Genomic DNA, 55,025 nt, shown 5'->3' on the forward strand with positions numbered 1-55,025 from the left:
TATACACACTTTTATTACTTCTCATTATCACATACTGCATTCCTGTTTACACCTCTGTGTACATATATTACTTATCATCATGTACATACATACTACATCCTGTTTAGATTCACTTTTCCCATCTGAAATACTGTCCTCTTCAGAATTACAAATTTACATTTACCTTACTATTTTTATATTTACTTGTGTTTATATTCCATCCTTATATTTTAATTGCACTATTTAATTTTATTTAATTTTATTTATTTTTACATTTACTTGTGTGATTTCCCCTTTTATAGGCTATATACATATTTTATGAGCATTGTTGAAGGAACCTGAGACCAAACATTTTCATTAAAAATGACTGCTTTGCTGGAATTTACAAATGACAAATAAAGAACCTGGATGACAACATCAGAAATTAGTTAAAAAAAAAAACTTTTAAGAAAACTTTCATTTCTCCTCAGTGAATATATCTTCCATGATGCCCCTGGTACATAATGTATATGATGAACCTACAGTACACATAAAAAACACTGTACATATTGTAAGTTTACTCAAAAAGAAACAAAAGAAAAAATAATTTAAAAAAGATAATCAATTTTATTATTGTAGTTTATTGCACGTGGACTGAATGTAAAAAAAAAGAAAAAAAAATGTATATATTAAAATCATTGAAACCGTCACTTTCACCATTAGTTTTTAACAGGGTTTCTGGACTCTACATCACTTCTCACACCTCAGTAATTTATCAGAGACATTTTTCATCCTCCTGGTTGGATTTGCTTTGTTGGGATATCTGTGAACTTTAAATTGAACTGTTTCAAACTGAACTTGAACGCAGCAAAATATAGAAAAAGTGTTTGGAAACTAGAGAAAAGTTTGAATAGTTTTGTTTCTGTGTGTTGAAGTTGAATGAAATCAGTTGTTTCCATTCAACTGAAGGGAAATTCCCACTAATAACAATTTGTAATGCATCTTTGTTTGATCCGTCTGAGCTTAAAATAACTTTGTTTCTGTTGATGTTATTGCTGATAATAAATCCCCCTCTTAAAGTTTATGAAGAAGTGTGATTTTTATTTGTTTGCAGACTTTTATGTATTGTGGATATTTTGGAGGCTGAGCATCCGTTCAGTGTGACTCAGCTTCTTCCATCTCAAAGGTTTCCTTTTCTATCTGTTCATAATTATCGCCCCTTTGTTCTACCATCCCTTGGATTGGATTTATTGGGTATATGACACCACAAAAACCAAGTCCTGCCACAGCAATTTGATCGATGTCAATACGGCCGTATTTCAAAGCAGATTATCTTCTGGGAGACTATAATTAGCAGTCAGTCAGTGTATGAAACTGTGGCACAATGCTCCGGACAGAATGGAAATGTTTATGAACATGATCACAAGCGGCCACAGATGTTTATGGAGGGATTATTTTTTTTACATACAAACTGTGGTCAGTGCAGTTTATGCATTTATTTTCAGGAAAAGTGTGCGGATTCGTGGAATCTTAAAGACCTCCCAGAAAAAGGCCTTTACTAATGACTTCCAAATAATAACAAAAATATATAAAATAGATATTCAGTATACATTATTGTTAATGACTATTTGTTTGAGCTTACATGGGAAACAGGCTGATTTTATTATAATAGCCAATTTCTTTATATATTTAAGCAAAGTTTATACTTTTGAAAGTTTTGAAACTTTTTTGTATTGATTAAAAAATAAGTCGATACAAATGTGTAAATAAACAACCATAAAAATGGGCCTTTGTTCTAGAAATGGCCATCACATAAAGCTCGATAATTATCTGAGTCCATAAAACGCAGCTCTTTTTCCTCGGCCCATCTCTTTTGTGGGCTGTAAACTCGGATCATATGGGTTCACTATGGGTTGGAAATCAGTCACAGTCTGTCTAACTTAAGTCAAGCAGACAGGGATGATGGGCTTTAGGAAACCATTCATTGCAGACAACATACACTTTTCAAGCCCCATTGAAACATTGACCTGCTCAAATGATCAGAGGGCAGAGTATCTGTAGCGGTTACCTCACTGCTCCCTCCTTTTGTCTTTGTTGTTTTCCCTTCTTCTTTTATTGTTTTTGTTTCATGTGAACCAACTTATGCTGCTCAAAAAATAAATGATTTTTTTATTTATTTTAGTTCTTTTTTTTTTTTTCAAAATAACTTGAACTTAATGCAAAATGAAGTTGGACGAAGCTGAACTCCATGCTTCTGTCTTCATTAGCTTACATTAGGTCTTCCAAGTCTGTGTCTCTTGTCTTCGTCAAAGAATTCAACGGAAATAAGTCTTCTAAGTTATTGTTTTATGCTTGACAATTTGTAGGCTAGACGTGTGTGATTTAAATCTTTGTTCCTCACAATGTCACATAAACTAAAAACTTCTAAGCTGTCCCAGAAGTTAGCTAGAAGTTAGTAGCTTGCCAACTTTGATTGTGTTAGCTTTCCGGGTAAAATGCTTTAGCTACTGTTACCAGAGTTTATACAGTGATGCTAAAACAGTATACAGTACAGTATATATGGATGATTAACATTATATGCACTGGCTGGTGTAGTTTTATCGAAGAGTATAGAGGCAAATAGACGAAACTCTGTGTTACTCCACCATTTTGGACTGAAAACGCGTATTACATATATAATATTTTATCATTCAACACAGGTCATTTCGGTAGAATATGAAATAGAATAGAAATACTTTTGTACGGCACTTTTTAGGAGGACGTTTTACTGGCGTCCGGTAGTCGCTTTCAGTCCAAATTGGCGGAAACGTAGCTTTGCTGCTGGGTGCTGATGTTGTCATGGAACAAACAATTGACTTTCACTTCTTGACAATATACGTTCTTTGGTTTTATGGCACAAGTTAACTTGGTAGCTACTAGCTATAAAAGCTGGAGCCTAAGCCCCCTAGCTTGGGGCATACATGGTCACACCCATTTCATTGTATAAGCATTTATTAATGGGAAATAGTGTGTGGAGAAAACAAGAAATAAATGATTCCATGTTACCAAGACTAAAGAAAAAAAAGAAAAAGAAAATAAGCCAGATAAAAATAAATAAGAGTTAAATTAACTTAAATTAAATTAATGTAGGCTATTTCATCAACTGATTGGTAGTAAAAGCATTATTCTCTTTTAACAACAGACTAGAGCTTAAAGAAGTATAAAGCTTTATATTACACTCCATTTTTATTATTTAACTAACAGTATCAATTCTGTTTTTTACTTTTACAGGCTTTTGTCAGCTTTGAAGCTTCATATGTGCGTCCTTACCATGACTGTGTGCGTACCTGTTTCTGTCATACTGCATGTTTTATGTGCACTTCATGCATATAAATCTAAACTGTTTTATATAAAATGTGCATGCGGGTTTCGCCCACATTTCCAGGTTTGTATCTTCAGTGCACATAAGAGCCTGTTTGTTCCCATACTGCCTCTGTATGTGTGTGTGCGTGTGTGTTCCTTCATCCCTGCCAGTGTCGAGCCAAGGGCCCATCTGGCTCCTATGAGGGCCGCTGCTTCACGGTGCCTCAGCCTGATTCATGGGCGCTGGACAGCCTCAGCTGCTATCCCACTTCCACCGTTTTACATCACATACCTCTCCAAAAAACACTCTGCATACCTCCCAGCTCCCACCGCTCTCCCATCCGACTGACTAGCTCTGCAGAGACGCTATATTTCTCTGAGTAGGTAGAATCCTCTAAGAAATGTTGGCCATCATTTACATCTGCCTCTGTCAATCTGCTTTACCAAATCCCTTCTTGTTCTTGATCTGGGAGTTACTCCGGAAAGCCATCTTTGTCTTTTCCTCTGCCTTTGCTTTCTCTCAGGGATTACCAATTTTACCTCAAATGCCACAAGCCCTCCGTACCACGCCCTTATGGAAGGATGTGTGTGCAAATTACAACCAACTTTCCTCTCTGTGTTGTTTTTCCTTTCTCTTCCTCTTAATTCACTCTGCATCTTAATCACTCACTTTCTTTCTCTTGTCTTTTCAGCTTTCACACTCGCCAACATGACGTAACCACAAATACAGGGTTGCCAGTTTGTCCTCAGACTCCCGGCCAAACCCTCGCTGCATTGGCTGTGTAACTCGCAGGCGATGCTGTTGCACAATCTGCACCCAAGATGCACTCGTAAAGTCTCAGATATGCACTCACAGGCACTGTCAATCATACAGCAACACCACAGAGCCACTGGAAAGACAAAGGCAAATAAATAGCATGAATTATGAATGGATATTGACTACTGGATTGGATTCATGTCATTCATATGACAGTTATGGCCTGTATACACTGTACAGAGAGGTTTCAACAGCTTTACTTATACTATGTGCAATATAACATGCAGTCAACATTTCACTGTTCTGAACTAAAAACACTGCAAGATACATGTTTGTCTCCTTTTTGCTGTATTTCTTTTTACTACCTATTTTCTCCTGATGCAATGACCACATTGTTTAAATGCCAATTTATATTCTTGAACTTGAAAAATGAACATCATGCTGTATTGAAGAAGACTAGAAACTAGTGATTGAGACCATAAACTCATGTTTACAATGTTTACTGAGGTAATAAATCAAGTGAGAAGTAAACTCATTTTCTCATAGACTTCTATACAATCAGACTTCTTTTAGCAACCAGAGGAGTCGCCCCCTGCTGGCTGGTAGAGAGAATGCAAGTTTAAAACACTTCAGCATTGGCTTCACTTTTCAGACCCTGTTGTTGCCCACAATTGTAAAGCCTTTTTGTTTCTAATTTGCTGACTGTTACATGATGGGGGGTTTGTTGTGTGTCTCACATGAGTCACATGGTCTTCTCTTATAAAATTACAATGATGTAAGTCCTGACAAAGACTGGCATCCACTTCAAACAGGCATTAAAGCCATATTGTCATATGTATATGGACAGATACTTGTCTGATTGTGGCTGCCAGCAATTCAGCAAAACCCACAGGTCTTTGTTTTGTAGTTTCCTTTATTCTTTCGATGCAGTTTAAGTAGTTCTTTGTCTGCTCGTAGTTACTGTTACTGTTCCTGAAATCCCAACAAATCCCAAACACAAAATACATAACTTCCTGTGACTCAGACGCTTTTATATCCAGGAAAGACCTACTAACAGAAACAGACAAACTGGGTACTGAATGGCTATTACCAGTGGGAGATGGAGTAGAAAAACAGATATGAATTGTTGCTGATTTTCCCTTTAAGCCGAGTGAAAAGTCTGTAAGTAGGAGCCATGGGTAAAGAAGCAAATCCACATGAGCAGGGTTTTGCCGACAGATGTCTCTATGTTGGTCCAGATGACTGTCAGGAGAGATTAGAAAGAAATAAGCCCTACCAGGAAGTCTGTTTTAACTTCTGATGTTTTCAGTGCTTTCTTGTTTTTGCTTGCAATCAATTCTCCAAAACATCACCTAGTCGCATTAAATGTTTGTGGCATGTTATTGTAGCCTATCATGATATTAACATTGTTCCTACATTAAGTCAAATGTAGTGCTGCACACAGGAGGCCCTGAAGTCACCGTTTACTCTCTGAACACTGACACACACACAAAGGATATGTGATTTTTTTTCTGGGTTAAAGGTGCTATTGATAACATTGATAACATTCAGCCACTATAGATGTCGCATTCTCCCTCTCCCGTTGTATTGCAGATACAGTCATCGCACAACAAGTCGTTGCCAGGCACTTATCTTATCATGTCAATCTCAGCCATGTAGCTGTTTTCTTCCACATTAACTGACGACCCAGAGATACCACATGATACCAACGTCATTATACTTAGTAAGTCCTATAAAAGCATTTCCAGCACACAGCTGAAGAGCAGCACAGCGCTCACATTGATGCAGTCACTTTGCTTTTGTTTTGCTAGCCGTCATTTCCTACAAATTCCTGTCTGACTTCATTCCTCCAGCCCCTTGCCTTTCTCTCTGATCTGCATCACCGTCAGCCAGTTGTCTGTTGCCTTTATAGCGAGCTGGAACTTACACACTGTAGGCTATATTGCTTCCGCTGACTCACAAAAACACTGTACATATTGTTGTCTGCAATCCCCTCGATCATGTAATGTCTCACTCATCATGTGATTCCATAAAAACTGAATCGAGTCAGTCCTGCTGTTCGGTTGGTATTTTTTTCTCGGCTCCACTGTTGTCAAAACAGTCTCTTGGCTGCCGTGGATTACCCATGATACTCCACACAAAATCTGTTATTTGAGTATCAAACACTCACCCAGTGTTGGCTTGAATGGCGGTAACAGGTCGGTAGTTTCCTTATTCACATGGAGCAGCAGCTGTGGTCAGCTTGGACTCAGGTCTTGGCAACTGACTCCAAGGTTTCCTGATGGAAAAAAGGTATCAAAACATGTTTAGAAAATTGTCAAACTATTTCTACATTATGAACCGCTTTTGAGCTGTCCATCCATGTGCAGTTTGTTCCAAACACTCAGTTTTACCAAAGTATTTACAGCTTACAGCAGAACTCTGAGAATCCATGAGAGCAGCAGTGCAACAAGGAAGTTATGCATTTAAAGTTGCTATAATTCTTATAGTAAAAGAATCATTCAAATTTTCAGTCTATTCACTTTCTTGCCATGTGTTAGACGAGAAGATTGATACCTCACATACTAAGCTAAGTGAGAGTGAATATAGAGTGCTACAGGAATGAGTCCTAAAACCCAGAAATGAGTTAGCATTGTAGCACTTCCGGTTCCCTCGTCTGGAAGTCAATGGGTTTTTTGAATTTTTTTTTTTAGTTTGCCTGAAATAAGGTCTGTGGTTAACACATGATTAAGAGATTTTAACGTTTTGTTCAACAATATGTCAGTAAAAATCCCACTCGTGAATTTTGAAGCTTTTTATGTGTCTTAAAAAAGGCGGTTGCTAACAAGCGGATAAATGAGACTACTAAACGTCATCACGCCGACTCGTCGCCTTTACAGCCTCGTTGTTTATACTCGCGTTCATGCAACCGTGGTGTAGTTTGTTTATAGCCTAACGTTAGCTTTTTACTTCTGGCGATTGCATTCACCAAAAATCATAAAGGTGGTGTTCATTTGTGGAGATTATCTTGTAGTATCTAGTAGTATCATAAACGTTTGTTTGTCACAGAGTTTATTTTCTCCAATAATCCAAAAGCCAATGGAAAAATCTCATTGTTCTTTCGTCGATGGAACCAGGGCGATGCTAACTTCCTGGTTGGCCTACAAAAATATGTCATCCTTGCAGCACTCTATACGCCTACTAGCACCTCTAAAGTAATTAACACATTAGATCTTGTTTGTTTAAGCTCTACAGACTGTACAACATCTGCCCAGCACCAAACAGCAGACGGACAACGTTAGTGACTAGCTGGTGAATACCCTATATTAGCATTTAGCAGCTAAAGAAAGCAAAAATTAAGCAATAAATGAGAGTGAACATACTTGTACATTGGACATACTTCCAACAGGTGGCCAGAAACACGACTCCAAATGAATACTAACGTTGCCCCATATTTGCTGGCCGTGTCTAGAAGGTAACCTGCAAATTGCAAATTTTGATCTGAAATCTGCAAAAACTTGCAAAAACTCTCACGAGACTCGCTGTCCGATGACCTATCCTAACCTTAACTAATTGAGATCAATGCCTAACCTTAATCATCGAGTGAGAGTTTCCCCAATTTGCTGGTTCCCCTCCAGACACGATCATAACTGCTGGATGTTAAATAGGCCTAAGCAACTATTTGCTAACAAGTTCACAAACTTAAAAGGTTACAGTTGTGTTTTCAGCTTGTTTACGCTGCCCCCAAGTAGGCTAAAAGTCAGCTAATACACATTTAAAGGCTTAATTCAATATTCAGAGCATATCTATTGCGTTTACACAATAATTTTTCTGGCGACTGGGTTGCTGGTTAACAATTTTCCCACACACAGGATACAATATTTCTCTTTGTGCTTCTTTTAGTTAAAATGAAATAGATCATGATAATGAAGTTTTATTGATTCCCACAGGGGAACTGCAGCAGTAAAGCAATAAATATATCCTAATTGGATGTTAATAATTCCAGTAAAAGCCTGGAAAAAGAACAAGAAAGAACCAAATTTGTGTAGACGGCTTTCACATGACAGAAGAGATATATTGTGTAGACAGAGACAAGACATGAATATTTAACAAATGAGAGCGTGTGTGTGTCACTTTACAGTTGTGTATCATCTGTTGGCTGTCTGCCAGTCTCACACACACACACACACACACACACACACACACGGATCCTTCATCCTCCTCTGTCTGTTCCTGTCACCCCCCTCCTCCTGCTCAGATGCCCTCCCTCTCTCCTCCGTCGATGTGTTTTTCCGTCTGGAGGTCCAGAGGTTAAGTTGTCCCCAGCATGTGTTAGTGCTCAGGTCAGCAGCAGCCAGGACCTGTGATGACAGAGTGTGTGAACGCTGGGGAGTGTCAGGGGTTAAGTGTGTGTACAGGGGTTGCATGGCAGGCTCGGGTATGTAGGAGACACCCCGAAACACTTCCTTCCACCTGGTTACCTCCTGGGTAGAAAGAAGCGGACTGATCGGATACGTACTTATAGTTATACAGTGGTGCTACAATGTATATTAATAACAAGGCACACACTGAAATAAAAAACAAACAAACATAGGCAACACATTCTCATTCCCAGGGTGTCAAATACCGACGCTTGGCCACGGCCATTGGCGTATTATACCACCGCGCAAGGCCAGTATGAGACGCATCGGGCTTTCCATAAACTACATTTAAAACCCATCCGCGGCAACAGGAAACGCTCCGAAAAAGTGTGCCTGGAGTGTGGTGACGTAGATTAAAGAGCGAAAAAAACTCACAGGTGTGAAGAGAGGCTGCTGTTCGTGTCCCGTGCATTAAGTTTCATTTCGTTGGTGTCCCGCGTTCACAACGTTCAATTTAATTTCAGCCCATTCGCACGAAAAGGCGCATGACTGCCACGATATTGCGAAAGGCGTTTAACGTGCAATAAGAACGCCTTTCTTGGTTTTAGCGTGTCATTTGTAGCCTACGCCATGTAGTCTGCACTGACCACAATGTAAACGCATCTGCGTAAATATGCCATGCATTTTTAGTGACATGCATGATGTGTTTTCCGTAGTTATTTACGTTGTTTCCGTATGTATTTTACTTACTTATTTTAAGCCCAACCGTGACGTTTTTCCTAAATCTAACTAAGTGGTTTTGTTGCCTCAACTTAACTGTGGACGTTACCGAAGTTTTGTTGCATGGCGTACAAAAGACACGCGAAAAGAGGCGTACAAAGGACGCACGAAAAGCCTAGAATGCGTCCTCATGACACGCAGAAGGTCCGTGTAATGTTGTATTGTTTGTACACCTTCCCGTGAGACCGGGTTGTTCATTTTCGTCTTTACAAACACTAGTTGTAAGTCCAAAAATGAATTTTTTTCTTAAACCTATCTTTTTGTTGCCTAAACCTAAAGCAACCTGGTATCACAGGAAGGCGTATTAAATACCACAACATTACACAGACATTCCGCTTATCATGAGTACGCATTTTAACCTAAACGTCCGCAGTTAGGTTTAGGCAAGAAAATCACTTAGTTAGAGTAAGGGAAAACGTCACGGTTGGGCTTAAAATAAGTACGGAAAACACATACGGAAACAACTATGGAAAACAAGTCACAAACGTCAATAAAAAACATGTGACAATCGTCACAATCATCACTAACGTAACTTGCAAAACAACCAGTCAACATTGGTATTGAACATGAGTCTCCTGGTTAAAAGTTCACTAAAAGCGGTTGTTTGCTTAAACTACGTCACAAAGTCTTACTGTAGCATTTATATGCATTTATACATGACGTACAAATGACACGCGTAAATCAAGAAAGAACTATTTATTGCATGCTAAACACCTTGCGCATTATCATGGCATTTATGCGCTCTTTCCTGCGAACGGGCTGACCTAAAGTGACGCCAAGGGGCTTGACAAATTAGCCGTATGTTACGAGTTAGGATGAGAACATGTTACAGTTACAGCGTTACACTACACACCAAGAAATAGACTGGACTCGTGGTTGCTGTCACTGTAAGAGGGAGAAATAATACTTTCTAAATAAACATTTGTTTCTCGACCTCACAACAGTATTGCATGTTTAGATATTGGTCAGCCAGCTGTGGTTGGTTTGGTTACAAGTAGACCATGGCTTAGGCTGAGTCACATTTTCTCTGCAAATTTAATAAAAGATGTTTACTACAAATTTATCACATGATAATGGGTCATTTCAAAAGTGTATGCATCCATTCATTCTTTTTTTAAGTGCTCGGTCTGTTCACGAACACATTCACATTCATTTTTAAGGAGTTTCCATGTTACGCACAGCATCCTGCATGTCTTTGGACTGTAGAAGGAAACCAGAACATCTGCATGGGATAAACCCTCACAGACACGGGGAGAACATATAAACACCAGCCGGCTGGTCATCCGATTCAAACTGAAAACCTACTGTGCCAACCACACTCTCTAAATACATCACTATTTTTGCGTTATCTACTGAGTGCTCTCAAACAAATAGCCGCAGCACACATGGTAGAGATGTAGACAGTCAGAAAGGGTTCACACACACACACACACACACGCACATTTAACATAGTGAGAATGACAGAAGCAGCTGCTGGCGTGATCTGGAGGTCATGTTAGATCACAACACTGAGGAAAAAAACAAATTCTTTAACCCAGGGGGTTGTCTAAGATGTGAGTTACTGGATCACATGGTTATACAATGTGTGTGTCTGTCTGAGAACGACAGAGACAGAGAGTGACTTACTGTGTATGTGGGGTTTTACATTAGAAATGTTTTTACTTCTTACATTTTATTACATTTATTTCACACGAGCACAACGGGATTATATTTGTCTCAGCAGCGGGAGAGTCTTTAAAAGCATCACCTCACACTATGCAGAACATTTAATTAATTAACATCTTGATAAATAACTGCAGCAAAGAGCCAACAATCCAACTCCTCTGGATTTCACATGTGGACGTTGAGCCAAAAGACAAATGAGGGATGTACATACAATACATACATACAAGGAATTTGCCTCCGGTTTTATGCATCTCTCTCAATGTACGTACATAGAAATAGAAACAACAGCTAGGGAATAGAACAATAAAGCTGGACAAATAAAGGTGAGGAATAGACAGGACTAATATGTGAACAAGTAGTGATAGGTGTATATATGAATATTACATAAATATATATATAAAAACTAGGGCTGTCAATCGATTAAAATATTGAATCGCAAATTAATCAGACATTTTTTATCTGCTCAAAATGTACCTTAAAGGGAGATTTGTCAAGTATTTAATACTCTTATCAACATGGGAGTGGGGAAATATGCTGCTTTATGCAGTTGTTTGTATATATTTATTATTGGAAATCAATAAACAACACAAAGACAATAACAAATATTGTCCAGAAACCCTCACAGGTACTGCATTTAGCATAAAAAATATGATCAAATCATAACATGTCAAACTGCAGCCCAACAGGCAACATCAGCCGTCAGTGTGTCAGTGTGCTGACTTGACTATGACTTGCCCCAAACTGCATGTGATTATCATAAAGTGGGCATGTCTGTAAAGGGGAGACTCGTGGGTACCCATAGAACCTGTTTTCATTCACATATCTTGAGGTCAGAGGTCAAGGGACCCCTTTGAAAATGGCCATGCCAGTTTTTCCTCACCAAAATTGAGCGTAAATTTGGAGCGTTATTTAACCTCCTTCGCGACAAGCTAGTATGACATGGTTGGTACCGATGGATTCATTAGGTTTTCTAGTTTGATACCAGTATCTTCACTCTAGTTTTAAAAAATTAAATTAGATGCGTTAAAACAAATTTGCGTTATTATCACGGTAACTTTGACAGCCCTAATAAAAAGCAACAATGACCAACAATAAAATAAGAAGTGAAATAAAACATCTACAAGTCAAGTGTTCTGTAAGCTGTGTAAATGTGATACTAACTTTACAAATTTATGTACCTAAAACAAAAAAAACATAAGAAAAAACAAACATTGAATCAAACATTTATCGTTGAAGACATTCACAAGGCTAACAAGCCCACCTGGCCAACGCCAGAGGCTTATGTTTGTGTTTTTTTCATTTAGAAAAAAATATTATTATTTATTTAATTTGGATTTATTTGAATAAAGCTGTGTGTGTGTGGAGCAAAAAGACCTGCTGCCAGGCGAGGGTCCGACAATCCCAAAAATCTGTCATTATCAGAGGCAGGCGGTATGAAATACCATTAAAATAGTTCCATTTAACTACACTCTGGGGTGTATTAAAGAAATAATAGCCTTTTCAGTGCACGGGAGGGTTCATTAATAAAAGTAATGTCTATGCGTTGGAATTCTGCAGGTGTGATTTGTCTTCATCTTTAATGGTGCGGACTGATTAAGAAAGCAAACAGTGTGTGTGTGTGTGTGTGTGTGTGTGTGTGTGTGCCCAAATGTACCTACATGTTCACATCTGTACGCCAACGTGTGTGTATCCGCAGGTGATTAGAGCGCTTGTACTTTTTCCAGAGTGTGTTGTCGGTGTGTGTGTGTGTGTCTCGGTGTCCCCTCATTGGCTGAATTATTCAGACTTAGCAAACAGAGCTGACAAGACTATGAGTGATCCTTGACGTTGTTATTGACTTAGACTTTATTTATAGAGTGTGTGGTCCCGCTGCACGAGCTGCACACAGCGCCGCGCCCCACCCCTCGCCGAGGCCTGCAAGCAGACACGATTAATCAGAAGAATGTTATAATTAGGCTTAATACCCTCAGGCTGCATGAACACACACACAGAAACAACACTATATGTGAACATAATGTATGAATGCATGTGGTGCACAAACACACACAGAGTGGGCCCTGTGTGTGTGTGTGTGTGTGTGTGTGTGTGTGTGTGTGTGTGTGTGTGTGTGTGTAAGCAGGGTGGATGGGTTGCAGAGGTTTTTTGGAGGGCCTGGGTGTGCTGTTTGTCCAAAACGCTTTAAGGCTCTTCATCGGAGAGGTTGTTAAACAAAAGTCAGTTTGTTACAGTAGCGGGGGGGGGCAGCCGGGGTATTAATACACACCAATGCAGATGTCTGAGCGTTTACAGCCGTCTGTGAGAAAGCCTGTTGTGTTCAGCGTCAAATCAAACGTCTGGTGATGCCCGTTTGGCCGGGCCTATTTTGGTTGGAGGGTTCACATGAGCGCCTTCAAAAGTACACATTTGTCTCCGAGTGCACTGGTGTTCGTCTATTGAGTGAATCACTTTCTTCTTCTGGCAATAAATAAACACAAAGACTCTATTTAGTAATGAACAAAAACAAAAATGAGCAAAACAGAAGCAGCTATTTTCAGAATTTTTATTTTATTATAAATAGTAGTGATAATGCGCTTGTACACGTGACGTTATGTCATATCGCTTTGTCAAATAATACAAAAAAATATATCAAAAGGAATGAAAAGAACATAGACAGATGTACAAAACAAGAGTGCGTATGGAGGCGCTCTGTTTGATGGGTAAAGTATTGCCACTCACTTGTACATTGTGGGGAATTTTTTACACTTTTGACACACAGAAGACAATAAATATGTCCGGAATGCGTTACAAACCTAATCAATATTTTTATGCAAAATGGAAACAAAAAAAAGGGTCCCAAGCAACACAAAAAAAAAATAAAATACAGATTTGGCTTTGTCATTCCTGCTAACTTTCTGTTTCCATTGGCATTCCCTTGATTTATTCTGCTCCTCGTGACACTACACTGACTTAAGTCCTTACAAATGTGGTCCTCAGTGTGCTATGACAGCGGGATTAACAATGTTTCGTATTTGTTTTGGACCCAAAAGCCTTCAAAGGCACATGTGTTGCTCCTTTGCAAAGTCCTAAACTAGATCCAGAGAATGGATCCAAAGAGTTTCGTAAGACTTTAAGAGGCACGTTTGATTTTTATTATTGTTTTAATGGCGACTCTTAAGATACATGATATTGCACTTCTGGTCAGCTGGGAAAATGGCTGTCTTTAGTCTAAACTCTCGGTTTCTCAAGTGTCTCTCGGTCGTGACTTGTGACCTGGTGGCTTTTTCTCGCCGGGAGAGGATCTTTAAAGGGTTTTTAACCCCTGTGATCGATCTTGCCTATCCCCCCCCCCCACCCCTCTTCCTTTAAAGCCACTTCTCCGCCGCCCTCCTCTACTGCTCTCTCATCTGTCACTTTCCCTAAAGTCACCTCCTGACCTCCTCCGAGTTCCTCTCTAAAACTACAAAAGGCCGGGATCCCTGCCTCACCGTCCGAAACATCAATGAGACAGAAGGAGTAAGACAGAAAGGCGAGAGGAGAGAGAGAGAGAGAGAGAGGGAGAGGGGGAGGAGGTAGGAGGAATGTTTGAATGAACTTTAACTGCAGTACAGCTGTGGTGTACATTAGAGTTTCTGATACAATAAAACCTACAGATTTGTTCACTCACGTTTGTTTTTCTCTGTCTCTGGAATGTCTCTCCATGTGTGGGATGCAGAGATCTCAAATAAATGCAAAAAAAAAATCAACAAAGCCCTTTTCTTTTCCCCTTTCAGCAGATACAATTTAGGGATACATGGAATTTAGTATGCACTCATGTGGCCTGATATGTAAACATGTAGGCAAGGCTGGCAGATTATGTCGAAGAGGATTTGGGTTTGTTGTCCTCACAAAGACCCCACAGGCAGAGTGGCGTTTGGTCACTAGGGTCGCCTGGAAAGAGCCTCTTCATGGTAAAGAGAGCTCCGCTGCACCAACCTCATTAAGCGCTGACATCGCTGTCGTTCATCTACAACACCGATGCAATATTCACAGTCAATCAACAGTTTTTTTTGTTCACAGTCAATCAACAGTTTTTGGTCTGATATTCCTTCTTGTGTTCCCTTCTTCTTTATTTTTTTTGTCCATTTCTCCAACAAGAATGAATAATATAACGTCCTGCAGTAGAGAATGTGTCCTGGTGAATGGTAGCAAAATAAAATTTTGGTCCAGATATTAAAAGATTTCCATGGCTGTACACACACACACAATGTCCCTCTGTGATGAAGTCCTCAGGTGATTTCAGGCCTCAGATAAGAAAGGGCACCTGTAAAAGAAAGGATGAAACAGTTGCTAAATTAGAAGTGAAAAGGGATTTAAAAAATAAGGTGGAAAGATATAAAAGAGATATATGGCCGTAATAAATTGTGGGCACATGTTTTAGCGTGGCATTCCACTAACATGTGGCTATTGTTAGCATAGCATGTGCTAACAGTGGTTTGGGGTGTAAGGTCAATGGAGGGAGAACAGAAGTGTGAGGATGCCTCCGCTTTCACACTCAGAAGAAGAATCTTATATCATATATATAGTATACATGCTACATAATACTCCGCATATAGTCCCCACCTCCACACAACAAAAAAGCCTCTAAAATGCTTTATTTATGTGAACTTCATATACATACTTTAAGTGTTCACTTGTGTTTTCAGTATATTGTATTTCCCAACATGGTCTAAAAGCTGCGTTAAAGCCTCCTCTACACTGCTAGCAATACAAATCTGGGAAAGAAATTCTAAATAATTAAAATGTTATGTATTTATAGGCATAAAAATGGTATGGACATTCGCCCTTTTTTGTGACCCTCTTCACCCACAACTTGTTATTCATATCCTCTATGTATTGTATTACCTGTCGTACGTATGGTCTCTTTACTGTCGGCCTCTGGCTGAAATTATTGCACCTTTTTTATATAGGACAAATAAAGGCGTCTCTTTAATATTCTCCAGTACTTGATGACGGCCTAAAAGCCCAACGGTGATCAGGGACACCCTATTGAGTGTTTTCCTCCTAATATTTTACATGTGTATATATATATATATATATAATATAAATTATACATAAAAAAAAATCCTGGAGACATTAATCATATGTCACCTTACATGATTGAATTTCATGCATGCACATACACATATATAATGTTGTTATGTGTGTGCATGCGTATATATCTATACGTGTACACAGTGGGGAGATAAACAGGGAGATTGCTCGAAACGTAACTATGGAGGAAATTAATGAACATTGGAGCCCTGCAGTGTGTAAACTATTCAATTGTTTTTTTTCCATAGACCTTAAAGTAGTACAATTTAACATATTTAATAAAAGAAATACTGGAATCAGGCTATAAAATACACATCTTCTAATATTTTGAAATTATAGATGTGTATGTGTAAAATAATAATACTAATTTAAATCCACCTTTTATATAGCTAGTTAGTTAAAATATGTTTTATTTCCCCCTAACCTTATAAAAACTCAATGTGTAAGTATTGAAGTAGTAACCCTTTCCTTTGCCGCAAACTGATCTTGCACATTTGATGATGTGACAAAATATGGAAATGACAATAAAGAGTTGTCATAACACGAAAAAAAATAATTTTAAATGTTTTATATTTTATATGAGCTATGCTTGAACAAATATTCCTTTTGTTGTTCATGTGAGAGGAAATGTACAGTATGTCATCCTATAGTGGTGTTACTTCTGTTTAGAGAGGTCAGACCAGACCTCTTATGAACAAACTGTTACACAACTCCAATAAGAGAAATTAAAATGAATGGATTAGGAAGAAGTAGTGCATGCTGTGTAAAAAGTACAGTCAACACCAGTCACAGCTACAGAGTTGATGAAGATCATATATTGTATTTAACCATGTTTTACAGCTGGAGTCTGGAGACCCAAAACAAAAGTAATACGTATTGTCATTTTCTGAAACATGTCATCACTTCAGAGTCATTGTTATAGGCAAGTAGATGTCATGAAGTATCAGTGTGATTTTGAGCTTTTAAAAAAACCAACCCGGTCTCACAGGAAGGCGTATAAATAGCACAAAATTACACGGACATGAGGATGCATTTTAGCCTTTACGCGTCCTTTGTAGGCTGCTTTTCGTGTGTCATTTTTACACCACGCAACGAAACCACGTTAACGTCCGTAGTTAGGTTTAGGCAACAATACCACGTATTTAGGTTTAGGAGAAACGTCATGGTTGGGCTTAAAATAAGTACAAAACTATGTAACATAAGTACGGAAAACACGTGATAAACGTCACTAACGTAAATCTAGAAAACAAAACAACGGTCTCCTGGTTGAAACTTGTGTTTGTTGGACCAATCACCTCCCGTCCCGCCCACCATAAGCGGTGTTTCTCCCTTTTTATTCTACGTCACTAGTTCTGAGCGTAGCATATTTACACGTTTTACATTGGATGCAGTACAGACTACATGGCGTACACATGACACGCCAAAAGCGAGAAAGGCGTTCGTACTGCACACTACATGCCTTGAGCATTATCGTGGTATTCATACACCTTTTTGTGCAAACGGGCAGTAAAAAGGAACCCAAACAGAACAATAAACACGTTTTTTTAAACAGGTACTCTCTAACACTAATTGTGGTTGAAGATATTTGCTCTGATGCACAGGAAGTAATGTGTTTCATGTCTCTGTTTCAGGAAGACTTAACCGTGGCTTAACAGGTAAAGAGACTTCATCAACAGAAAATCCAAAGAGAAAGACTCAAGACTGAACTGGGCGCACTGATTGACAGGTGACCGCTGCAAAGTGCTGAGCAAAAACACCACAGCACGGCCTGCTTAGCAACACAGACGTTACCTAAATAAAAACAAACAAAGTATTTCATGGATTACCACTTTAGTTTCCGAGCGGCAGTCCAGTGTATGTCGTCAAAACTGAGCAGCAGTGTGGAGCGGTCTCTTCCACTGGAACCTGGAGCCTCCAACACTGCCTCCCCAGCTGACCTCAGTCCTAGCACCTGTTTCTAATAGCCGCCCTGCCAGAGGCTATTAGGATCCGTCCACCCCCAGAAAGGACCTTTCCTCTGCAGCTCCAAACCCAACCGCACACCGGCTATCCAGTCGCACTGATTAATCACATCAAGATGGACTGCTCGGGCTTGAAACGCTGTGGAGGTGTATGTGAGTGCGTGTGCTGTCCTGGTTGCACAGTGCCACATGCTCGAGGTTTTTCATGTGTGTCGCACTAATTCTTTATTCTGTTCGCTTTGCGATATCTGACCGAGATATTTCATTAGACGTTCGCCGCTCTCGGATATTAAGTCAGATATTCATTTGATACACACGGAGCTACATGCAGTCAGACTCGTTGGAGCGCTGCCACGCTTCTTTGAAGGGTTGTCTCGAGGTTGCTACAAGGTCAGTGGATGAACCTGATTGGTCAACCCCCTGTGGACCAAAATTGGAAACGGCGGCCGCTGTAATCACGCTGTGACGGATAACGACTTCCAAAGTTCGACGGAGATTTGTTTGAAGTTGATTTTAACCCTTAAAGTAACAGTAATGTGAAGTGTCACTGCTGGACAGGTAGGTATTCTCTGAGGGCAACCAGTCCGAGGAGGGCCATCAGGCACCGCTGATGGGAGCCGACTCTACACAGCGTACCTAACCGCAGATTTCAGTATCAGCGCTCGGCTGATCGCTTCATAGATGGAATCAGATCTGCACAATTAACCCCAACACTTGAGACTGCATGATTGGACCCGGAAAAAAATGTTCGCTGCCTTTAACAAGCAGTACCTGCAGCGACCTGCGTTGTGTTGTCAGCTTTTTTTCCATCAAAGCGAGGCATCTGCAGTTACAAGTTATGTGTCTTACTACCAGAACGCCCGATAATCATACACTGCATCGGCTGACTTCGTTTAGATTTACATCGTCTTTCACTGAAACCTCATTATGAAACCAGTCAGCGGCTTGCACTTCAAATTGCTTAAGGTCATAGATTTAAAAAAAAACAATCCTGTGTCTTTTTTATTTTTTTAAGACCTGAGACAAGCGTATTCTCCAAAATAATTTTTTTAAAGATTTTGACAGCAACTGTGAGAGCCGCACAACTACTGTAACGCTTTGTAAAACTATTCACATCATTACAAAATGTACTTATCATCACTGAATCAAGCTATAGCTGCGTAATGACCGTTATCTTTATGGTGTGTGTAAATCAAGCTATGTCAGTGTTTTTTTTCCTCCGTTTCCACTCATTGCTCTCTTCACATTTAGGTTTATAATTCAGGAACAGGCTGAGAAGAACTATCAAACTGCAGAACAATATGATTTATCTGAAATACATGATCATCAGCACTTCCCTATTCAATATGATTCAAGTTTTCATGTCAGGAAACCTACTGACACAAAATGTGTCCCATTCTTTAAAGCATGTCAAGCATCACTTAAAGATTATAAACTAAGTGCAGTCAGTGTGAATGGAGTCAACTGATAGTTGCACTGGTTGAACATAACTAAGTATATCTACTTCAGGTCTGTACTTAAGTGCTATTTTGAGGTACTTGGCTTTACTTGAGCATTTCTATTTGATGCTACTTCATACTTCTATGCCACTACATTTTAGAGGAAAATATTGTACTTTTTAACTCCGCTATATTTATTTGAGAGCTACAGTTACGAGTTACTTTGTAAATTAATATTTTACTTACAAACTATATTATTTATTTATTTATTCTAATTTTATTTTACCTTTATTTTACTAGGAAGTCCCACTGAGATCAAAAATCTCTTTTACAAGGGTTTAAAAGGTATAAAAGTTTTTTTTTGAGGGGAGTTTTTCCTTATCCGATGAGAGGGTCGTACTGTAAAGGACGGAGGGTGTCGTATCCTGTACAGACTGTAAAGCCCCCTCAGGCAAATTTGTGATTTGTGATATTAGGCTGTACAAATAAATTTGACTTGACTTGGCTATGGTAGCAGCCAAACAAAATCACAACACAATAAAACATATGCAACATGATATACAATAATTCACATAAAACAAGAGCTGTTTAACACAGTGGCATCTCGAGAAAAATAACCACATGCCTCTATCGACACATTCTTTATGGTTTTTCTAATTTTAAGTATTTTTGTAAATTATTCCACGCCCGAGGTGCATAGTAGGAAAATGCCGTTTTTCCCAGATCTGTCAAATCCCCAGGGTAAATTAACAAGCAACAACTTGGAGGAGCGTAGCTGGTAACTACCAGAGCTAAGACAGAGGAGGGTAGAGAGGTAAGATGGAAGTTTATCTAGTATCGCTTTATAAATAAAAATATACCAATGTACTTGTCTGCGAGTGTTCAATGATGTCCAACCCACCAAATCATAAAGGATGCAATGGATGGATATGAAATATGACACATTGTTTTAGATTACACTTCCCAAGAGTATACATGATAGTTAAAATTTGATCCACCTCCGGCGACCCGATAGCCGAGTGTTTAACCACACGGGTCCCCAGTTTGATTCCCGGCTGGCCCGACCGTTTGCTGCATGTCTTTCCCCACATTTCCTGTCTCTCTCCACTATCACTGTAAAAGAAAGGCATAAAATGCCCAAATAATAATAATAATAATAACAACAATGATAATAATATGATAAATATTCTTCTAAAAAACTCCTCCTCGACCAGTTACAACTTTATTTATTTATTTAGCCCTAATTATCATTACATATGATATGATTTTTTTGAAAATGGTGAGAATAAAGGTGAGAATAAAAAGGTGAAGTCTATTGACCTTACTTTGTCCGTACTGGCCGTACTGGTAGGACGCCACGTGGTCGACGGTGTAGCCCGGTGAGCTGTAGGAGGGGGGGCAGTAGGACTGGGAGCTGGGCAGGGAGGGCAGAGCCGACATGGAGGGGACGCTGGTGAGACCCTCCAGGCCCTTGATGTGATCCATGCGCTGGCTGCAGCTGGCGGCCATGCCAGCGGGGGGCTCGAGGCCGCCCGTCAAAGGGGAGATGGCGTAGTCGCTCTGGGGCTGATGTGGCACACCGCCCGGGTTCAGCAGACCCATCACCTGATAGGAAGGAAAGAAAGAAGGAATGAAGTAGGGCTGTCAAAGTTAACGCGATAATAACACAAATTCCTTTTAACACCACTAATTTCCTTAACGCATTGACGCAACTTGTGATTTTTAGGTTGTTACGGGCTCAGTTTTAAAGCTAGAGGGAAGATACTGGTACCATATGAAACTAGAAAAACCTAATGAATCCATTGGTACCAACAATGTCACACTAGCTTTTCAGGAAGGAGGATAGAAAACGCTCCAAACTTATGCTCAATTTTGTCGAGGAAAAACTGTCATGGCCATTTCAAAGGGGTCCCTTGACCTCTGACCTCAAGATATGTGAATGTAAACGGGTTCTATGGGTACCCACGAGTCTCCCCTTTACAGACATGCCCTCTTTATGATAATCACATGCAGTTTGGGGCAAGTCATAGTCAACTCAGCACACTGACACACTGACAGCTGTTGCTGCCTGTTGGGCTGCAGTTTACCATGTTATGATTTGAGCATATTATTTATGCTAAATGCAGTACCTGTGAGGGTTTCTGGACAATATCTGTCTTTGTTTTGTGTTGTTAATTGATTTCCAATAATACATATATACATATATTTGAATAAAGCAAGCACATTTGTCCACTCCCATGTTGATAAGAGTATTAAATACTTGACAAATGTCCCTTTAAAGGTACATTTTGAACAGATAAAAAATGGGCAATTAATTGCAATTAAATATTTTAATTGATTGACAGCCCTAGAATGAAGTTAAATTAGTTTTGGGGTGTATTTTGTCTACTGTCAAGACAATGGATTCGTCACCTTTCATTTGTTTGCTCATGTAGACTTCATCAATAGAATTATGAAAAACAGGCTGAATTTCACCACGGAAATGTGATTTTAAAATGACAGTTTTTGGCACCAACCCCAACCCTAGCCGGCAAAAAAGAGAAAAGAGATTTTTACGGATAAGACAAGAGGGGTGGGGCATCCGATGTGGAAGACATGTTTTCTGTTGTGTTTTTAGTTTCTGACAAGGCTTCATAATATATTAAATATCTCTCATTTTTTGTCTACAAGCACAGCAGTGTGTAGACGCCGAGACAAACACACACACACATAGGAAATCCCCCTGTCGCGGACATCAAAAGGCTCCCAGAAAGCCTGTCCCAGACAGAGATAGCACCAAAGAGGAAGAATTAAGCAATTTGTCTCAGATCCACGGCTCCACTTATTCTAAAATTCCTTTTTGACACCGCTCCAAAAAACCCATGGCACAAGATAACAACTTATCTCGGGGAAAGATATGCCGACAAAGATAACACAAAAGAAAGGTCTGTGCGAGCTCGGCTCTGTTCAACCTCCGAATAGATTTGCAGTTTGAGAAATCCGTTAGCTCTTGACCTGCATGGTCTTTATTAGCGACCAGATAATCAAATTTGGGGGAATATTCCTTGGCCAGCAAAGGACGGAAAAGAGCCGTGGGGCAAAGCGTTTCAACTGGTCTCAAAACAGACTTGATACCACCGACCCCCCTTCAACGTTCGCTGACTTTACCTGTCCATCATCAAAGCGCTCAGTAAACCGTTAATAAGAAATTGAGACTGGCTTTATCACTTATGAAAGTAACTCTAACTGAATCTGCTACTTCTAAATGTATCATATCCCACCTCCTTCTCAGCAGAGCAAAGGCCTCAAGGCTGCTCCAGTTGTCCTAATAAGAAGCAGGTACGCTGCTCTTTGGGTCCTCTTGGCCCTCTAAGTGACATATTATTCTACATCCACACACACACATGGTCCTGCTTAAATCATTTCCCAAGTAGGGGAGGTGAATGGAGGAGTCCATGTTGATTTGGAGAGGGGAGTTGTGTTTCCTCTCATGCCCGGTAACGTTTTCCTAAAAATTAACCTGCGTTTGGAGAGTTTGGTTTAAACAGACAGAGAGTACGCTTTGGCTTAAACAAGCCACACTGAGGAGGGATGCATGCTCTTAAAAACTGATGGTGACCTTCGTGCTTGTGCTTTAGTCTGTTTGCCAACCCCCTACCCATTATCCCTTTCTCCTGAGCCTCTCCCTGCCTCAGGAGATGCCTGCTGGCCGACCCATCCAGGGTGTTTCATATTGGACCTCGGCCGTTGCCAGCGGCCTGAATCAGTGCGTCCAGGAGTTAGCAGGGAAGAATGTCGGGATCGGAGGGGGGGAAACATCTGAGACGGGACATTCCTTCCCTGCCGTATGAAATATATACAAATAAATTAGAACCTTTGCTTTCACATGGAGGAATGCCGAGGCAAACATTTTAAGAATGCAATCACAAGAAGCTTCCTTGAGGCTACGGCATAGCGGGGAGTGTGTAGCAGTGTTTGTGCACAAATACATGAGGATAGTTTGTTCCTGTTTCATGCAAGCAGCAGTGTATCCTCTGCATGTTTGAAAGCATGTACAACCCATGTTCAGTGTGTAAAAAAAAAGCATGAGGATGGACTCGGCAAATAGTATTTTCAGACGAAGGGGATCCTCTCACGACACACACTTATTAGGCTTGTTGAGATGAGCAAGACCTGCGGAGAATCGATCACCGGCGATCGCTGCACAATGCATGCGTGTTAGATTTGTGTCCGACGCGATCCCAAATTGCTCTGACGTCATGCACACATGGGCGACAATAACCTCACGAGATCGAGGCGGCCGCAGTTTTTAGGTGATGGGAAACGCCTGGCTGTCGCCTGTTCAAAGAGCTGATTGGCTCTTAGTTTTGCCAACAAAACCACTTGTTGTAGAAAATCCTAAATTTCTGTGTAATTGTAATTTTAGTGTGAAGATACTGGCATCATATTAATCAGGAAAACCTAAGTAATCCATTGGCACCAGTCTATCATACTAGCTTGTCATGAAGGAGGTTAAATAACGCTCCAAACCTAAGTAAAACTTTGACGAGGAAAAACTGTCATGGCCATTTTTAAAGGGGTCCCTTGACCTCTGACCTCAAGATATGTGAATGAAAATGGGTTCTATGGGTACCCACGAGTCTCCCCTTTACAGACATGCCCACTTTATGATAATCACATGCAGTTTAGAGCAAGTCATAGTCAAGTCAGCACACTGACACACTGACAGCTGTTGTTGCCATGTTATGATTTGAGTATATTTTTATGCCAAATGCAGTACCTGTGAGGGTTTCTGGACAATATTTGTCATTGTTTTGTGTTGTTAATTGATTTTCTAATAATAAATATCTACATTCATTTGTATAAAGCAGCATATTTGCCCACTCCCATATTTATAAGTTTATTAAATACTTGACAAATCTCTCTTTAAGGTACATAAAACATTTGCAATTAATTTGCGATTATTGGTGATTAACTATTTTAATCGATTGACAGCCCTAATATTTACAAAAGAAAAATATATATAAATCCAAATGTCATCTTCAAACTACAAGTAGCCTACAGATGTTAGGATCTAATAGGATGTAACGATTTCTGTGACTTCCTGTAAATTCTTTGAAGGCTGCTGGAAACTGTCCAAGCTTTTGTCACTTTTTTTGCCCCCTGCTGCCGCCTGATCTCGTCTACTTTCCAGGTGAGGCGCAGTTAATCTCGAACGAGCCTATTGACCCAAACACGTGCAACAAAATGGCCTAACACTAAACACTGATGTGAACTTATTTGTGAATAAAAATGTCTCCTTGTTCCCTGTATAGCATTGGAAATAATACAAAATACAGTAATCAATCTTCCAGTTTAAACAAAAGGTTGAAAAGTTGACTTAGCCATGCTGCTCAACCATGTCGTGTAATATTTGTGTAAAAGATGTTGCAAAATCCTTAACTGATCCTCAAAATGTCATGGAGTTGATCAATTATCTACAGTGTGTGTGTGTGTGTGTGTGTGTGTGTGTGTCCCTGTAATTATGTGGACCTGTGAGCATGTGTGTGTTGGTGTGAGTGACTCCTCTGTTCTCTGAGGAGTCAGACTGTGCCGGACTGAAATCTCATTTTCTGCCTGTTAGGGTCTCTGACTCCTCTGTCTCCTCTGTTGTACCCTCTGTCTAGGTGCAGAGACCTTGGGACTTCATGCCTGGATAATTGGCTGTAATTGTCTTTTCACTTCTCATTTGTCACACACTCAATTGTCCTCTGTCCTTCTAGAGTCATCTTACTTTTATCCTCCAACAGTGAGTGAACCCGTCCTCCAGTACTGCAGAGGAGTGAGTGATTGTAGAGTTTATGGCGTATAGTAGACGAGAGGTAGCGAGTGCATTTATGTGTTGCACACCTGGGTGAAATATTACTTGAGAAGAGTGTTTGACTTTTTTAAAGCTCTTGATGTACTGTGTGAAGCTGTGTGTCTGAGGGTAAATCATACGCACCTCAAACCGGGTTCAACTCTTTGAAATCATGTTCAAATGTAATTCTGCCCAGCTTCTGGTGTGCCATGTTATGGGTATTATCCAAGCAAGTAAAACTATCTCAGTCTCTAGAGGCATGCACAGAGTCAAACACACAAGTCTTATTCCAGTCAAATAAATACACTGCAAAAAACATCTTTTGGCTAGTATTACCTTTGTGTTTTTCTTAAATCAAATTAATCCAATATCAGTTTTCAATTAAAATACTTGTGTTTAAGAATTAAGAATTTCATCGTTGAGTTAAATTATCTTAATTTATTTAATGTCTGACTTTAAGCAGCTCAAATACACATATTTGAGGCTCACCTGTGGAGAGAGTCCGTTTCCTATGGCGGGGTTCATGTGATTGGCCGGTCCCCCAGCGCTCACAAAGCCATCCGAGTAGCCCGAGAAGGAGTGTCGTCCGGAGGCGAGGCAGTAGGGAGTGCCTCCGTCTACCTGCCCTCCACCACCGGTGGCTTGGTGACCCGAGGAGGGAGGGAGAGGCTGGGGCCGATGCACCGTGCTGTGGGGCTCTGACACAACCAAAGGAAAGGCATCACAGAGAGAGTCAAAACATTTGTAAGGATTGTCAGTTTAAACATGACCGCTAAGTGTTTTGTACTGGGATCAGCGAAAGTCTAATTAAAACCAAAACATCCCACTCTAGTGGAGTTGTTAAGTTCAGTTAAGTAGAAGCAAAACTGCTAAACTTACATTTGAAAACGTGTGTGTTCAAAATGTATAAAAGCAAATGTTCTGAGGTTTTTATCTTTTTAATATAATATTATTTCATGCGGTGTTAAAGGTTATTTTAAGTCAACAAACAATTCCAAACAGTTTCAACAAATAAAGAATGGTAATGCAATAAAAAGCTTTGTAGGGATGCACCGATACCGATACAGAATACTATACGATACCAATAGTGACTCAAATAGCTGGATCGGGTATTGGTGACAATGGGGCCAATCTATTCAATGTAATTGTATGTTTATTTACTATATACATTATATAGTGGAATATTAATTCCTGTTTAAGTTTTGACCAATTGGTTGCTGCATTAAAAAGGTTTGCACCTGATTTGTAATTCCTGTTAATTTTGAAAAAGAAAATTTACCAAGTTGCTGGTGTACGATTTATTATTTTAATAATAAAGAAAAATTAAATAAATCTATATCTATGTATTTATTGGTCGCATTTTGTTTTACAAAGTTAAGAAAACAATGATTAAGTCAAGCTTGATGTGTCCTTACACATAAAAGAATGATCCCAGTCACTTCCACACAGTGAGGCATATCAAATCGGTGCTCGATATCGGTTGATACTCAAAGCTCAGGTATCGCTATCGGGACTGAAAGAGACAGATCGGTGCACCCCTAGTACATTGACCAATATAAAATTATTGATTTGAAAAATAAATTTGAAAAGCACAAGTGCACAAAAATGCTTATGATTTACACTAAGGATAGCATCTCACAACTTCTCTCCATGACTTGTGACGGTTAACTGAGACTGAGACTGAGAATGTCTGTCTGAATGACATGCCTCTCTGTGGTAAGTCATTTCTAATAGATTTTGACTTGACAGACTTTCTTTTTTAAAACTAGATAAAATGAAAAATACGTCATCAATATAAGAGCAAAGCTTTCTTTCATTTTCCAAAAAACTAAATGTATTATTTGCTTCAACAACTAACCCTATGCTCACATAGCATGACATATGATATGCTACAGTATATATATGTCTCCTCTCTTACCTTGTGCTATAGATGAGGGGGGGTAGGGGCTGTCAGAGAGCTGGTATGGAGGGATGCTGGACATGGCTGAAGGTGGGAAACCACCTGGGATCAGGTGATTAAACGCCATCAGTTGACTGGCTCCCGCCTGCTTCCTCCACCTCGCCCGCCTGTTGCTGAACCAAACCTAGAGGGACAACGATGACGACGTTTGATCAGTGTGTGTGTTTCTCAGACCACAGAGAGCAATGTTACACAATCTCATCCATTGTATTCACGACAACTTAGAAGTAAAAAATTAAAATGAAAGAAGCTGTAGCTATTGTAACTAAAACACAAAATCTAAACCAAGCACAATCACCTAACAAGTAACACTTCAGTGAGATTTGGCGACTTGTATTTAGACAATGCATCTTGAATATCTTAAGTGAAAAAGTAATAGTACTTTTGAGCACACAACATCCACCTAATACTAGTGAAATACACCTCAAAATTAGTTTTCCCAGCGAATTTCAGGATCTCTCTTTATCCCAAAAGGCCTAAATATTACAACTCATTTCAAAAAATCTTACCAAGCAAATTTTCACTTGTTCCATTGGCAGATATTTTTACTTATTACAAGTTAAAAAACACCTTGTATTAATTGTTTTTCAACTTATTTTTGAAGTGACCTCCCACACATACATATACTGTACTCTCATTGATCTATCAGAGTGTGAAGCTGAAAAGGAAGGTGAGAGACAATGTGAGAAAGTGTATAGTGGCTGGTTGCTGCAGTGTGTGAGTGACATGCCGTGCCCATATGGACGGGGCTCATGCTGTGGCCTGCTTACACTTCCCATATGGAGCCTGTGGAGGAGAATTTACTGGACTCCAGATAAGAAATAGGAAAGTCCACATTGGGCCCCTGGGAGTGAGGATGAGAAGTGCATGTGTGTGTTGTGTGGAGCAAACAGAGATCAGCAGGTAAATGGTCAGAGAGTGTATAAAGCCTCAAGGTCTAAAGTGTGTGAGGCATGTTCATAGTAAGGACGGGTCATTAAGTGCACGTTTGTGTGTTGAAAGTGTGAACAGAGTGTTGCAGCCATCTTGTAAACAGGTTCATGTTTTAACTCCTGTTGAAGGATTTCATGGTTCTCTGTGAAGCTGAGCTAAGATTTACAACCCTTGAGCTTATAAAACCCTTCAGAAAAACCCATCATATGAATTCCCAGCCCAGTCACACAGCAGTTTGTGAAACAGTCACGAAATGTAATGTATTGATTTGTGTACATAGACACAAATTTCACATTTTACGGAGGAGGTCGGGGTGGATGTATGGGTCAAAAAAACACAGAACTTTCACCCAGGAGAATGTTGTTCGTGTCCCGTGTGAAACCACAAGTCGAAGCTGATCTATTTGTCATGTAACTTCCGTAGTTACGGCACTTCAGGAGTTAGTTTAACCCAAACCACGATCTTTTCCTAAACCTAACTAAGTAGTTTTTGTGACGTAACTTCTGTACTTAAGTTACGGCACTTTCGATGTTATTTAAACCCAGACCGCAACCTTTTCCTCAACCTAACTAAGTTGTTTTATTTTGAAAAGACCAGAGTGGAACGGAATATTAAATAATCCATCTTTGCTCACTACATCTCAGCCTTTACCCTCAGGTGTGCATAAAGTTACAGGTTATGAATTTATTTTTTAAAATACAAAAATGTGAAATTATCATTTATCGTATCTGTATCCGCCATGAGAAGTGGTATCGGCTGAAAAAATCCATACTGTCCATCCCATCCATCAATATGAATGTACAGCATATGTATGTGACCTCTCGTACCTGAACCCTGGCCTCGGTGAGTTTGGCTCTCTGGGCGAGCTCCTCCCTGGTGTAGATGTCGGGGTAGTGGGTCCTCTCGAAGGCCCTCTCCAGCTCCTCCAGCTGCTCCGCCGTGAATGTGGTCCGACTGCGCCGCTGCTTCCTCTTGAGCGGCAGATCGGGCTCCGACTCCACGTCCGAACCCTCGTCTGAGTGACTCGCTGTTCAAACACAGGAGAAAGGAAAATAAGGAAAACAGTCAGGAGGAGGATTTTCTCCCGATATCATGTGTTTAAGCGGGAACAAGTTGACGTTGTCCACCCCACATACACACACTCAACTCATCCTAAATTGAACACCTAACCTATGAAACCCTGAAGAGCACACATGGTGCTTCAGGTGTGTTTTTGTGTGATAAGAAAGTGGCTGTAACATTCAACAGAACCACCGAATGTCAGCTAATTTGCCCTCTGTTTTCACTTGTTTACTTAAAGTTTTCACTTGGTGGGTAATTTCTTTTCTTTACACACTCCCACACACCATAAGCACCATAAGGCATCGCTCCTCCTCGTGGTCTTGTGGCCAAACAGACCTCCATTCAGAGAAAATATTTTGAGCCAAAGGAATAATCCCACTGGACAAGATTTCCAGGGCGCCACAGGGGGACTGGTGGACTAAAAGCCACACAAAAGGCTAATTTGGATCTAGGGGCCATTCTTTGAGCATGTGTGTGTGTGTGTGTGTGTGTGTGTGTGTGTGTGTGTGTGCGTGTGTGTGTGTGTGTGTGTGTGTGTGTGTGTGTGTGTGTGCGTGTGTGTGCGTGTGTGCGTGTGTGTGTGGACAGTAGGAGCGGTGGCCTGGATGAAGGACAAACTGTTCAGTCAGGTGAATGCTGGTCTACTTATCTAAAACCAAGCTATGGAATCAGTGTCCTCTCTCTCTTTGTCTCGACACAAGTATTCACAGCTCAGACTGGGCATTTCTGTAGCAGCTATATACTGTAAGTGATATTCAGACTATATCATAGTGGGTCGGTCTCAAGTCTTAAGGTATAAATTGTCAAATCCAGAGTCTAAATGGGGCATAAAAGTGTTAGTTTAAGTTTAAAGTGTGTCCAGTACAAATTTAGAGCAAAAAAATCTTATAATTCAAGTCAAGTCTTCACTATAACCCAACTAATTATTACTAATTACCCAAGTAATTATCCATATATCTGGAGTATAGTGTCAAGCTAATAACGTTTGGACTCTCCTCATGTATGACACACACACACACAAAATAAACTTTCAGTGTAAAAGGTTCATCAAAACTATTAAATTTACACTAATACTGAATTTATGGCTACACTTATCAACTACTTTCATTACAGATTAATTTTTGATGAATTGTTTTATCATCAAAATGTCATAAAATAGTGGAAAGTGGCCATTTATGTATCAATTCTATTTTTATTTATTCATTTATTTATTTTATTTCCATTTTTTGGCCAGCCACCACCCCCCGTCGGAGGACTACATTTACTTTGTTTTTATTCTTTTTCAAATTAGTAATCAATAAAGGAAAAGAAAAAGAAGAAAATACTAATCATAATCATAATCTTAGTCATAAAGATAACAATATTACTTAAAAAGAATAAAAAGCAGGGGTGAATAAGCTGGTCACCTTGACGACGTACCGTATAAACAAATAAACAGACAACAACAACAAACACATTCAAGAGTGGACATGGACCCATGCATGTAAACAGACAAATATCAACAATGACAGAAAGCAACGAGCTGACAGAGAACAGAAACATAGAAAATAAGGCCCTTTTTAAAATGTATTTTTATCTGTTAAATTCAAAGTCTTTGTAAAGCACTTTGTAACTTGTTTACGGAAAGTGCTATATAAATAAATCTATTATTATTATAATTTAAAAAATTCCCAAGGTGACATCAACAGTCCAAACCCCAAATTGCAACTGCAAATCCCTACATTTTAGAAGCTGTAGCCACAGAATATTTGGCCGTTTTGCTTGATAATTGACATAAACTTTAATTAAAATTGTTATATCATTAAACTAATTGATTGAATAAATATCCTAAGTTGTATGTTTTTTTGTCATCAAGTGTGATCTTCAGCCTGACTGAGCTGCAGTGATATTATTTGTCCTGACAGCTTTTGTGTTTCTACTTTTCATCTCTGTCTCAGATCAGAATTAATACTATTGTGAAGCCGGCAGCTTGGTTTTTAACTCACTACTTCAAACACTCCATTGGCTCTCTCCTAAGTTCACCAAGGCCAAAGCACCCACCACTTTTTTGTGTTACACTTAATTAATTCCCCCTCAGCGTAGGGGAAGTTTTGTGTGCAACACTGTATTAGTTCCCCCTCAGAAGCAACAATAAAATACAAGAGAATCCAAATATCTCAGGGCCCCTCATGTGAAACTGATCCTCTCTCCCCCTTTGGCGATTTTCCCCTTGCAACACCAATAGCAGTGGGAGTCAACTTAACATGCATTAGGAGCAAATTGGTAAAGAAACATTCAAGCATGAGGGAGGCAATAAGTAAAATATTTTCAAAGGGGGAGCGAGAGAAATGGAGACATTGCCTTAAGCCTCTGCTGAATATCTTGCAATTTTGCACTCGTAGCTCAATATCAATCTGTGCGCGAGTTTAGCATTTTAATAGGAATGATACGCTACCACTCTCCTCTAAGGAGACACTTCAAAATGGCCACTGTGGATTAAGATTCAGTTCCATCAGCTGTTTTGGACTGTTATCACGATGTGGTGCAGGCCACGTCACTCACAACCAAACAAAAACACAAACATCTGGGTTACAAGACTTGTGTTTTAGATGGTGGGGAAGGAATTCGGGGCGTAGAGCGCTGGGCTTTGGAGTTTTGGACAGGATGGTTGAAAAACAAGAGATGAGGCCTTTTGTAGCCTCCCCCTCCAGATCCTGCATGGAGGAGGGCCGCTAGGAATGCTTTCTCGCTCCCCCCCGACTGGAGCAGCATGCACGTTCCTCAGCATTTCACAGGGATTTGGGCCCTGGGAAAGCTGAGGCGGCCGGGAAAATCCTTAATCACTTTGGAATTACCTATCGGTTATGACTGCTACCGGGGTTTCAAGAACTTTTCAAAAGAAGCGACAGAGTGGCACCTCTGAAGTCTCGGGAGTTTAGTCGTGATACGATCCTGAATCAGATCTTTTACAGTGGACTCATTTGTTTCACTTCGCTTCGTGGGATTGCTACATCACTTGATGTTTTAGATACAGCCAGATAAGACGATGGGACAAAACGATAACGATGTCTGGGTCGGTGCATAATGACACAAAGAGAGCAAATGCATTGGCTCACAGGTAGAACACAACCAGCATGTTTAACAAAGTAAAGAGAAAACGTCACACTTGCACATTTTCTACTTCCTAATTTGCCCCACAAACTTTTTGCACTTCGGCACGCCACCCTCTTTAAACAAGCACCACCTTCTCCTCCCTCTTCTCTCTCTCATTCTCCCTCCTCCTCACCCTCTCTTTGTCTCCCTTCTCCCCATCTCTCTCTCTTTTCCACCCATATTTCTCTCTGTGACTCTCGGGCTCTTTGTTGCTCCACAGAGCTGAGGTCTTTGCCGGCGATTTCCACGCTCCATCTGTGGAATCCGTCATGGCTCCCTCGGCCCTTCACAGTGGAGGGCTGTCACCTGCCCCACGGGGGAGTTGAGGGGAGGTGGGGGGCATAAAGAGGCTCCGCAGAGGGCTTGGGGGGGGTGGGGTAGTTGGGTGCACAGCCGGGGGCATTCTACCCCTCCCCCCCAACATACACCCCCTTCCTCCAGAGGGAACTGTAAGAGTACCTGAGGGGGCGAGCAGGGCAGCGGAGAGGGGCAACAGGGGCTGTTGTTGCCGACGTAAATGTCCCCTTGGGGATAGTCTGTCTGGGCATCTGTGTTGGTTTTTGTTGCTGTTGTTGATGGTGGAAGAGTAGTACAATCACGGTTTGTGGGCCCTCTTCAATGCATGGACACTATAAGAGAAAGGAAGTACGTCCCCCATCTTCTCTCTTTACTTACTCTAAGACAATAAAATCCTGTCTGTCTCTTTCGTAGTTTTTCTATTTCTTTTCTGCACTGTCAACATATCTTCATACAACAGTTCGTATGATATCTTACAAAAAAGTTATTACTCATTTGTTCGTTTTCCTACGAATGTCCAACACCACATGTCAATGTCCGCTCATTACATGCATACAATCTTTTCAAAACAAACTTCCATCTTCACAGGAAACAACTTCCTTAGGTTAGGCAACAAAACTACTTAGTTAGGTTTAGGAAAAGATTGTGGTTTCGGTTAAAATAACACCGGAAGTGGCGTTACTTAAGTATGTAAGTTACATTACAAATAAATCAACGTTGACTTCTGATTTCACACGGGACATGAACGCCGGTCTCCTGGGTGAAAGTCCGGTATTACAGTGCATTACTTTTCGTAGGTATAGCTACGACCAGTGTATGAGAACAGCCTGCAGCTGTACTTACTCAAAAGTAAGTAATCAACCATCACGTGTTTGTGCCTTGTTTTCGGAAAACTACAAATTGCATTTATCAGTTTACTGTGAATGGTTAAAAGGTCAAAATAAGATGTAACAAATATTTATAATACAAAGATGTTGGAAAACTAGATCTTAAAAATACTATTCGCATGGCAACCGTTTACTGTCTTTTGTTTTGAGAAACTTTGTGTTTTCTCATATTTTTTCAAGAAGATCACTGCACTCCTACACATAAGATACTTTGAAAGTGAACAAAAACTTCACTTTCATGATCTGATCTGCTGCTTTTGGATATGGCTATTTGAAGGAAAAAAATCACAAAACCTGAAAATCAAGAGTCTATATGCATATACATATATGGCAACGTGTTACAACAACATATAAGCTCACTACTAAAAGTCACTATGGCTCTCAGGTAGTAAATGCAACTTGTTTAGGTGATGATAATTTTTCTGAGATTCTTAAATTTTGAAGTCACAAATTATACATTTTTAATATAACTATTTCTGGCAATTGCAACATAAACTCACAGTAACCTGCTGGATTTTTTAAGGACATATCAAAGCTTGGATTTCTGTAAAAACAACAACCTAAAATAAGTTTATTCAACTGCCACACGAATCACACATGTCTGCTTAAGCGTCACAAACACGCCTAAACTTCTACAATATAATGTAATGCAAATTAAAGTGGCAGGTGCCGAAGATTCACGGGGTGACACATGGGGTGTAAAAGGGTGTTTTGGTGGCAAACTTGTGCCAAGACGGAAGGCAGCCACCCAATCATCCTTGCAGCTCACTACTCCCCACAGCTTGGCTCATAAACACACACAAAGACTGCAGCACATGACCTTGTAAACCCACATCCACAGCGCTGGGCTTCCCCTGATTCTACATGCATTTTTAAGGCTACGTTAATCGAGCTTGTCAGCCCTGAGGCGTCTCCACTTCAGCATCCATTAACAGTATTCGCATGCCTTTTAGAGTGGTCAAGCAAACACACACACAATACATTCCAAAATGACCTTTGTAACGATGAAATATAATGCCAAGTCAGCATCAGGATATATATTACCTCTCTTGCTGAGACAAAGAGGAGGAGAGGGAAGAGAAGAAACCTTTCCCCTGCTCCCCGGATCTTTTCCAACCTTGTAAACCTGTGGTTTCAGAGTGCCCCGTTTGCCGTCATCGCCTCGCTATCCCTAAGATCTGATCACATCGATTTGGCACCGTCAAATAGCCTTGGCCAATCAAATTATCCACTCTAACCGTCATATCGCTGCCTGCCTGTATACATATGCTATATCTTAAAATGCTGTATTTATGGCCCCTGTAAACACTCCACTTCTCTCTGTATACTTTTGCTCCACCTCAGTTTAGAGGAGCGGGGGGTTGCAGACATGGCACTGGCTCTTGTCAGTTCATCGAAATATGAGAAAATATGAGCCTTAAAAGGGTAAAATTATCTGAGCAGGAGAAAGGCCTGGAAACGCAGCCTCGGCAAGATCGCCCGGGAGCCGAGGAGCATTAAGCCGCAAAATAAGAGAGGAGCAGTTGGAAGGGGGTGGGTGGGTGGAAGGGGTTAGAGGAGAAAAGAAAACTGTTTAATTTAACCAAACTGAAGCCCTGAGAGGCACACAGTGCACGGGACTCCAAGCCAAAACAACCTCCCCGGAGCCAAGAAAGCCCAAAATGGATCCCACCGTGCAACGCCATCCCAGGGAAGAGAAAAACAAGGAGGAGAGGAAGGAGGAGAATGGAGGATTTAGCTGAAACAGACTGTTGGAAAGACTTCAGCATTGCTGTTTTTGTAGGGGGGGTCGGATAGGGACACAAAGGCTTAAATATGTCCACTGCGACATGAGACACATTGAGTACGTATGCAAGTGTGTGTGAGAGACAGATAGAGAGGGAGTGAAAAGGGGATGTGTCAAACTTGGATTTTGGGGACTTGGGGGAATTGACTGACCATATGTGGACTATTTACACCCCTCTTCGGACATCCCAGTAACTCTTCTGGGGCTTTGGTTAATAGCGAGGGTAAATTGAGCCTGTGACACGTTGCCCCCCTTCTTCTCCACCTACCCCTCTCAAAAAAAAAAACACAAAACAAAAGGCAGAGGAGACAAACGCAGCATTTATTTGGGCGGGCCGACCACGCTGCTCCTATTCAGGAGCCGGGGGACTAAGTGACTGGCCGACTGCATTAAACAGTATATAGAAGTCAAGACAGGCAGATGCTGGGCCGGATAATGGCTTTACTGACAGCTTATGGACCCATCTGTGACTCTTTCTGGTGGGTTAAGAAAAAGATGGTGTGTGTGGATTTCTGTGAGTGGGAGGGGGGGTTGGAGGGCGAACTCACTTGACTTGCTAAGGAGGAGTTTCAACCTTCACAGCTGCCCTGTAAATGAGAGTGTGTACGTGTGTTGTGGGTTTTGCAGCATGGGATTGTGATTACACCAAAAAAAATGATGTGAGCAAACTGTCGTCAGTCACAGCCTTGTTATGCAACAAAAAAATGAGGTTTGAAGGAGTCTGAAGCTGTCGACAAAGAATTATGGGAGTTGTTAAGGATGTAGGGGGGATCAGGAAATGGTTACCTGTCATTTGTAGCTAAATGTGTTTCTAACCCTGCTTCCTGTGTAGCGCTGGGGGAGAGCGACCCTCCGTAGCCCTGTGACCCCTGCAGTGTCTTTTAACTCACAACTCAAGTCAGTGGGGCACTTGTTGAAATCCAACAAGGTGAGCTGTCATTCTCAATTTTCTTAGTTGACAAGGAGGATGTTTGACGGTTTCATCTCTCTACTGTCAAGCTGCCCCTGCTGACTACAGCAGCTATTCATCTTCCACATGAATTCATGTGGATTTTCAAGAAAATGTAAGGTTATCATCAACAACCAACGTATCCTCATACAACGGTTTGTATGATATCTTTTCATACGAATGTCTAGCAACACGTTTCAATTTCTGCTCGTTACATGCATACAGTCTTTTCAAAATAAACTTCCGTCCTCACAGGAAACAACTTCCTTAGGTTTATGCAAGAAAGCTACTTAGATAGGTTTAGGGAAAGACCGTGGTTTGGCTAAAAATAATTCCGTTGTGGCGTTACATAATTACGTAACTTACTTGGCAAATAAATCCACGTTGACTTCTGGTTTCACACGGGACACAAACGCCAGTCTCCTGGGCGAAAGTCTGGTATTTTTTGATCCACCCCGATCTCCTTCCTACGCGGCGTTTGCTACTCTTTATATTTCCTGGTTCGCGATTACGTGGCGTTACACACAAATTAATTTTGTGGGATATACACGTATTACAGTGCATTACTTTTCTTAGGTATAGCTACACTGTTGAGACCAGCCTGCAACAACACAAAAGCAGTCCATACAACTGTAGTTGTATGTCAAGTACTGTATGTTCCCCTTAAACAAAGCAAAGAATTGTAAAGTAAGGAATTTGATGCAAAAAAGTGCAAGATGCAAGTATAATAAGATCCAGTGAGCCATTTAGAACAGCAGTAATGTACTGTATAATGCTGCATTCATGTTACATGAGTGAGGGTAGATCCGAGTTTCCTACTTTTTACCTCAACGTTCAGATGGTAAATATTACTAAGGAACTCCTGGTTTGGCAGGGAATCCCTATTTAAACACGGAAATACCTGTAATCAAGTTCTACAGAGTGGGACATTCATTCAAAAAGCCTGAACAAAATTGATTATTTTCATCGCACACTGCATTTTGTAGCTTACACGCTGTAAAGCTCCAACACCAGTACGACTAAGCGTGAAACACAAAAAACACAATTCTGCGTCTGCTTGGTGCCTTCAAGATTGAGAGTGTGCAAAAGATATTCCCCACATGGCACGACTACAGCATAAACACACATTTTAAGTCTCTTTTCCGACGCGACACAAAAGCTTCTGGGCTAATTAGTTAACAAAGCTCTGAATGAAAGTCAAGCTTCATCGGTCAGGTGATTGACAGCTGCCTGTCCCTCCATCAGCAGCATCGATGCTGCATTTACTGGCCTCTGGCTGGCCTCTGCAAACTTTGACACTCAACCCATAACCCCCCGATACACACACGTTAAAAACAACCCAGACAGATGCATGAGAGGAAAACGCACATTCTTCCTTACTTTCTCAGAAACACGCACAAACACACTCATGCACATTAAAAAACAACCTCTCTCCCCCCTTTCCCCCCAGCTGTTGTGCCTATAGTGCATACTTGCAGCAGATAAAGAGGGGCCTTATTCTAAGGCGAGCCATTCTACTTGACCTTCGCTGGGCCTTTTCACTCTTTCACTCCCTTCAAACCGTCTTTGGGGCTCGCTCACTCTCAGCTCAATGTGGCTAGTCCATCACGGGTGAAGGCTGGGGCGCTACAGCGGGTCTTGAAGGGGGAATACCCCAAATACCCCTTCCCCCCCTACACACACATGCACATACACACACACGCACAAGCCCCCTCCCTCTCAGAAATCACCCCGACTTCAAAGTTGGTGTGCATTCATTAATTGCCCTTTGAATTGATATCAGAGGGTCACAATAAGAGTGTGAAAGGAAAAAGAGGCTTTAATGAAGCATAGAGCAGCCATTCATTTGCAGATAACTATGTTTTCATGCTTGAATAGTCATCATGCATGGGCTTATTAGAAAAAACCCACGAGAGAGGGAGGAGAGCAGGATGAGGAGAGAGGGACGGAGAGACGGAGAGAGCCCCGGGGTAGAGGAGAGTGATTTGGTGCTCGCCACTTGGCCCTCGTGCCCCCCTTTGCCCTCGTGCCCAGGGACTCACTGAGTGACACATTCATTCTTTCAACGGACAGACAGAGCCCTCTTCACCAGACACTTGGCTCAGGCCAGTAATAGCCAATAGCTATTATAAGACCCGATCGAGAGCTTATTGGTTCTGTCTTTGTTAGATTTGATGAGACAGAAACTGCAACTGGCAACTTTTTAGGGCTAAAACTACAGAATATTTTCATTGTTAATTAATGAGCTGGTTATTTTCTCGACTATTCGATCAATCGTTTGGTGTATAAAATGGTAGAAAATTTAAAAAGAAATGCAAATTTAAATTTTATAAAGTCCAAGGTGTTGCCGTCTGTCTTGTTTTGTCCGATCACCAGTCCAAAACCCAAATATATTACAGATAAAAGCACCAAATCCTCACAATGGAGAAGCAGAATTTTGAGAAAGACCTTTAAGAAGCTGGAATCAGAGAATTATCCGTATTATTATTATTGATCAATCGTTGCAACTCTAAATCCATTACCAAAATAGTTGCCTATTATCATCATCATGTTGAATACTCTACATAGTTAAAACAGTGTGTTCTTGTATGATTGCTAACTCTGCTGACTCGTTTTGTATATCAGAGCACTGCTTGAAAAGCCACTGTAAGTGAGACAACAAGGCAAAACAGTTATGACTATTCATTTAGTAGACTATGCAAAAACATATAATTATGAGCAACTGGAAATATATGAAAGAAGTTACTTGCAAATATTCTCATTTTCAATGAACACTTTATAGTCTAAGTACTTAAACGTTCTTCAGATAACAACTGCAAACAGCTGGAGTACAAAAGCTGATAGAAAAGTCAGTGCAAACACCATCATAAACACACTAAACACACTGCTCCGTCTGTGCCCTCAGCCCATTATCTGCCTCAACCTCTGCTCCCTCGCTCCGACCTATCACTCCTCTTCCCTCCGTCCTCTCTTTCCTCTCCTCCTCCTCTCTTCTGCCCTGGCACTGATCCAGCGGTTTGCCCACATATTACATTTTGCAGCACGCCATCCTTCACCCCGAGTGGCAGAGAAGCCCAAGTTCTTCATTCACTTGCATTATTTACACAAACAAAGTCTTACTCCGTTTCTGTGACAAAGCCAGCTAAATCTTTATGGCTCTTTCATGTATTGTCTGCTCACGGTTCCCTTTTGTCCCCCGGCCATTGGCCTGGGCCCTGGATACAATGAGCCCGGGGGAATGGAGGCAGATTGAAGGAATGCGCCTCAATAAACCTAATTATGACATGATGACTGCGCTCACCATGGTAGGGGTTTTTCAAAGATCCTGGGCTTATTCAATTAGCCCTTTCCAGGATCCCCTTTCACCAAATAAAGTTATCCCTTTGACTGTTTGCATTGCAGAGTGGAATGTGTATGTGTGTGTACGCAAGTGGTTGTGTGTGCGCACACACGGCCAGCCTAAATGGAAATGTATCGGCCCTCAACAAGGCTCCTCTGTATTATCTGGCTAATTTCACCTAACTAAGTACGGACTCTAAAAGATACACTGTGAAAATGTGGAGCAGGAGGAGGGAGGAGGCGGGGACACCGTGACTGTTTTAATCATTAACTTTGTCTCCAGGGTTAATTACTATGATGCTGGGAGTTTGGTACAGCTCAGCAACAGGCCTGGAGGGCCAGTGGTACTGCCAGATATATAAATATTTAATACAACATGGAGCGAGGGAGGAATTTATTTCTGGTTTTAACTTTACTTTGGGAATTTGCAAGAAAATGTGGTTTAAATTTGTATTCATTTGTCAAAAGATAGGCCTTTAGATTACAATTTAATTATTATCATTCAATGTTTATTATTTGGCCAACAGGCTGTGTATAGTAGAGTTTAAAATAACTCTTTCTGACCATAGAACTGTGAATATTTTTGCTCTAAGGCCATCAAGAAAGTCAGAAAAGTAGCCAACTGGTATTTGAAAAACAGGGCTAAAAGTTTTGATTTGCATGTTATTCATCAGATAGAAATTTCATGAAGTCCAAAGTGTCGTCATCTGTCTTGTTTTGTCCGATCACAAGTCTAAAATCCAAATATATTAGAGATAAAAGCACCAAATCCTCACAATGGAGAAGCTGAAACCAAAACATTTTTGCTCACAAAAAGACCTAAATAATAAATCCATTTAGGGCTGCAACTACGATTATTTTCTCGATTAATCGATTAGTTGTTTGGTCTATAAAACGTCCGAAAATGGTGAAAAAATGTGGATCAGTGTTTCCCAAAGCCCAAGATGATGTCCTCAAATTTCTTGTTTTGTCCACAACTCAAAGTATGGTAGTTTGGTGTTATTTCCTTAGCTGATAATATATATTAATTCAAGACATCTTCTATTGAAAAATTACAACAAATAAGTGTTGCTCCAAAGCAGAGAGCTTCACAAGTACAAAGATAGAAGGTGGTGGCCAAAAATAGCAAATAAAAAAATATTTAAATTAGAATTAATCAGGTCTAGTTTCTGCAATCAACATTTTGAAATCGCAACTGAAGTTGATATATCCTCCTGGGAACAGAGTTAAAAAAAAGTGTCTTGCAATTACTTTTTTTTTTTTGATTTCCTTCCTAATTAGGGTTAAAAGAAAATCTTAACAATTTAGGCTTGTTAAACTTTATTTTTATTGTCCACTGTATAGTGGACTACAGGACTATTTCAGTGTGAAAAGACTGAAAAAAATGAACAGATTATGGCTGTAGAGTAATATTAAACCAAGAATACATTCAAATTGATTAAAAAAGAACGCATGCCATATCACTGGAAAGCCTAGGATGTCCTCTTTACAATAATACACCAGGGGTTGATAGAGTAGGTCAAAAGAGTAAGAGGATATGCATGTGGACAAAATGTCCACTACAGAGGACACATGTCAATGGGCTGGGTCTCGGGAGGATAAGATGTGCCATTTTACATGTTGATAAAGGCACCCACACATATTTGAGAGGAAGAATAAAACAGACAAGTTAGTAAGAAACAGTTTAGGTCGCCAATACAAGATATAATTTAGATTTATTGCTGGATCTTTATATAAAAAAAAGCTGCATACTTTTTGTGGGGTTTATTTTTTTTTTTTTCAGTAAACTTTGAATAACTTTCTGTTGCATTTGTAATGTCAGAGCTTTAGAACAGAAAAAGGCAACATTGTCCCATTCTGCAGCTTTTGATGAATCCTAATTGTTGTGTTTGTCATAATATTCAGACTGTAATTGGCTCCACAAAGTTTCTAATTAAGTTTTAAATTAACAGCAATTGTTTACAGTGTAGTTTCTGCAATCATGTTGAAATTGCAACTGCATATATTTAGAATAAAACCGCAAAAGGTTAATAAAGAACTTAATTAATATGAAACTTTGTGGAGCTGGAGTGAGTCTCCTCGGTGCGCTCCGGAGGATGGAGATCAGATATGAGACTTGCTGCGCGCCGCAGGCTGAGAGAGAGAACCAGAGAGACGGAGTAGGAAACAGAGGGAGAGGGGCGGTGTTGCTCTCCAGATGAAAGTGAGATGAAATAAAAGAGTCGATTTAATCTGCTTGAAGAGATTTGGAGAGCAAGTGGAGGAGGGGGGTGAGTTTTGGGAGTTGTGGACGGGTGGCCGGGGCCCCCATTGTGGAGCTGCGCTCCGGGCCAGACCGGGGCTCTCCGGGGAGAACATTGGTCCCCATTCACCAAAACCACTCTTTAATACACTCCCTCCGTCATTAAATGTGACATAGCACAATATCGACATCATTTAGAAGACATTATTAATGTTCGCGAGGGCATGGCCCTGGATTCATCAAAGAATCAATAATAGATCATGAGTTACAGGCTGTATTATTAGACATCACCCTTCAAGGCAGAGGAGGGCCACTTGGTTTTTGGTGGCCAATTACAGTCTGAATATTATGACAAACACAACAATTAGGATTCATCAAAAGTTGCAGAATCGGACAATGTTGCTTTTTTTCTGTTCTAAAGCTCTGACATTACAAATGCAACAGAAAGTTATTCAAAGTTTACTGAAAAAAATAAATAATAAACTCCACAAAAAGTATGCAACTTTTTAATATAAAGATCCTGCAATGAAATCTATTGTTTTGTCCACAACTCAGTAGTTTTGTGTTATTTCATTTGCTGATAATATATATTAACACAAGATATTTTGTATTTATTATTATTATTATTATTATTATTATTTATTCACTTTTAATATAAAGATCCTGCAATAAATCTAAATTATAGCTTGTATTTGCGACCTATAAACTGTGTCTTACTAACTTGTCTGTTTTTCTCTTGCACTGGGTGCCTTTATCAACATCTAAAATGCCACATCTTATATCAACTTCAATGCTTATTCGTGTGCGCGCACGTGTCTATCTGCTTGTGCGCAGGTTTTGGGTGCGAGCACGCATCCTTGGCTCAAAACGTGAGTGGATTTCAGAGGCCTCAATTGTCATCGTGAATGGCAGTGGGCTTCTTTAGCCGACCCCAATAGGAAACATTTTGTAGGTGAAAACGGCCATTTTCCCCTCGCTGAACGCTCCCTGAATAATTCATCCTTCATTGCGGCTTCACAGTGTGTTTTGTCGGGGCTTTTCTCTGCTGAAGCTTTTTTTCCTCTGACTGAATTATAAACAGGTTGCCTTCTTCTTCTTCTTCTTCTTCTTTAAGCAGTGGCCAAAGCTGTTTCCAAGCTGGCCTTTTGTCCGCGCGCAGCCCAAGCGTGAGCCCCAAATAGACTCTCGCGCTTTTGTCTCCCAAGTTCATCCTCGAGCGTCCCGTTGTGCGCGCGAGGCGTGTCTTTGTGAGGACTTGGAAACCGTTGAACAAATGTTTGATCAACTCATCTGGGGGACATTTTGTCTCTTCAGAGACCTAGAGTCCTTTATCTCTCCTCCCATGTTTCACTGATGCGCGGACGGAGAAGGTGCTGCAGGGAAATGGAGGATGCATGTGGACATGCTGCTGCATGTGGACATTTGGACGTTTTACGCATGACGTCCACATGCACGTCATGCGTAAAACGTTTTAAAAAGTGATGATTTGAACAAGTCATTTTGGATGGCCGTTTAGTCTCTGGTGCTCGAGGTAGACTGTGACAGATTAAAGGTCCCATATTGTAAAAAGGTAGATTTTCAGGTCTATAATAATATAAAAACCTAAAAAAAAATAATAATAACCTGCATCTTCAACTAGTCAAAACAGGCGTAACAATTTAAAGTGCCACACGTTGTTGGTCCTGGCTGTTTGGAATCAGTTTGTTTTATGAATACACTTTTTAAAGGTAGCCTAACTTACTCAATGGTGTGTTTTTTAACCACTAAAAGCGCTATGGAGCAATATTTAACTTTAATGCTTACACTTTAGCCAATCAACATTAATCAGAAACCGATGGCAACAATTATAGACTGTTATTAAAGGTCCCATATTGTAAAAAGTGAGATTTTCAGGTCTTATATTATAAAACAGGTTTAAGTGATATAAAAATACTGTGAAAGTATCGAAGCGCTCAATACACAGAGAAATGCACACAGCCCGTATTCAGAAATTGTGCGTTTGAAACAAGCCGTTATGGGCTTTCTGTCCATTTGTGATGTCACAAATATACAATATTTAGACCATTATACGGTTTTAAACGTAAACATTCTAAATGTGTCCCAGTTTATTCCTGGTTGCAGTGTATGTAAATAACATCAGCTGACAGGAAGTAAACATGGACCCAAACTGTTGCCAGGCAATTCAATTCCGTTGAAATGCACTAAAACTGAGCGTTTCAGACAAAGGGTAAATACAGGTATATTCAGGCAGACAGTATGAGGAAAATAAACGTTTTTTTAACATTAAAGCATGTAAACATGTTCTAGTAGAAACACAAAATACAAGTATGAACCTGAAAATGAGCACGATATGGGACCTTTAAGTGACTAAATTATATTGTTAAAATAGGCCTATGAAATATTTAGTCGGCATTTATAAACTTTACGCAGCTCTAAAGTTACACTGAGGGGGAATTATCACAACTATTATCACCTCTAGTGTTTTCCACAGGAATAACCCTGCCACATTTCAAATTACACTGCCACACACTAAAAAGTAGCCTATAATTAACTTTTCCAAAGTGAAAAGAAAAATATCTTTAATTGATTTCATCCCTTTAAGGATGATGAGCACATTATTGGTACAGTTTGGTTTCTACAAAGGACACAAACTCACCAGCAAGACGAGGAGAAGATGGATCCATTATGGAGGTTAGTAATTTGGGAAGTGCCAAATTAAAGCGTGACGAATTTCCACTCTAATGACGTAGGCAAAAAGTAAAGTAATGACACTGAAAATGGGCTAAATAGACCTAAAAGAGCAAACCGCTCTCAAATCTCCAATTAGGCTTCTGTCTGTGGAACTGCAATGATGGAAATATGTTTTATTTCTTGGCTTGCAACACATATATCCAACCACTTTATACAGTTCTTTAAAAGAGTCTTTGTTAGCAGAAGGGGGATTTTTTCTTAAAAAAGAATAAACTTTTTGATTCCACTTGTTTCGAAATATCCCTTTTAAAAACTTAATTTATCGTTTAAATCCACTGGAAAAGGAACTAAAACTTTAAATTGCATTGAAAAAAAAGTTATCTAAGTCATCTGATTTCACTTTTTAAATAAAAATGTGTTTTTTGTTTTGTGAGCTTGTGCAGGTGCTCACTTTTTACAGTGGACACTGTCTTCTGAAACACTAATAAAAATTGATTTGCTGCATAAAATAATAGCCAAACTATAAGCACACAGCCTGCCAAACAATGGGCCAAGAGAAAAGTGTTTCCATAATTTATTAAAGGCAATAAATATAGTGGATGGATTTATAATGTTGGACGGCTTCTCTCTTTGTAAATCGTTTTTTGTTTTTTTTAAATATGTGCATCCTAATATGCAGACTTTACTGTAACATGGCTATTCTGCGTTTAAAGCACTGAACCGTCACCTGCTGTTTGATTTACTGGATATGGCCTCATGGGAAAAGCATTAGCAGCAAAGATATGGTCGATAAAGAATTCCTAACAAAAGGAGGACACACACTCTCCACCCCCAATCCAACAACTTTACAGCATGCTCAAACTCCACAGAGAAGCCAGTTACACGACTAAATAAACCTTTCTCCTTTAAAGCTGCTAAGAAGCAATCAACAGGTTGGAGGTGCTGAAGTGTTTCCTTGAATAGGTTTCCCTGCAAAATGGGACATGTATTCCTCTATAATTTAATACAGCTGGATAAATAGTCTCTTAAAGGTCCCATATCGTGCTCATTTTCAGGTTCATACTTGTATTTTGTGTTTCTACTAGAACATGTTTACGTGCTGTAATGTTAAAAAAAAAACTTTATTTTCCTCATACTGTCAGCCTGAATATGCCTGTATTCACCCTCTGACTGAAACGCTCCGTTTTAGTGCATTTTGACGGAATTGCAACAGAATTCCGTTGCTAGGCAACAGCTTGGGTCCATGTTTACTTCCTGTCAGCTGATGCCATTCACATACACTGCAACCAGGAATAAACTGTGACACATTTAGAATGTTTATGTTTAAAATTGTGTCAAGGGTCTAAATATTGTATATTCGTGACGTCACGAATGGGCAGAAATCCTTGCAGCTTGTTTCAAATGCAGAGTTTCTGAATACGGGCTGTGTGTATTTCCATGTGGATTGAGTGTTTCGTTACTTTCACAGTATTTATATAGGACTTAAGCCTGCTTTATAATTAAAAAAAACATGAAAATCTCACTTTTTCATAATATGGGACCTTTAAGTTTTCACTTTCTTATAATATTTCCCAAAGCACATCCCAAACAGACAGCTTAGCAATTATGTAAATACAAATTATAACACACTTCCTCACATATGGACTCAGTAAGATGGTATCTGATCAAACATGCGCTCTAACGTGTGTGTCACTGATATGAAGCTATAAAGTTAACAGCCAACTATTCTCTCCCACAATATAATAAGAGTATATAGTTTACTCACATCTGTCTCCTAAGATGCCCTCGATGCTGTGTTTGGCCCTCCGGTCGTTCTCCTCCAACTCTTTCCTCTCGATTTCCTCTTCATCCTCCTCTTCATCGCCTTTGCCTCCGAACTTACTCCGCATGGTGCGACTGATGGAGCTCACTGACAAAAAGTTCGTTCAAAAAAGTAGAAATTACAAACAGAGAAATATGGTATAAGTAATAATAATAATAAACAATGACACTCACAACTTAAAATAAGTGACATTACATTAAAATATGACAAAATATATAGGCCATTGATCTGAAACAAACAAATAAATAAATAAATAATAAAGTTGTCTCTAAAAAACAAAACTCTGAAAGAAACGGTAGATTTGTGAAAGGGGAAACGTTTTTTTTCTTTACTTATTTTTTTATTATTATTATTTAAAAAAACAAACATTTAAAATAAGCTATATGATAACCTGTTGTGGAAGAAGTTAAAATGTATAGAATATAAAGAAATAAGAAAATATAGAATGTAAAAGTACACGTCAAAAAATGTAAATATAATGATAATAATAATAATAATAATAATAATAATAATGATAATGATGATGATGATGATGATGATGATGATGATAATAATAATAATAATAATAATGATGATGATAATAATAATAATAATAATAATAATAATAATGATAATGATGATGATGATGATGATGATGATAATAATAATAATAATGATGATGATAATAATAATAATAATAATAATAATAATAATAATGATAATGATGATGATGATGATGATGATGATGATAATAATAATAATAATAATGATGATGATAATAATAATAATAATAATAATAATAATAATAATAATAATAATAATAAAATATAATTAATTAATTCATGTCTGCCCTTTTTTACCTGAAGGAACGTTGTTGCGGTCACATATCCCATCCTTCAGTAATTTATCCCGAATCTCCCAGCTAAACATACCCGGGTTTTCCCGCTTGTATTCTTCTATTCTCTTGTCTACGTCCGGCGTTGTTCCCTGCTTCAAAAGGTCAGAAAAGTCGCAGTGTTTATTCACTTTGTTGTGGCCCTTAGGGCACAATGCATACAATACCTTTATAACATAGAAATTCAATAAAAATGAAAAAAAGTTCATATTTTTGTTAAGAATTCAACAATCAACATGAATGTATATATAAAAAAAAACATGTATATAATATATGATGTGTTTTCTCTGGTCTATATACCTTGGGTTTGCTGCCGCCGATGGCCCCTGGTCTGATGGAGCCCGTCTCCTGGTACCGGCACAGGATTTTGGACACGCAGCCGTGAGAGACCCGGAGCTGTCTGGAGATGACGCACGGCCTGATGCCGTGGTGGGCCATCTCCACGATCTTATGTCGGATGTGGTTGGGCAAAGGTCTGCCGTTTATGAAAACTCCTCCGAGCTGGTTCACACGGCCTTGACCCAGCGGAGTAGACACTACATTCAACCAAAACATGATAAGAGTCACCAAAGTGATCCAGTCAGTGCATGCAAGTTTTAATTGATCCCAAATGTAACTCAATACACCAATAACAAGATATTATAGAAAGAAGCAGCACTTGCATTTAACTGCTCCAAAAACAATACATATCTTTACGCAATAACTTATAAAAGTACGTTTATCCCACTAAAACACTTGAATTATTTGTGAAAATACAAAATATAATGTGAAAAGCCTAATTATTTAGCCTGCAAACAAGCAACTATTTTTACGCAATAACTCATAAACAGTTATAAAAGTAGGCATATCCCATTAAAACACTTGCATTATTCATAAAAATGCAAAATATAATATTAATAGCCCAATTATGTCAAATAGACTGCAAACAAGTTTGCAAAAAGTTGCTAAAATTACACCAACAATTGCGAAGAAAAAAACAGTAAAATAAGCTACCCAGGTGGGGGATAAAAAAAAAGCATATTCAAGTAAGATGTAGTCCAGTGCTGTAAAACTTTTAGGACGTACAACTGTACAAAGTGTGTGTGTGTTTAAGATGAGGTTTGGTACATTTAATCAAAATATGAGAGTCGCCAAAGTGATCAAGTCAGTGCGTAATGTTATAGAGAAGTTTTAATTGATCCCAAATGTAACTCAATACACCAATAACAAGAGATTATAGAAAGAAGCAGCAGTTTTATTTAACTGCTCCAAAAACAATAACTATTTTTGCACAATAACTCATATACAGCTATAAAAGTACGCATATCTCATTAAAACACTTGCATTATTTAAGAAAATACATAATATAATATTAACAGCCCAATTATGTCAAATAGTTTGCAAACAAGTTTGCTAAAAGTTGCTAAAATTACAACAATGTGAGGAAAAAAACAGTAAAATAAGCTACCAAGATGGGGGATAAAAATAATGAATAGTCAAGTAAGATGTAGTCCAGTGCTATACAACTTTTAGGACCTATAACTGTACAAAGTTTGTGTTTTTAAACTGATTAAATACTCATTTTAACAGTCTCTTCTGCACTATATTCGCTTTTTCTTAATAGTCGTGTATCACAGCTGTTACCCTGCACTATATTCAGTTTTAACAGTTTTCTTCCTCTCCTTGTATTTTTATATCTGGTATATTTTTTTGTACTTTTTGCTACTAACTTTTTTACTGCCTTTTTACTAACATGTTTTGCACTATGGAACTGTGATGCTGGAAACTTGAATTTCCCTCGGGATCAATAAAGTTACTATCTATCTATCTATCTATATGATGTTTCTGGATCAATACTGCTGCATTAATGTATATGTTGCATTTTACTGCTGTAGATGTTTTTAATTCATAGTGTAATCTACAGCAATGCATCATATTCTACCACGTATCTCTGAAAAGTCAACTTTTCATAGTGACAGAAAAACAGCCCTGTTTTCAGCTTTGTGATGATGCATTTTTTTCAGCTGATCCAAGAGGCTTTTTAAATAGTTTATTTAGGTTAACAAATAGGGGTATTTTCTCAACTCATAAAGGAACACGTATATTTGGTTTATTTTTTTGTACTTTGCACTACTAACTTTTTTACTGCCTTTTTACTAACATGTTTGCACTATGGAACTGTGATGCTGGAAACTTGAATTTCCCTCAATAAAGTTACTATCTATCTATCTATAACCTGCAAACAAGTTTGTTAAAAGTTGCTAAAATTACACAAAAAATGTGAGGTTAAAAAACAGTAAAATAAGCAACCAAGGTGGGGATAAAGAAATAATGAATAGTCAAGTAAGATGTAGTCCAGTGCTAAAAAACTTTTAGGACCTATAACTGTACAAAGAGTGTGTTTTTAAGCTGAGGTTTGGTACAAGACTGGATTAAATTGCATTACTAACTTTTTTACTGCCTTTTTACTAACATGTTTTGCACTATGGAACTGTGATACTGGAAACTTGAATTTCCCTCGTGATCAATAGAGTTACTATCTATCTATCTATCTATCTATCTATCTATCTATCCATCTATCTATCTATCTATCTATCTATCTAAATGGCTACATAAAAGTAGCCTAAAAGTGACTTTTGACTAACTAGTAACATATCTTCCATCAACATCCAGCTGGCTGTATACCCTTCTCCTTTTGGCAATGTGATGCTTTACGTTACCTTCCAGTGGGAATCCACTGCGGGGGTAGTTCTGAGCCAGATGGGGTCGCATCATCCTGGGTATTGACCCAGCCAACGCAGTCATACCTCCAACACCCCAGTAAATACCTCCTCCTAACGGGGAGGCTGCAGCTGCTGCTCCAACACCGACTTTTGCAGCAGGATTTCGCCTGTGAGGAAGCTTCCTGGACGGTTTTTAGCCTCGGTTAGCTGCAGTGCGTCCTGGGACAGCCACAAACAAGCCTCTGGAGGAGTCAAATGACAAAAAAAAATGAAGAAAATTGTATTTTGGGGTGTTAAAAAGAGTTAGTTTCTCGGTCTTCTTGGTTTTATTCGCCAGTATTCGGGTTGTTGTAAGTGTAGGCGGTGTAAGCATGAAAAATATTGTTGTTGTTGTTTGTTGACACCGGTTCAAAGTGAGAGGAGACCGTCAAAAGTATGGAGCTCTTCTGTCTCCCAGTCTGCGCTCCCGGCTGTGATTGGTCGAGAGGATACACCCGGAACGCAGAGGGAGCGCTCTGATTGGCTGAGGCTGAAAACTTTCATCCAATCAGAGAGGCTGTCACAGAACAGACAGGGGCGTCAATTCACAACACCAAGAGCTACAGCAGAGTCACTGTATGTGCTATAATAACCTCCGAAATGTCTCTAAATCTGCTTTTATGTTCAGTGAACTACTGGGAGGAAAGAGGAGCAACACATGATGACTGACGAGGTATAATTATTTGGTTAATGTGGTTAATTATTAGCAGTAGTGGAACAAGTATTCACATCTTTTTCTGAGGTACAACAAGTACTAATACAACACAGTGAAAATACTCCACTACAAGTAAAAGTCCTGCATGCAAAACATGCAAAAAGTATGAAAAGTGAAAGTATTCATTTTGCATTAAAATGTTCCCTGTCAGTGTTTTACTGTTTATTATATGATGTTTCTGGATCAATATTACTGCTGCATTAATGTGTATGTTGCATTTTACTGCTGTAGATGTTTTTAATTCATATATTCTTTTGTCGATTAGTCGTTTTTTATGTTTTTTTCATGCTGAATTACTTATTTGTAAGAAACGTATGAGCATATCTCTGGTAAACAAGATTTAAAGTGGTGCTTTTGTATGATTCCTTGTGGAGAAATTCAGTTTTACAGATCAACTAATCAATTAGTCGACTAAAACTATTTATTTGGTCGAGGACAGCCCTAATATATATATATATATACTGTTGGGTAGTGTAATCTACAGCAATGCATCATATTCTACCAAGTCTCTCTAAAAAGTCAACTTTTCATGGTGTCAGAAAAACAGCCCTGTTTTCAGCTTTGTGGCTGTGCATTTTTCCAGCTGATCCAAGAGACTTTTTAAATAGTTTATTTAGCTTAAGAAGTAGGAGATTTTTCTCAACCCATAAAAGAACACTTCATTCATCCTTCAGTTTTATCAGTAAAGTAACTAAAGCTGTCAGACAAATTAAGTAAAAACTACGATATTTGCCTCTGATATGCAGTATAGGGGAGTAGAAGTATAAAGTTGCATGAATGAAAATACCTCCAATTTTTACTCAAGTCCAGTATTTGAGTAATGAATTATTTGTAATTAGTAACATTTCACCACTGATTATAAGTAAGCCATCAAACCATTTTTGTCAGACCTACAAACTGGTCCTGATGTGAGTTTTACTGTTGATGAATCACCTTTCCCCTAAAAATACAAATAAAATACGAATAATAAAGGATTAATATTAATAAAGGATAAATAGGATTAATACACTGGCAAGTTTACTAGAGACTGTTGCAGAAACCCAACAGTGTAATGTAATCCAATACAACTGACAATAAATACATTTCTATAACTTTTGCTTGTGAAAAATTGCTTCTTTATGTCAATGAGGTGGACAAAATATTAGAAAACACCTTCATACACCAGCACTAAGAACAGCCTCAAAAAAATATAAAAAACAAACAATCATAAGAAAAAAAAAACTGAACATTTACAATAATATAATTATTGCTAGGCTGCTATATTGCATTAGGATTATTTAGTTGCATTATATTTTACTTCATTGACGTTTTCTCGAACAAATTCAATGTTTCAATATTTTGTAAATTTATTTCACATCATTGTACATACCGTTATGCACACAGTCCATCAGGATTGTGCTTCATCTCAGCTCTAAAATGTAATTATAAAACCAAAACCGGACCTGGTTTGGCTTATTCAGCTGTAGCATAATGAGGTAAAACCCAAACATGTGACTTTTGCTTTTGCAGATCTTTACCTATAATTGGTAAAGGAAAACAAATCACTGAGATTCCTCATATCTGTTGATAATCTTGTCACAAATCTGTGCGTAAAATCATGTGCAAACTGCCATCGCACACGACCCCTAATTTGTTTCCACCCCATGGCCTCATATATGACACAAATGGTGCTAAAGTGTGTGCACCTCGAGGAATTTATTGTGGGTGTTTTCAGACTGAGCACCATGCAGCCAGCCGAGGACAGACTGAAGGGGGACGTGCAGCGCCACAGCTGGAGACGACGCCAGGGCGGCTGTAAAGACAGTCTAGCTCTGTGTTACTATAGAGGAGAGGGTGGATTTCCATCCCTAAATGTCTCATAATCAATACTATCCACAATGGAAGAGCGAGGAGTTGTTTCTGTTAAAGTTCATGGACCCTCTCTCTCTCTCTGAGGGTCAAAGCATCCTTTAGTAATCAATCACTGGAGCAGAGGTTCTGCTCCTGAGCTCTGAAATCACACAAAAGCTCGTTTTACTTCACCGTCCATCCACAGAAGAAAGGAGACTCCGTCCTTACTTTTTTATCAACGAAGTGCACCGATGCAAGAACAGAAGATTTTTGGATTAATTCAAATGTAATCAATATATTTATTGATTTCAGACACATGGCAGAGCAGCAGCTGGGTCGACCTCACGTCGAACAGGTGGAGGTATACGGTAGATAGGTAGATAGGTAGGAAGGAAGGTAGGTAGGTATGTAGGTAGATAGAAAGATAGGTAGATAGATGTACTTAATTGATCCCAAATTGGGAAATTCTTGTGTTATTATCCAGGCAATACAGGAACTGTGAATACACAGTAAATATACCAACACTAGAGATACATATTTATTGTCCTTTATTTAACCAGGTTAGTCCCATTGAGATCAAAAATCTCTTTTACAAGGGAGACCTGGCCAAGATAGCAGCAAGACAGTTATAGTGAAAGTAACAGACAACACATAAATTAACAACATTATAAAACTTGCTCATACAAAACACTTGCACACAGATAACCTGGACTGCAGCGATTCACCAGAGCCTTAAACTCATTCAAGGTAAATAAGTTTTGAAGTTGAAGATCAGATTGTACATTATTCCATAGGTGCTGAAAACATAAAAGCTTTCTTTCTGAATTCAGTCTGTACTTTGGGAACAACAAATTGCAAAATGTCCATAGAACGAAGATTATGACATATCTATAGTAAACACATAAAGAATATATTAGAATACACTATAAATATACCAGACTACTACAATTAACTTAAAAAATACAAACACCCATTAAGCAAGACATCGTATACCAGTAACATACATTAACAAAGTGTGCACAATTTTTACTTTAAAATGAAAATTAAATGAGGTAGTAAACCGATTTGCAAATTTCCACATGTGCAAGATTATTACAGGCGCAAAAACAGAGTAGAGTGTGGTTGAGACAGAAAAGCAATCAAGTATCCAATAAAGCAAATTGACGAATATCTATTTATGATCAAATAGCCTAAAAAAATATTCCGTGGAAGAGAGAGAAGTTGGAAAAAATGTTTTCTGCCTCTGTTCAACGCCTGCAAGGAAATCCCTGCAACCTTTAAGTGACTCCTGCAAACTAAAGCTGAAAAGCCTCCCAGCACCTGATCAGCCCTTTCATGTCTCACCTATACGGAGCAATAACAGGGGTCCGACTGGGGGAGTCTGTGTCATTCACCTTAATTTACGCAGAGAAGAGGTATCCCACAGGATAAGTAGGTTTCAATTAACATTCGCCTCTTTTTAAGTTGCAACGCACTTCAGATGTTGACTTTGCTGTCAGAAACGTGGCTGAACAATGGGTGGACTGCTGGGTTTAAAATAAGCAGCAATAACAGGGGGGTCTTTCACCTGCTAAGGAGGATGTCATTATCTCCAGGCAGAAGATTATTATCATGATGAAGAGGGGAAATGTGAGTTTGTTTTCAGGTTTTTACATTTGTAATAAAAACAGATAAGCTGCTAATTATCATGAAAAGAGTTCAATAATGGGTTATTGAGGGCTTCAGGCAAATAAACAAATAGACCTCTGTTAAGTTAACACGTGGACTTCAAATGTTTTCAGCAGAGTATCAGAATAAAGGGTGCTATTATATGAGTAATATAATAGTAATGTTTGTTTTGTGACTTACTCCTAGGGAAACCATCAGTCTTTTCGCGGACGAACGTGACGATTTGGGAGTGTCAGTGATCTTATTGAAATTGGATATTACAGCCAAGAGAAAGAAAAAACAGAGAGGGCAAATGGAAAACAGAGAGAGGCATGATGCATACCTCGGCCTCTTTCTTTAAAGGCGACACTGAATCTCCGTGTCCAATCCATTACCGGGGGATGAAATTCAAAGTCAGAAATCTGGCTTGATGAGAAATAAATTAGTTGCATCACATGCTCTGCGTGGAGGCCATTCACTGACACACATTTGTCAAATCAATTAGTTTCCATTGCACCATGTTACGATAATAATTCATACAGAGACAAAGGGGATAAAATAGCCATATTTATTTCTGAATTAGTCCGCAGAGGAGAGTGATATATACTTTATTGTATTTTTTAACACTAATAATTAAGATGATCTAATAGACCAGTGAGTATGTAGTGACGTAATTGTGCTTAATATTTTGTGCTTATTTTACATTTTTTATCTGCAATGGTAAAATCTAACATTTTGTATTTATTATATATATATACATATTTATTTATCATATATATATACATATTTATTTATTATATATATTGAAGCAGAACTATTTAAATACTTCTTCCACGTAAGTTAGATAAATAATAATAACAAAAATAATAATTATATATATAATGTTTTTTATTATTTATCTAACTTATAAGTTAATATAGTTAATATCTAGGTTTGGAAGAATTATTTAAATATTTTTGCTTAAGTAACACAATGAAAAATTACTCCATTACAGTCCTGAATCGAAATT

At 39.2% G+C, this 55,025-nt stretch overlaps 1 protein-coding gene across 7 annotated transcripts; it reads right to left on the reverse strand.

Moving 5' to 3' along the window:
• Positions 1-13,367: 13,367 nt before the first annotated feature.
• pax3b (paired box 3b) lies at positions 13,368-50,197 on the reverse strand. 7 transcript variants are annotated; one of them, XM_037776287.1, is made up of 9 exons: positions 49,783-50,197; positions 47,384-47,619; positions 47,049-47,175; positions 46,153-46,296; positions 28,830-29,029; positions 27,028-27,193; positions 25,599-25,807; positions 20,617-20,896; positions 13,368-15,121 (listed from the first exon to the last, which is right to left on the reverse strand). In XM_037776287.1, exons 1-9 carry the CDS (start codon positions 49,865-49,867, stop codon positions 15,087-15,089), a joined length of 1,482 nt encoding a protein of 493 aa, XP_037632215.1. In that variant the 5' UTR covers positions 49,868-50,197; the 3' UTR covers positions 13,368-15,086. The 7 variants fall into 7 exon arrangements, with proteins under 7 accessions (XP_037632215.1, XP_037632217.1, XP_037632221.1 ...); XM_037776289.1 differs by having other exon boundaries at positions 47,121-47,178; XM_037776293.1 differs by having other exon boundaries at positions 20,612-20,896; positions 47,121-47,178.
• Between the last annotated feature and the right edge of the window lie 4,828 nt (positions 50,198-55,025).

Source organism: Sebastes umbrosus, chromosome 7 (assembly GCF_015220745.1).
Source record: "Sebastes umbrosus isolate fSebUmb1 chromosome 7, fSebUmb1.pri, whole genome shotgun sequence".
In the NCBI taxonomy this organism is placed as follows: Eukaryota; Metazoa; Chordata; class Actinopteri; order Perciformes; family Sebastidae; genus Sebastes; species Sebastes umbrosus.

Excerpts from the sequence above, each read along its gene's own strand:
- pax3b (XM_037776286.1), bottom strand. The coding sequence starts at position 49,867 with ATGACTGCGTTGGCTGGGTCAATACCCAGGATGATGCGACCCCATCTG. Across the intron at positions 47,620-49,782 it reads CAGTGGATTCCCACTGGAAG|TGTCTACTCCGCTGGGTCAA; the intron begins GTAACGTAAAGC and ends GGTTGAATGTAG. Across the intron at positions 46,297-47,048 it reads CCGCAACAACGTTCCTTCAG|TGAGCTCCATCAGTCGCACC; the intron begins GTAAAAAAGGGC and ends ACTTTTTGTCAG.